The following is a 72,089-nucleotide window of genomic DNA, read 5'->3' on the forward strand; positions in this document are numbered from 1 at the left end:
TTTGGTGTCTTATGGTATCAGTATGCTTTGACTTTTTTATTGTGTTCTTTTTTCCCTCAAGGGTAAAACATTGACTTATTTTTATTTGTTTATATTGGAGTATAATTGATTTATAGTGTTGCGTTCATTTCTGCTGTACAGCAAAGTGAGTCAGTTATGTGTATACCTGTATCCCCTCCTTTTAGATTCTGTTTCCATATAGGTCATTACAGAATATTAAATGGAGTTCCCTGTGCTATGTAGTAGGTTCTTATTAGTTATCTATTTTGTATGTAGTAGTAGGTATACATCAGTCCCAATTTTCCAATTTATCCATCCCTCAATTCTTTCCTTGGCAACCTTAAGTTTTCTACATTTGTGACTCTATTTCTGTTTTGTACCATTTTTAAAAATAATAGATTCCGCATATAAGTGGTATCATATGACATTTGTCTTTGTCTCATTTCACTCAGTATTACAATCTTTAGGTTTATCCATGTCACTGCAAGTGGCATAATTTTATTATTTTTTATGGTTGACTAATATTCCATTGTATATATGTATTACATTTTCTTTACCCATTTCTCTGTTGATGGACATTTAGCTTGCTTCCCTGTCCTGGCTATTGTAAATAGTACTACAGTAAATAATGGGAGTGCATATATCCTTTTGAATTATGGCTTTCTTTAGATATATGCCCAAGAAGAGTGGAATTTCAGGATCATATGATAGTTCTATTTTTAGTTTTTTTTTTTTTTAATTACCATACTGTTTTCCATGGTCTCTGTACCACTTTACATTCCCACCAACAGTGTAGGAGGGTTCCCTTTTCTGTCTCTCCTCTCCAGGATTTATTCTTCATAGATTTTTTGATGATCCTAACTGGTTTAAGGTGATACCTGATTGTAGTTTTGATTTGCATTTCTCTAATAATTAGTGATGCTGAGTATCTTTTCATGTGCTTTATGGCCATCTGCATGTCTTCTTAGGAGAAATGTCTATTTAGATCTTCCTCCCATTTTTTGATTATTTGTTTTTTTATATTGAGCTGCATGAGGTATTTGTGTATTTTGAGGATTAATCCCTTGTTGGTTGCTTTGTTGGGAAATATTTCCTCCCATTCTTTGGGGTATCTTTTTGTTTTGTTTATTGTTGCCTTTGCTGTTCAAAAACTCTTAAGTTTAATTAGTTTCCATTTGTTCATTTATTCTTTATTTAATTTTTATGACTCTCTGAGCTGGATCATAAAAGATGTTACTATGATTTATGTCAGACCGTGTTCTGCCTATGTTTCCCTTTAAGAGTTTTATAGTATCAAGTCTTACATTTAGATCTTCAATCCATTTTAAGTTTGCTTTTGTGTATGGTGTCAGAGAATATTCCAGTTTAATTCTTTTACATGTATCTGTTCACATTTCCCAGCACCTCTTATTGAAGAGACTGTCTTTTCTTCACTGTGTATTCTTGCCTCTTATGTCATAGATTAGGTGACCATAGGTGTGTGGGTTTACCTCTTGACTTTCTATCTTATTTCATTGGTATAGATTTCTGTTTCTGTGTAGGAACCATGTGGTTTTGATGACAGTAGCTTTGTGGTATACTCTGGAGTCAAGAAGCCTGATTCCTCTAGCTTTGTTTTTCTTCTCAAGATTGCTTTGGTTATTTGGGGTCTTTTGTGTTCAGTTCAGTTCAGTCGCTCAGTCGTGTCCGACTCTTTGTGACCCGATGAATCACAGCACGCCAGGCCTCCCTGGCCATCACCAACTTTTTGTGTAACCATACAAATTAAAAAAGTTTTTTTTTTTAAATTATGTGAAAAATACTACTGGTAATTTCATAGGGATTGCATTGAATCTGTAGATTACTTTGGGTAATATGCTCATTTTCACAATATTAATTCTTCCAACCCAAGAACATGGCATGTATTTGCATATGTTTACATTATCTTTGATTGCTTTCATCAGTATCTTATAGTTTTCTGAGTACATGTCTTTTTCCTCCTTAGGTTTATTCCTAGTTATTTTATTCATTTTTATGTGATGCTAAATGAGATTGTTTTCTTAATTTCTCTGTCTGATCTTTCATTGTTAGTGTGTAGAAATACAAGAGGTCTCTGTGTATTAATTTTGTATTCTGCAACTTTACCAAATTCATTGATGAAACCTAGTTATTGTGTTCTTTTATCTGATAACTGGTTTTTTCCTTTGTGGTTGTCATGAGGCTTCTATAAGACATCTTCAACTTTTAACACCCTATTTTAAACTGATAACAATTTAACTTCCATGGAATTCATAAACTTTATTTCTGAACCTCCCTCAACACATATTAGGTGATGTTGTTACAATTTACATATTTTTTGTAAAATCTAGCTAATAGAGTTTTGAGTGAATTATTCACTGCTGCTGCTAAGTCATCTCACTCTGTGTGACCCCATAGACGGCAGCCCACCAGGCTGCCCTGTCCCTGGGATTCTCCAGGCAAGAACACTGGAGTGGGTTGCCATTTCCTTCTCCAGTGCATTAAAGTGAAAAGTGAAAGTGAAGTCGCTCAGTCGTGTCCGACTCTTAGTGGCCTCATGGACTGCAGCCTACCAGGCTCCTCCATCCATGAGATTTTCCAGGCAAGATTACTGGAATTATTCACTACTATTACCATATTGCAGAATTCAACTATGACTATATATTTACTAGTACCAAAGGGATCAACACTACACTTCTGTGTTTTTATGATTCTATCTATAGCATTCTTTTGTTTCCACTCAAAGAACTCCCTTTAGCAATTCTTGTAAAGCAGGTTGGGTGGTAATGAACTCTCTTAAATTTTGTTCTATCAGGAATATCTTCATCCTATCTTAGTTTCTGAAAGACAGGTCACTGGGTATAAAGTTCTTGTTTGACTCTTATTTTATTTGAATATTTTGATCCCATTTGAATGTTATCACCCCTTTCTCTCCTAGAATGGAAAAAAAAAAAAAAAAACCCTGGAAATATGATCTCTATTTTGGGTGAGGCAACTCTTCAGGCTTGGAGGATGACGTGAGGGGTGTGCGCCACTGACTGAGAACAAATGGATAGGACTGTTGGTTTGGTTCCTTCCCCAAGTGAGGCTGTAGGATGGGCTCTACAGTTTTCTTTGAATGCTTTGATCCCATTTGAATGTTAATCATTCCATTCTCTCCTGGAATGGAAAATTTCTGATGAGAAATCTGCCAGTGGTCTTATAGGAGTTTTCTTGTATCTAACTTCCTGCTTTTGCTGCTCTTAAAACTTTTTGTCATTGTCTTTTGACAATTTTATTCAGGTTCAACTTGTTTGGGTTTTGGGTAGCCTCATGAATCTGGATATCTATTTCTTTCCCCAGGTTGGGAAAGTTCTCAGACATTATTTCTTTAACTATACATTCTGTCGCTCTCTCTTTCTCTTTTTCCCATAATAGGAATATTGTTTACTTTCACTGTGTCATGTAATTTCTGCAGGTTTTCTTTAAGCTTTTTCATTGATTTGTGCTCTCCTCATTGGGTATTTTCTAGTCTCTTATCCTCCAGATTGCTGATTTGTTCTTCTCTATGATTTAGTCTTCTCTACTTTTGAAAGTGTCTCTTTGAATTCTTTAGTTCAAATATTGAATTTTTCCACTCAGGGATTTCTGTGGTTTTTTTTTTAATGATTGCTATTTCCTTGTTAGACTTTTTATTTTGTTCATACATTGTTTCCTAATTTAGTTTAGTTGTTTGTTTGTGTTTTCTTGTAATTCATTAAACTTTCTTAAGAGGATTATTCTGTACTCTTTGTCTGAGAGTTCAAAGATCTTCATTTTTTTCAGCATTGGTTATTGGAGCTTCTTTAGTTTTCTTGGTGGTGTCATATTTACCAGATTTTTTTTGTGATTCTTGATTCTTTTTGGCATCTGCACATTTGAGAAATGGGGCTTCTCTTCCTGGCTTCACAGGTTTGCTTTGGCAGAGATAGTTTTTCACTGGTCAGCTCACGTTGGGTTTCTGGCTGTGTCTCCTGGAAAGGTCCTTGAGTAACTGGGGCTTGCTCTGTGATCTATTGTTTTGGGTGAGGCAACTGTTCAGGCTTTGTGAATGGAGATGAGGGATGTATGTCACTGGCTGAGAACCAATAGGATTGTTGGCCTGGTTCTCTCCCCAAGAGAGGCTGTAGTATGGGTTCTACAGGTGCCTGTGTTCTCTGATCAAGCTTAGCATATGGATGGGACTAGGTACTATATGCCTCATCCATATGGTAAGCTTGATCAGAGAACACAGGCATCTGTAGAACCCATACTACAGCCTCTCTTGGGGAGAGATCCAGGCCAACAATCCTATGGTTCTCAGCCAGTGACATACATGGGACTAAGTACTATATGTGGGAGAAGGCAATGGCACCCCACTCCAGTACTCTTGCCTGGAAAATCCCATGGACAGAGGAGCCTGGTGCGCTGCAGTCCATGGGGTCGCTAGGAGTCGGACATGATGGAGCAACTTTACTTTCACTTTTCACTTTCATGCATTGGAGAAGGAAATGGCAACCCACTCCAGTGTTCTTGCCTGGAGAATCCCAGGGACGGTGGAGCCTGGTGGGCTGCTGTCTATGGGGTCGCACAGAGTCGGACACGACTGAAGTGACTAAGCAGCAGCAGCAGCAGGTACTATATGCAGTATATAGGACTATGATTTAGATTTCCCGCCCTGGCAGGGCAGTAGGACAGGACCCATAGCCTATAAACTCATTGTTGGGGGACTCAAATCAGTCCACAGTGTGAACTGAATTCTTTGGTCAGGTGAGACCATTTGTTTTGCTGTGCAGACAGAAGAGTCCACAGACTGTGCTCTCTGTTCAGGTGCCACTTTACATAAAGCTATCCATTGGATTATGCAGCTTGATGTATTCTCTGGTTAGGTTCCCTAGATGGACAGGCTGAAAAATGTATTCAACAATGAGAAGGGCTGTGAGTTAAATTCCCTGCCCAGGCACGGTGAGAACCCATTCTAAAGCCAGTAATGCTCTTTGTTGTCTTAAGCCAACCTATGCCCCAGGTTCCCTGACTTTACTCTGCTTACCGTGGCTCTGCCTGTCTTTCAGTTCTAATGTTACTGGGCCATGCAGCTTTCAGGAGCTGTCTATAGCCCTTCTACCCTGTTGGGCGAGAAGACAATGTCCACAGTGGGTGAGGCTATAACTTAGCTCCCTTGCCTGAGTGGCAGGGAAAGGGGCCACTCTGGGCTATTTTGCATTTTCTGAATAGGCTTTCTAATTGGGAGTGGCTGGGAGGTACTCTCAGCCTTGGTATGAATTCTCCTGCCTTTGTATATCAGGGAGAGCCTCCACACTGGCACTGGCTTTGTTCTGGGGACAGTCACCTCTGTTCACCCACCTCTCAGCTGGAGCGTAACTGGGCTGCACTGCTGCTTGGCATTGTCACTAGCCCTTCTGGTCAAAAGGTACTGAAGATACTCTCCATAGTGGGTGGGGCTGTGATTCAGCTTTTTGCCTGGGAATGGGCAAACCAGGCTCTAGGTTCAGCAAAACCCATTGTTTGAGAATCTGACATGGGCACACCACTGAATTGATGAGTCAGGGCGTGTCCTCTGACTTAGTTCTGCAGAATAAGCAAAACCTCTGGTTGGGATTACTACTATGCACTACAGGTAAAAACTCAGTCTGCCAAGATTCATGTTCTGGTTGTTGCAAGCCGCTCTCTACATCTCTGTCATAGTCAGATTCCCAGTGGTTGTGCCTTGCAGATTCCCCTGCAATCCTTGTGGTGTGGGATCAGAGTAGTGGCTTCTGCAAAGTGATCCACAACACTTTGGGGATCTGGTTGTCCCTTGTGGGATCTTCTTTCCCATTGGAGGAACTGAAGGCTTAGGGGACACCTCTCTTCATGGTCCTGCACTGACCTGGGGGAGGGGCAGTGTAGTAAAGATGTGTCTGCTTCTCTCACCTTCTAATGCAATCTGTCTCAGTCTCTGTGTGGTGAATGTAGGATGCCTCATCCTCATTCCTTCCTATGCCCTAGGATTCTCTCAGTGGTATCTTATTCTTAAATACTTGGTTGTTATTGTGAACGGGAACAAAGTGAGGAACAACCTATGTTGCCATCTTGGTGACATCATTCTAATTTCTTATTCTTGATTTTAAAGTTAAGTCTTTTCAGCTTATTATCTTTCTTTCCATACTGTATATGTATATGTCACTTTCTGCTTCCTATGCTTAACCTTCAAATATGTAATCTGTCCCTGTGTTTCTAGTCTCAGTCTTTTTATTGTTTAACGTGTTTTTTTCCCCTGGAAAAAATATCCTGTCTTGGCTTCCGGACAATAACTATTAACTTTTCACTTCTTTTCCTGAAATTCTAATCTTAATTCCCAAGAATTTCCCTGTGTCTCAAAGCCAAAGTAAACTCAGTCGGTAGGGCTGGTATTTCATCTTCCCAGTCACTCACGAAAGGAACTTCTGTTATCTTTGTGTCTTTCATTGTCCTCACCTTTCAGTTCAGTCACTCAGTCGTGTTTGACTCTTTGTGACCCCATGGACTGCAGCATGCCAGGCTTGCCTGTCCATCACCAACTCCTGAAGCTTACTCAAACTCATGTCCATTACACTGGTGATGCCCTCCAACCATCTCATCCTCTGTTGTCCCCTTCTCCTCCCTCCTTCAATCTTTCCCAGCATCAGGGTCTTTCCCCATGAGTTGGTTCTTCACATCAGGTGGCCAAAGTACTGGAGTTTCAGCTTCAGGATCAATCCTTCCAATGAATATTCAGGACTGATTTCCTTTAGGATGGACTGATTGGATCTCCTTTCAGTCCAAGGTCCTCACTTTTCCCACTGATAAATTACTAAGTTATATTAGTTCTTCCTGCAGAATGGTGCTTCACCAGTTTGTCATTTAACTTTATTGTTCCTCATATACTGCAGGCAGTGATAGCATTTCACACCTAGAATATTCCAGTAGCTTTCCAATTGGTATATCTGTCTTTGGCCTTATGACATAGTATTCTATCTTTTTTGCTCACTCCAGAGTTAGCTTCTTAAAATGTAGGTCAGAGTGCATATAACTTTTGAAATAAAAACTTAGATAATTGTCTGTTTCCTGTAGAATACAGTCAGATTTCCTAAAATGGCATTCAAAGGGTGCTATAACTGATTTCAGTGTGCTTGTTCAGACTGCCTCCCAAAACATTCTTCCGTTAAGCTTAACTTTTAGCCGTTTTTCTAACTGTATTGTGTACTTTTGTGCCCTTATACTTTTGGTCTTGATGAACTTGGAATATTTTTCCCCTACTTTTTTCCTGTCACTGAAAAGCCATTAATTTTCAAAGGGTTAGATAGGTTTATTCCACCCTGCATTATGATTGGTTGTCTGTATCTATTTTTATTTTGTAAACACTTCTAATTTTATTCCCAGTTGTATCCTTCACTTCCTCCCTTACCACATACCTAACACACAAATTCTTTTGCTCTTTTTTGTTAGTGCATAGTGTTCATTAAAAAATTCCATAATCATACTATGGACTCATTGGAAAGGTCCTAATGCTGGGAAAGATAGAAAGCAGGAGAAGGGGCAACAGAGGACGACATAGTTGGATGGCATCATTGACTCAATGGACATGAGTTTGAGCAAACTCCAGGAGATGGTGAAGGACAGGGAAGGCTAGTGTGCTGCAGTCCATGGGGTCTCAAAGAGTCAGACACGACTAAGCGACTGAACAACAACAGCTATGGAGTTATGAAACCTCATAGATTCATGAAAGTCTGTTGGCACTTTAATGTTTCACTTTTTTCAGACAGAAATGATCTTATATAGAACAAGTATAGCATGGAAAAAAAGCAGAGCTAGTCATTAAAAAAGGCTCTATTCATCAGCTCCCTTTTCAAGAGCTGGTAAGTGCTTGATATGCACATATAAACTGGCTCCCACTGCTCAAGACTCATCACCCAGATCCTTCATCAAGAATTTTTTTTCAGAATATGCAGCCTGCAGCTGATAATTCTTAGTGAACTTAACTACTTGAATCACTAAAACTTAGCAAATAGTGGCCAATGTTGTTTGTTTTTTGCTAGTGAATAGTAAAAGTGGTGGGAGTAGATTGTTTGGAAAGGCCGTGGAAAGATTGTTGAACAGAATATTTACAAATGTCAGGAAAAGTTTTGTAAACATAAAGCTGAAAGTGAATGAAACTCAAACATCTTTGTAAATTCAGCACAACTATTATTGATAAAAAATATATGTATCATCTCAAGATATGTTTATCTATCACCTGTCATTTATTTATCATTTCAGTCATGTCCAGTTCTTTGTGACCCCATGAACTATAGTCTGCCAAGCTCCTCTGTCCATGGGATTCTCCAGGCAAGAATACTGGAGTGGGTTGCCAGGCCCTCCTCCAGGGGATCTTCGCAACCCAGGGATCAAACTGGCGTCTCTTAAGTCTCCTGCATTGGCAGGCGAGTTCTTTACCCCTAGAGCCACCTAGGAAGCCCGATTATCTATTAGGTTGGTGGAAAAGTAATTGTGGTTTTGGACTGTGACTTTTAAATCATTATCATTAGGCTCAAACACAATATCATTATTCAAAATAACCATTACAATCAACACATTTTTTCAATGAGAAATAAGTTTGTTTATTCCTGTAACATAAAAGTACATGTTCTGGGATTTGACAAACTCTCGGAAAGCATTTTCTGCCTACTGCTGGATGGTGAAGCATTTTCCCTGGAAAAAGTTGTCAAAATGCTTGAAGACATGAGAGTGGGTTGGTGAGAGGTCAGGTGAATATGGCAGATGAGGCAAAACTTCATACCCCAATTCCTTCAACTTTTGAAGTGTTGGTTGTGTGACGTGCAGTTAGGTGTTGTTGTGCTGAAGAATTGGGCCCATTCTGTTGATCAATGCTGGCTGCAGGTGTTGAAGTTTTGGTGCATCTCATCAATTTGCTGAGCATACTTCTAAGTGTAATGGTTTTTCTGATATTCAGAAAGCTGTAGTGGGTCAGATGGGCAGCAGACCACCAAAAAGTGACAATGGCCTTTTTCGGTTTGGTGCAAGTTTGGCTTCGGGAAGTGCCCTGGAGCTGCTTCTTGGTCCAACCACTGAGCTGGTGGTCGCTGGTTTTTGTGTGCAGTCCACTTTCTGTCGTACATCACAATCCAACTGAGAAATAGTTCATTGTTGTTGGTTAGAATAAGAGAAGGTGACAGATCAGCGCACCAGTTGTTTTGATTTTCAGTCAGCTCATGAGGTGCTCACTTAATTGACCTTTTTCAACTTTTCAGTTTGCTTCAAATGCTGAATGACAATAGAATGGTCGATGTTGAGTTCTTCACAACTTCTTGTGTAGTTGTAAGAGGATTACCTTTGATGAACTTCTCAATTGGTCGTTCATTGTCACCTTATGATAGCTGGCCATTGCTCTCTTCATCTTCAAGGCTCTCCTATGCAAAACTTGAAACAGCACTTCAGTGTACATTAGCAATGTACAAATGCATTTTTGATGTAGTGAGTTGTTTCTGTTGCATTATGACCCATTTTCAACTCACATAAGAAAATCACTTGAATTTGCTTTCTGTCTAACATCATTTCCATAGTCTAAAATAAATATAAAATAAACGGCAAATAATAAATCATTAGCAAAAAAATGTAAAGCAAGAAGTGTACATTAAAATGATGTATAACATAACCACATTTATTAAGAATGTTTTCCAATATCAAACAACAAATTTCACCAACCACAATTATATTTGCATCACCCTAGTAAAATAATTTGAAATTTGTAATTAGTTTTCAAAAATTTTATTAAAACAATAAATAGAAAAATTTGAAAATATAGATGATTAAAAAATGAAAACTTTTACCATAGGAAAGTAACACTATATATCTGCACATATGCATTTTTAAACAAAAATGGAAACTTACACTGAATTTACTTTTTGTAAATTATTTTATGTGTAACAGTTTAACATCTTATTATAATCATTAAATGCAATATTATTTTAACCATTGTATATTATCTAATTATTATATTCTAGATTATTTAGTGAATCCACAAATGCTCAGGTTCCAGAATTTCTCCCAAGTAAATCGTCTTATAAAAATTTTGGCCAAGAATTTAATAGAGTATATTTGGGAGGACAAGAGTAATAGGGAGAATAAAAGAATTTGAGAGGGCACACTGAACCACACACCCTCCCAGGGTATATTTCTAGCTCCAGTATTCCTGACTCATATACCAAAAAAAGAAAAAAATATAATATAAATATATTCAGCCTGAACATTCAACTGGTTTAAAGTCCTTTGATGACTCAAAGCACAGTTCCAGACATCAGAAATGAAATCTCAATCTGTGCCAGTTAAATGTTAAATAACTGTATTTCATTATTAATACCAATAATATTTTATTCATTACACATACCAAAGAGATCAGAGTTCATTCAGTCTTTCATTCATTAAACACGGCTATGACAGCCTTGCTGTGTCCCTAGAATGAGAGGAAAAGAGAAAAATGAATATCATCATTTTTAGTGTGTGAAGTAGGAAATGGAGGCAATTTGGGTGGTCAAATCCAAGTAACTTATAGTTTTCTTTCAGTGCCCAGCTGATTGGAATTGCTTTAGCTGGGCCTGCTGCTTATCTAATCAGGCTCTTCTACTTCTGTGTTCCAAATTGCCTTGTATGTCCACCCTTCATACCTTTGGTCTTGTTCTTTCTTTGCAGAAAAGAAAACTGCATTTTAGCAATGAAGACTCAACTGCTTCTTAAATTTTTCTTCGGTCCCTTTCGAAGAGTTTTTTAAACTGCATTCCAAAATTTGCTGTTTACAAGTAATTGATATCTTTGTAGTGGAAATAGAGCAACTTCCATGCTTTAAAAAAGTCTAACCACCCTTGGAAATTTGTATTTAAATAATTTTGAGGGGTTTCATTGTATTAGGACTTGAATTCTTTAATGTGGCAGTAACATGAGGAATCCTCAGGCCTCCTGTTTTACATATTCCTGGAACTTTATACTACTCATTTGCAGAATTATCCTAGTTATAATTTAAATAACTGTTTGTTTAATTCATGAATCCCCCATAGGAATAAGCTCCTTGAAGGCAGGTACCATGTTCACCTTCATTTCTGTATCCTAGAGTGTAACATAGTTTGTGGTACAAAGCAGGAACTACAAAACACAGGTTGAATGAATAAATAGCTGAATGGATAGTCAAGAACAGGACAGACTATATAGTATTTCCCAGATGCATCTGACCAATAAATTATATTAATACATAATTATATATTAATATTTCACCAAATTGATGCATGTCTTTTATGTATATACATCTATTTTTTTAACTTTAAGTTGTGAATAAGGCTCACAACAGCTTAAATTTTGAGAATAATTGTTCAGCCAACATAGTCACATAATTTACAAACATCCTCTCCACATCTATCTTGTCCAAAAAGACATCAGCAAAACACTCCATTAAATGTCTCATTGTCATGCAGATTCACTATGTCTGTATAATTTAATTAGTTTGGTATAATTTATTCTTAGTGAACTTAAAGTGGCTCTTGGTGATTGCCACTTCTTTTCTAGGTGTTCATGAGCCATCTGTCTAATTATATGTCTTGGAATTTTGCTGAGAACTGATGAAATGTGTCATGATGTATAATTTCAATGTGTACATTACATAGAAACTTTACATGCTGCTGCTGCTGCTGCTAAGTCACTTCAGTCGTGTCCAACTCTGTGTGACCCCAGAGATGGCAGCCCACCAGGCTCCCCTGTCCCTGGGATTCTCCAGGCAAGAACACCGGAGTGGGTTGCCACTTCCTTCTCTAAGAAACTTTACATAGAAATCATAAAAACATTGTCCTTTATATAATTTCCTACCATCGTTCCCAGGCATCATGTTCATACAGATACTAGTTCCACTGGTGATGTAATTATATGCAGAATACGGGTTTTCCTAAAATACCCAAGACCAGGGATGCGCTTGTACTTGTGAACCACATATTAGTCCGTTTGAAGAAAACCAAGTAGGTTCTTCCATCTGTTCATGTTATCTGTTTTTTCTTCACGTGACCTTTTCCCTTTCCTTTCATTTTCTCTTTTCTTATTCCTCTTTTTTTAGGGCAGAGATTGTTTCTATGTTTCTTGTTCACAACTGAATAACAGCTACTACTAATAACTCTCAAGCTTATATTCTCTCCATTTCAGAAAGTATTCTATTTTAAGCTGAAATCTCTTACCTCATATTCTGTGCAGAAAGGGTTATTTTTTTGGTTAAGGTTTCCTTGTCTGAATTAATCAGTTTTTTTTTTTCCCCAGGATGTGGAGTTATATTGCATGAACATGACTACCTGTTAATCATGTGGATAGTTGAAATTAGAGTTTCCAGAGCTAGAGGGGATATATAAACAATTTAGTAGTATCCATTAAACATGGTGGGTTATTTGGGTATCCAAAGATGAGAAACTGAGGACAGACTGAACAGATGAAGCCTGGAATTTTTGGAAACATAGTAACTGAGGCTACTCCCTGTCACTCCTGAGTTATATGGTCTTTCATCTACACATTTCTCTGTGTGCAAGTCCTATGGTTTTGGCACTCTCAGAATATTTGCATGTTTTGGCTACCCATGGCCTTTTATGTCACAGAGGAGCAGAGTGCAAGTGGCTTGGATGGCCCCAAATGCTGACCCTAGCCTGACTTACAATGACTCCTCAATTCTAGTACTTATCTGAGTATTTCTATTTCTGAATCTCTTAGTTTACTTTCTTAGATAGAGAGGATCTGCTTGCTTACTACTTGTCAGTGGGTTGGCTGGAGGTTATTTTCTTTGTTGGTTGAATTTGTTAAATGCCCACTGCTGAGAAGGGGATAAAGGCAGGGCAAACATATCAACAGATGTTTTTGCTTGTATAGAATATAATTAACCTATTTATGGATGTTTAAACTTACCTCTTATTTTACTAATAGCCATCTAGTGTCTTCTATTTGCATTTGGTTTACCCTTACTAGTATAAAGATGCATTTTCATCATAGAGATTGTGAGCACCCATGTTTTACTATTTTGGATTAAAATGAAATGATCAGCATCAAATACTGAAATTAATGGTCTCTTTAAAAAATACCCTGCAGCATAGATGGTGTCTTTTTTTTATTATCCTTAGGTATATTAATAACTCTTTACTAAAGTTTTTATTTCTAGACCTGCCTTCATCTCCTCCAGCCTCAGTTTCCTGTTCAATAAAATAGTTAACAGATACACCTCTGTAGAACAACTTAGCATCTTGTTTCCACAGGAAAGTTGTTCAAAATATAACCTTTTCCCTTTCCTTCTCTTACAGTATATGCAAGAAACTAGAGCTATGCTAGTTTCCTTTAGAGAGCTTTCCTTTTTGTGTCTACTATGTTGTAGCCATTCATAATTTTCTTATCAGAATTTGTCTTTCAAGGGCTCCGATGCTTTTAAAAGAATGCGGTCATGGATTCATTCAGAACTCCTCTCTAAAATTTTTGAAATATGCTTTCTTAAAGTCCAGGGAAGTTGTCAGACTGTGCTCAGTGTTTTCTTTCTTGGCCCTTTCAAGTACGAAGATGACAACTTGACTTTCTCCCAAGGTTCCTGTCAGTTGAATTTCATGAAGTAGTTCTTCCTGTTTGGTCAAAATTAAGTCCAGAGAAATAGTCCCTTATTGCTTCATCAAATAGCTGAGAGGAGAAATTCTCAGCAAAATGAGACTTCTAACAGATGTCTGGTTCATTGACATCTCAGCTATAACCTGCCTAACCTAGTTCATTCTCACATCAGAGTTATTTTTGCCCCTCACTCCTTTAAATCTCAGTGTGGTGGAGTGCACTGTTTCTCAAGCTGGTCTAAAGACACAATTTCATGGTTCATAAGTATTCTATAGAAATTTAAAATTTTGTATTTTATTTTTAAAATTTTTTTAGTGCTTTTTTATCTTTTAAAATTTATTTTTCATTGAATCTATTTGGCTTACAGTGTTGTGTTAATTACTTTTGTACTACACAGTATCGCAGTTATACACACACATCTTTTAAATATTTTTTCCATTATGGTTTATCTTAATAATAATCTATAAGTGAATGTAATTGCATTCTGGATTATGATTCACTTCCTGGATTTGCATGCATGTTTATGATTTCATAGATGTTAGATGATCATCTAAAGTGATAACTATTTAACATTATTCTGCTAATAAAATCAGTTGGGCTGCCACCAAGATAATATCTCTTACTATTTCAGTCAGTTCAGTTCAGTTGCTCAGTCATGTCTGACTCTTTGTGACCCCATGAACCACAGCACACCAGGCCTCCCTGTCCATCACCAACTCCTGGAGTCCACCCAAACTCATGTCCATCGAGTCGGTCATGCCATCCAACCATCTCATCCTCTGTCATCCCCTTCTCCTCCTGCCCTCAATCTTTCCCAGCATCAGGGTCTTTTCAAATGAGTCAGCTCTTCGCATCAGGTGGCCAGAGTACTAGAGTTTCAACTTCAACATAGGTCCCTCCAGTGAACACCCAGGACTAATCTCCTTTAGGATGGACTGGTTGGATCTCCTTGCAGTCCAAGGGACTCTCAAGAGTCTTCGCTAACACCACAGTTCAAAAGCATCAATTCTTTGGCACTCAGCCTTCTTTATAGTCCAACTCTCACATCCATATAAGACTATTGGAAAAAGCATAGCCTTGACTAGATGGACCTTTGTTGGCAAAGTAATGTCTCTGCTTTTGAATATGCTGTCTAGGTTGGTCATAACTTTCCTTTCAAGGAGTAAGTGTCTTAATTTTGTGGCTGCAGTCACCATCTGCAGTGATTTTGGAGCCCAGAAAGATAAAATCTGACACTGTTTCCACTGTTTCCTCATCTATTTGCCATGAAGTGATAGGACCAGATGCCATGATCTTAGTTTTCTGAATGTTGAATTTTAAGCCAACTTTTTCACTCTCCTCTTTTACTTTCATCAAGAGGCTCTTTAGTTCTTCACTTTCTGCCATAAGGGTGGTGTCATCTTCATGTCTGAGGTTATTGATATTTCTCCTGGCAATCTTGATTCCAGCTTGTGCTTCCTCCAGCCCAGTGTTTCTCATGATGTACACTGCATGTAAGTTAAATAAGCAGGGTGACAATATACAGCCTTGACGAACTCCTTTTCCTATTTGGAAAAGTCTGTTGTTCCATGTCTAGTTCTAACTGTTGCTTCTTGACCTGCATACAGATTTCCCAAGAAGCAGGTCAGGTGGTCTGGTATTCCCATCTCTTTCAGAATTTTTCTCAGTTTATTGTGATCTACACAGTCAAAGTCTTTGGCATAGTCAATAAAGCAGAAATAGATATTTTTCTGGAACTCTCTTGTTTTTCTGATGATCCGGTGAATGTTGGCAATTTGATCTCTGGTTCCTTTGCCTTTTCTAAAACCAGCTTGAACATCAGGAAGTTCTCGGTTCACATATTGCTTAAGCCTGGCTTGGAGAATTTTGAGCATTACTTTACTAGCGTGGGAGATGAGTGCAATTGGGGGGTAGTTTGAGCATTCTTTGGCATTACCTTTCTTTGGGATTGGAATGGAAACTGACCTTTTCCAGTCCTGTGGCCACTGCTGAGTTTTCCAAATGTGCTGACATATTGAGTGCAGCACTTTCACAGCATCATCTTTCAGGATTTGAAATAGCTTCTCTGGAATTCTATCACCTCCACTAGCTTTGTTTGTAGTAATGCTTCCTAAGGTCCACTTGACTTCACATTCCAGGATGTCTGGCTCTAGGTGAGTGATCACACTATTTTGATTATCTGGGTCGTGAAGATCTTTTTTGTACAGTTCTTCTGTGTATTCTTGCCACCTCTTCTTAATATCTTCTGCTTCTGTTAGGTGAGAACAATAATCATATGTACATTGTTTTAAACATTGTTTTATCTGCTATAAATGTATAATTTATCTTTTTTCAAAATAACTTTGCAGCTAAATGACATTTTTAATGAATAAAAATTTAGTTTCTTGAGTTTTCTAGTACATTAATATATTGATTTGGCATCATGAATAAGTACAGTACTTGTTCAGCTTTTTTCTGGTTAACAAGAACAGAGATAGTCTTAGCAGATAAATAATGCATTCTCATCAAATGAAGTTCATTCCATTCCATGGGAATAAAGATGCTAAAGAATTTGAAAAGTAGAGGAAGAATTTAATGATTGCATGGCACTTACAAAACAACCTTAAGTGTAACAATGTATTTCATATCTACCTTGATTTATATAAAGAAAACAAATATTTTATTAAATAATGTTGAATGTTAGTGGTTTTCTTGGCCATTGTTTTATTTTAGACTAAACTTTGTAATTGTGCTAGAACTGGAATAGGTGTCATAGCTTAGGTGGTGAGAATATGGAATTCTTTGTCCCTGCCCTAGAGGAGCTTTTTTCTTTTGGTAAAGTCAGGGACACCATTCAAGTCTGAGTCTACAGTCATGGTACTTTTTACACCGTGATGTAGTGTTTTCTCCTGAGATGACAGGTGAATGAAACAACATCTTTCTATTCCACTACCACCATTTATGTAGCTGCTCTGCCTTAAGTACTCTAATATCGTTTGTGGCTAATAGTTAAAGGGTTGAAACAGAAATATAGTACCTCTGAGTATAGGTTTATTTAATGAAAAGGTTTCAAGCAGCCCCGTTGTCTGTATAGGTGGTCCCAGATTGCATGTAAGAGAATGGGGAAAGAAGGTAAGGTAAATGAAGTGATGTAAAATATGTGTCAGGAAGAGAAAGAAGAGTAGGAAGGAGAAAAAGAAGGAAAATAGGAAGATGCAGAGAGAAAGAAGGAGGGAAAGAAGTGAAAAATTCAAAGAATGCAAATTCAATACAAAATTGAGATTAACAATATAACCTAAAAAATTCTAAACTTACATTGTTAATTAAAGTTGGATAGAATATATACTTTATTATTTTCTAATATTTTATTTTCTTCCAACTCGTTTTCGTTTTTCCACATAATTGAATAATATGTTCCAGTAATTCATTTTTCAAAATATTTAGATTATGAGATAATCATTATAATTCATGATATATAAATATACTGGTTAAAATTCTAATAGTCACACATCTGGTAGTAAAGCTAAATGAAAAATCAAAAATTTTAGGCCTGAGTATGGAAATAAAATTTATCTCCTTATTTATTATATTATTTTTGTTTCCATTTGCATATAATACTTTTTCCATGCCTTCATTTTCAGTTAGTATATGTCTTTAGATATGAAGTGAGTCTCTTGTAAGCATCATGTATACGGGTCTTTGTTTTTGTATCCATTTAGTCAGTCTGTACCTTTTGATTGGAGCATTTAGTCCATTTACACTTAAAGTGATTATTGCTAGATATGTACTTATTGACATTTTGCTCATTGTTTTGGGGTTATTTTTGTAGGTCTCTTTTGTTCCTTCTTCTTTTGCTGTCTTCCCTTCTGTGATCTGATGACTATATTTAGTGTTATGTTTGGATTCCTTTCTCTGTGTGTGTGTGTGTGTGCGTGTGTGTGTGTATCTATTATAGGTTTTTGCTTATCATTGAGATTCATATATAACTCTCTCCCCATCCTCTCTTCCTGGGTGTATATACATGTACACAAATTATTTTTAGTTGTTAGTCTCTTAAGTTTGAATGCATTCTAACAACCCCACATTTTCACTTTACCTCTCCCATCACATTTAATATTCTTGATGTGATATTTTACATCTTCTTATTTTGTGTATCCTTTAACTACTTACTGTGGATATAGATGATTGACTATTTTTGTTTTTTAACCTTCTATGAATTTTCCATGTTTGATCTATCCCTTTATTGCATGTTTTTCTTACCAATTAGACTTTTCTTTCATAATTTTTATATTTTGGGTTGTGGTCTTTTCTTTTTTACCTTATAGAAGTCCTTTTAACGTTTCTTGTAAAGTCAGTTTGTTTGTGTTGAACTCTTTTAGCTTTTGTTTGTGTGTAAAACTCTTCTTCTCCTTTAGATCTGAATGATAGCCTTGATGGGTGGAGTTCTTGACTGCAGGTTTTTTCCTTTTATCTCTTACAATATATCATGCAACTCCCTTCTGGCCTGCAAAATTTCTGCTGAAAAGTCAACTGGTGTTCTTATGGGAGTTCTCTTGTACATAATTAGTTGCTTATATCTTGCTGCTTTTAAGATTCTTTCCTTCTCTTTAATTTTTGCCATTTTAAGTATAGTTTGTCTTAGTGTGGACCTCTTTGGCTTCATCTACTTTGACAGTCTATGTGCTTCCAGGACCTGTGTATCTGTTCTCTTTCCCAGGTTAGGGAATTTTTTAGCTATTAATTTCTTTAAATAATTCTCTATCCCTTCTCACTCTCTTCTCCTCTTGGAGCCCTAATAAGACAAATATTGGTACACTTGATGTTGACGCAGAGATGTCTTAATCTATCTTTGTTTAAAGATTTTTTCTGTTCATCTTGTGTGATTTCCACTAGTCTGTCTTTCAGCTTGTTGATCTATTCCTCTCTATCACTTAGTTCACTGGTGATTCTTTCCAGTGTATTTTTAATACGAGTTATTGTTTTCTTCAGCTCTGCTTGGTTCTTCTTTATATTTACTAATTCTGTTTAACTTCTCACTGTATTCATTCACTCTTCTCCTGAGTTCATTGAGCATCTTTATGACCATTACCATTGAGCTCATTGTCAGGTAAATTGCATATCTCCTCTTTGATTTAGTTCTTTTTCTGAGATGTTGTCTTGTTCCTTCATTTGTAACATATTCCTCTGTCTTCTCATTTTGATTAGTTCTCTGTGTTTGTTTCTATATATTGGCTAGGTTGCTTATATTGTTTCTATATATTGGCTAGGCTGCTTGAGCAGAACAAGTCCTTATGTAGGAGATGTCCTTTGAGGTCCACCAGCACACTCCTGTCTGATCATTAAAGATACATGCCCTGGGGGTGTCTCTGATGTTGACTGTGTGGACCCTTCAATTGTGGTGGGGCCAACTACTATTGATGTGCTGGTACATGGTGCTGGTCTCTGGTCTGTTTGGCTGTAGATCCTGCCATGCGTGTTGGCTGCTACACATACCAGGGCATCCCAAGACTGGTGCCAGTCCACTGGTGTTTAGGGTTGAGTCCTAGAGCGGTTGCCTGTGGGAATCAGGACATCCTGGGACTGGTGCCAGCTCACTAGTGAGATGGGTAAGCCGCTGGCATTTATTGACTAGAGAGGGGACTACAGAAAGATGTTTTGCCACACCAGTGTCCTTATGGTAGATTGAGCTTCCTAAAGTGGCAATTGCCAGCATCAGTATCTTTAGGGGGATTCCCAATTACCTTGTGCCTCTCTAGGAAGCTCTTCAAGGTCAGCGAAATGTCTAACCTAGGGACCTTTCAAATTACTGCCTCTGTGCTGAGACTCAGAGCATGCAAAATTTTGTGTGCACCCTTTTAGAGTGGTGTCTCTGTTCCCTACAGCCCTCTGGCTTTGATGTATGCAAGCCTTGTTGGTTTTCAAAATAAGATGTTCTCAGGGCACATTTTCCCAGAGCAAGATCCCCAAGCCGGAGAGTTGACATGAAGCTCACACCCCTGCCTCTCTGGGGAGATCCTTGGAGATTGTGATTATCCTTCCCTTTGTGGGTTACCTAATTGGGGGAATATCATTCTTGACTGTAGGACATGTCCAACTCTGCTACCTCTCTCATTGATTTCTTTATATCTTGAGTTGTGGGTAATCATTTATGCTAGTATTCAAGTTGTTCCCATAGTTAATCTGTAAATAGTTGTAATTTCAGTGTGACTTTGGGAGGAGGTGAACTTATGGTCTCTTCTTGCTCTACCATCTTGACCACCACCCCCATGTATATTCATGGATAGTTTTATTACCAACGGAATTAACAACTTGTGACATTTAAAATTAAATCCCAGACCAGTCTTCCATTCCTTATAAACTCTCAGGAGACTCCAGAAGCATTTTACTTAGGTGTTCATGCTTTTAATGATAGAAATTAGCACAGCAGACTGAAACAAAACAAGCCAGTGATACATGAAGATGGAGTATAATCTGTCATGAAGTTATATGTTAGAAAGAGCAGTGTTGAAAAGCTAACTGCAGTTGCTCAGATCTTTGGTAAGCAAAACCTTGTTTTAAAAAGAGATTTGGTTGCTTGCAGAGCAAATGATTTTTAGCTTTTCAAAACTTCAGTATATTTGATTTCTGATCTGGGAAACAAATACTACTGTATTCAAACTCACTTTAGCAATTCAATGACTGCAACAATTCAAAGGAGTATTAAAGGGGTATTAGAAGAACACTCTGTGTTCCCACTGGCTTTAGGTCTATGGATTAGCATTCCCAGTCACTATTGTTTTATTCATGTAGGGAATAAAATTGTTGAAATATTGACCTAATTTAACTCGTCTTTTTTGCTAATACAATTGGTATACAATTTTAGACATTTGTATGTAAAATTTCTTATGAGTACTTTGTCTTTCTGCAATTGCCCTTCCAGGTTATTTGTGAAGTTATGTAGTAAAATGACAAGTTGTTTTTTTTGTACTTAGCTAGGGTCTACACCCGCCATTTTATTCTTTAATACTTAAGCAAGTTGTCACTAAAATATTGAGGCAAAATTATGACATAGATGAATATAGAGTTGAAACAAGCTCTATTAAACACTAAATATTTACAATTTTAACATCAATTAAAGAAGGAAATGACTAAGTGACCAGGCAATTTCAATATCTCTCAAATGTAATTTTATGTGTGTTAGATAGCCTATTAATCATGAGATGTATATTACTAAGTCATTGTCTATTAAAAAAATCCTACTGTTTTCACTGTTCACCACATTTATTGGCATTCAACATTACCTCACTTCGTGGTTCAGAAAGAAAAACAGTATATGGCTCTTGGAAGAAAAATAAATGCAACAGAAGATCTTTATGCTTTTAGAAACTTGTAATCTAATTAGCAACATTTTAAGTACTGAAACTGAGTTTTTGTAATTTAAATTTGCTATTAGTGTGGATTACTGCAGATTGCCCTAGTACTCTGCTGCTTAACAGCTGAGGAAAAGATAAGTAGAAGAAAAACAGTCAGGTGGGATAAAGAATGCAAGGCTTCTTGAAAAAGATGAATTTTAGACTATGTGTGAAAGGGAAAGAGGGAAAGTAATAGTCGCTCAGTCATGTCTGACTGTTTGCAACGCATGCACTGTAGCCCACCAGACTCCTCTGTCCATGGAATTCTCCAGGCAAGAATACTTGAGTGGGTAGCCATTCTCTTCTCCAGGGTATCTTCCCACCCCAGGGATTGAATCTGGGTCTCCTGCATTGCAGGCAGATCCTTTACCATCTGAGCTGCCAGGAAACCCTATACTATGTGTAGTATATAACTTACTTTCCATTGCAAGTAACAGAAAATTCAAGTCCAAGTGGCTTTTAAAACAAAGGGAATTTATTGGCTCCTGTAACAGAAGAATTGAAAGGTAGATCTGGCTTTCAAAATAGACTGATCTTGAGATACTTAAGATTTTCAGGGTCTGGTTCTGTTTCTCTGCAATCTTTTTACTCTTCCCTCCCCAGCATGTTGGCATTATCTTTAGGAACCCCTCTTTTGGTGCCTGAAACACTGATTTCAGGATTCTGGACTCTGTACACTCATCTCCTTCTTTGATAGTATGTTGTCCTTGGATGAGGTTTGGAATTTGGGGGCACCATGAGTCTCTGAACCAATAATTCTGACTAGGGTTGGGAAATAGAATGCATATACTCTGCTATTGCATTGGGAGAGAAATTAAATTCTTCAGAAGCACGTGCATCTCAAATGTAAACAAGAACCTGTTAGGAAGGGGAAAGGAGAGAGATGTGTTGAAAAGGTAACCAACAAACATTGGCTGGTCTTGAATTTTAAAGAAATGAATAATATAGACTTGTAGGTAAGATTGGGTAGGATTCCAACTAGAAGGACTGATGTGGCAATTAGCATCATGAAGATTACTTTAGCTAGCATGTAAAGAAATTGTATGATATTGATGAATTATGTGATAGGGAGTTTTTGGATGGTTTCGAAGACTACCTTAATGATGTTAACTTTAGAAGCTACATCCTGTGACTGGCACCTTGGTGCATGAGTTGACACAGCTGAAACTGATCATTCTTCAACTCTAGCTTCCCTCCATGGATATGGCAGATATAAGAAGAGCTATTTCAAAGATATAAGCAAAACTATCAACACAAGCCTTTTAGCTATACATGAGAAAAGCTATAGTTTTAGGGGATGTTAAAGTTACCTGAATAAAGATATTATGGACTAAGAAATTACGTATAGCTTTTCTTGGTATAAGTTGTGACTGTACTGATAGTTTTCTGCTCAACTTACCCAGTTTTGACTATAGAAAATGCCTTGAAATGATGCTCCATTGTTAGCAATATTTTAAAAACTGAAAAATGCACAATTTGCTGGTATTAGGTTCTGTATTCTAGTGTGAGTATATTCTTAAAACCAAATAAGCACCTGACCTGCCTCTTGAGAAATTTGTATGCAGGTCAGGAAGCAACAGTTAGAACTGGGCATGGAACAACAGACTGGTTCCAAATAGGAAAAGGAGTTCGTCAAGGCTGTATATTGTCACCCTGCTTATTGAACTTATATGCAGAGTACATCATGAGAAATGCTGGGCTGGAAGAAACACAAGCTGGAATCAAGATTGCCAGAAGAAATATCAATAACCTCAGATATGCAGATGACATCACCCTTATGGCAAAAAGTGAAGAGGAACTCAAAAGCCTCTTGATGAAGGTGAAAGAGGAGAGTGCAAAGTTGGCTTAAAGCTCAACATTCAGAAAACGAAGATCATGGCATCTGGTCTCATCACTTCATGGGAAATAGATGGGGAAACAGTGTCAGACTTTATTTTTGGGGGCTCCAAAATCACTGCAGATGGTGACTGCAGCTATGAAATTAGAAGACGCTTACTCCTTGGAAGAAAAGTTATGACCAACCTAGATAGCACATTGAAAAGCAGAGACATTACTTTGCCAACAAAGGTCCGTCTAGTCAAGGCTATGGTTTTTCCAGTGGTCATGTATGGATGTGAGAGTTGGATTGTGAAGAAAGCTGAGTGCCAAAGAATTGATGCCTTTGAACTGTGGTGTTGGAGAAGACTCTTGAGAGTCCCTTGGACTGCAAGGAGATCCAACCAGTCCATTCTGAAGGAGATCAGCCCTGGGATTTCTTTGGAGGGAATGATGCTGAAGCTGAAACTCCAGTACTTTGGCCACCTCATGGGAAGAGCTGACTCATTGGAAAAGACTCTGATGCTGGGAGGGATTGGGGGCAGGAGGAAAAGGGGACGACAGAGGATGAGATGGCTGGATGGCATCACCAACTTGATGGACGTGAATCTGAGTGAACTCCGGGAGTTGGTGATGGACAGGGAGGCCTGGTGTGCTGCAATTCATGGGGTCGCAAAGAGTCAAACACGACTGAGCGACTGAACTGAACTGTAAAAGGTAGATGGGCTATCTTTGAAAAGAACATTTATATTTTCTCTGTCATCTAAGAGAGTGTCTTGAAGCCGGGATAAGATCTGGGACAACTGAGATCCCGCTGAAGGAAAACAAAGTCTTCTTGTTCTATACTTGTGATTATTTCATTATAGACTTGGAACGGTAGACTTGAGCAAAGTAGTCCCCATATTGGGAGTAAGCTGGTTCTTAATTCATTGTCACAGAATTGGAAATGGATGGGGAGAAGTCCTGGTGAAGACTACTGAAGAAGGCTCTTAGCCTGTTGACTCTGAGAATAGTGACATCCAGTAATTCTTATGAGTAATTCTGTATGTTGTACTTACTTTCCATTTTACATAAATATTAAGTTGCATATACATACCTTAAATGTATAGTTTTGGCCTTTGCTCAGTTATAGGGAAATGAAATAGACTTATATTAGGCCTGAAATGGAGTAAGTCAAAGGATGGTTTTAACTTTGACACTGATGCCAGGGCTGTGGTAATAGTGGTGGTCTCTTGTTGAGAAGCGCTGTGAAAAATGGAGCCATATGCTTAGGAGGTTCAGCAGCAACAGTAGAGGCAGTAGAGTTACCTGCTGGGGAGACTAGAAGAAAAGAAATACCCTTGAGTACAATAAAACATTTTCAGAAATATACCTGAATTTAAGTGAGGGGACCCTCGTAAATAGCTGGAGGCACTTTGATGGGAGTTATTAAATGAGAATGTAAATTTATATTTTACTCAAAGACTGGTGCATTTTCGAGAATATTTTGGCTAATATTATAAAGAGCCACAGTAACAATGACATAAGAATGGTATTAGAGGAATATAATACAACACTATTAGCCATTTATAGAGTCAACCAGAGGACAAAATAAACTATATATCAAGGAGATCAGAGGAAGAATAAATGAGAAATATATCATTTTAATGAATTTAAAAGTTTTACTATGTTTCAAAGAATCTTCAAGCTTTCAGTTTGACTGAAATATGTGCTGTGAATTGTGTGAGCTAACAGTAGTTAATAAGAAACAGTTGAGTCTGAAGAAGAAAAAAAATGCGAGAATAGGCTCTGAGATGCTAATTTTCTTTTTCAGTTGTTGCCCAACATTTCAGCCTAGATCTGAGGTGACATCAAGTTTTCCCTTCCAAGAACACTGCCATGATTCTCAAACACCCATTTCATATGGTCTTTATTTTGTTTAGAAGCAAACCTTGATCAGAAAAAACAAACAAACAAACAAAAAAACCCCCTGAATGTTTCCATATGCTGGTCGTGTTTGCAACTCCTTTATACCATAGAAGTAGTTTTAAGAGATATGTAGAGTATCCAACACTATTTCTATGCCCTTTTGTATTTTTATGGAACAGATCACATTAGTAATAATAAATCATATTTAAAACGCCAAGTTATCTCTATCAATATGAAAGAAAAACTTCAATAAAGCAGTATATATTTCCCCTGGAATTACTGTATTAGACCCTAAAGAGGTGGCTTTTTGTTTTTTTTTTTTTAACTTGTGTGTAAATGTGTCATTTGTTGTTTATTTAATAAATATTGTGCTAACTAGAGGGGGGACTTAAGAGGTGAGCAGTATTGCTATGATGAGAAGACAGCAGTTTGATATTGGTCATTGTTGTTCAGTTGCTCACTCGCGTTTGACTCTTTGGACGCCATGGACTGCAACATGCCAAGCTCTTCACTATCTCCCAGACTTTGCTCAGACTCTTGTCCATTGAATTGGTGATGCTATCCAACCATCTCATCCTCTGTCATGCCCTTCTCCTCCTGCCTTTAGTCTTTCTCAGCATCAGGGTCTTTTGCAATGAGTTGGCTCTTTGTAACAGGTGACCAAAGTATTGGAGCTTCAGCATCAGCCCTTCCAATGAATATTTAGGGTTGATTCCCTTTAGGATTGACTGGTTTGATCTTAATGCAGTCCAAGAGACTCTTAAGAGTCTTCTTCAGCACCACAGTTCAAAAGCATCAATTCTTCAGAGCTCAGCCTTCTTTATGGTCCAATTCTCATTTCTGTACATGTCATATCTAAGGTTTAATGGCAACAGTTACTTTTGTCAAATTTTGAATCACTGTTTAATTTATAGCTGCCCAAGTGCTTTGTTAGCTAAATAATATTTAGCTCCAATTTCAGAGATCATTTTCAGTTTTAGTAATGATAATCATCCTGTGATTTAATGTTGGTCATTAAATCCCCAGTCCAAAGATCCTGTACCAGGAAAATGATTCCCCAGAGCACTTGACTTTGAAGCTAGTGGGACTTACTTTCAAGAGTCCCAGAGGGATGGGGAAAATAGAGACTTCACTCTTAAATGGCACACACAAAATCTTGCATGATCTAGAACTCAGGAAAGAAGCAGTAATTCAGTAAGAGCCTGGGTCAGACCCACCTACCTCCTGATCCTAGAGAGTCTCTTGGAGAGGCAGCAGTCAACTACAGCTCATCCTGGGAGCAGCTATTTTGGGAGTTCCTTCTGCCATGTGGATATTAGCCCTGGCAAGTGCCATGTTGGAATTTTTCCTTTTGCTTATTGGCCCCAGGACTCAGAGCAGTCCTGGACTAATATTCTATAGGTACCAGTTTTGAATTGCCTCAGGTCAAGCAACTAACTGGGTGCACAGACCCACCCACCAGGTGATAGGCTGCCTTAAGATCCCCTGGGCCCACAACTGCCTCTGGACACGGCCTCTCCTGGGTTCTGCAGTCAGCTGCCTCTTGACCCAGTCCTGCCAACCAGTGAACTGTCAGCCTACACACAAGGCAGGATTTAGAAATCAAAAGACCTGGGGACCAACAAGCCTACAGAAAGACCCATGCAGCCCTCATAGGGGAAACCCCTAGAGCAGATAAATATGGTAACAAAAGGGGAGTACCCTGCTGGGACATAGCGGACATCTCCTAGAAAAGGGTAATTCTTCAAGGTTGAGCAACGTAATCAACCTACCAGAGAGATAAAAAGAAAAACAGAAACTCAGGCAAAATGAGGTGACAGAGGAACATATTGCAAACAAAGGAAAAAAGGTAAAGCCCCAGAAGAAGAACTAAATGAAGTAGAGGTGGGTGATGTACCAAGGAGGAGTTCAGCATAGTTATTGTAAAGATGATCAAAGTACTCATGAGAAGAATGGATGTATAGAGCAAGAAAGTTAGAGGTATTTAACAGAGTTAGAAAATGTAAAGAAAAACCCAACAGAGATGAAGTTTACAGAAACTTAGTGAAAAGTACACTAGAAGGAATCAGCAGTAGACTAAATGTACAGAGGAATGGCTCAGTGAGTTGGAAGACAGAGTAGAAGAAATCAGTGATGCTGAATGGAAAAAGAAAAAAAAAAAGAATGAAAAATAAGTACACTTTGAGATCTTTGGGACAATATCAAGTATGGAAATATATGCAATATAGAAGTCCTAAAAGGAGAAGAGATAGAGATAGGGGTAAATAATTAATCTAAATAAATAATGGCTAAAAATTCCAAGGATGAGATGGTTGGATGGCACTGCTGACTCAATGGACGTGAGTTTGAGTAAGCTTCAGGAGATGGTGAAGGACAGGAAGCCTGGTGTGCTGCAGTCCATGGGGTCACAAAGAGTCGGACACAACTGAGCAACTGAACAACAAAAATTCCCTAGCCAGTGAAAAGGAACAAAAGTACAAGCCCAGGAAGCACAGAATTTCTTAAAAAAGATGAACCCAAAGAGTTTCACACCAAGACATATTATCATTAGAAAGGCAAAGATTAAAGATAAAGAGACAATATTAAGAAGTAACACAGGAAAAGCAATATGTTACATACAAGGGAATGCCCACAAGGCTATTTATTAGGCTTATTTTTCAGAAGAAACTATGCAGGCCAGAAAGGTGTGGCACAATTGTTTAAAGTGATGAAAGGGAAAAACCTGAAACCATAAATAATCTACTCGACAAGGCTCTCATTCAGTTGATGATGACATTGATTCAATAGTTTAAAAACTCAATAAACAAAAGTCCAGGACCGTATAGCCTCACAGGTGAATTCTACCAAGCATTTTAGAAAAGAGTCAACCCCTTTCCTTCTTAAACTCTTACAGAAAAGTACAGAAGAAGGAATACTTTCAAACTCATTCTCTAAAAGACCTCCATCACCCTGGAACCACAATCAAAGATGTTACAAAAAAGACAATTACAAGCCAACATCACTGATGAACATAGATTCAAGAATCCTTAACAAAATATCAGCAATTCAAGTCCATGTGTATATCCAAAGGATCATACATTATGGTCAAATAGGATTTATTTCATGCATGTAAGGATTTTTCAATATCTGCAAATCAATCCATGTGATGATGTTGTTTAGTCGCTCATTCATGTCCATGGACTGCAACACACCAGGCTTCCCTGTCCTTTACCATCATCTGGAGTTTGCTCAAACTCATGTTCATTGAATCCATGACACCATCCAACCATCTCTTCCTCTGTTGTCCCCTTCTCCTCCTGTGATAAACCACGTTTATCTCCCCCTTGATAAATCAATGTGATGAACCACATTAATAAATTCAAAAATAAAAACTGTATCTCAAGAGATACAGAAAAGCTTTTGGCAAAGTTCAGCATCCATTTATGATTTAAAAAACTCTCCAGCAAGTGGTCATAGAAAGAACATACCTCAATATAATAAAGACCATGTATGGCAAGCCCATAGCTAGCCATACATCATTATATTCAATGATGAAAACTGAAAGCATTTCTTCTAAGTTCAGGAACAAGACAAGGATGCCCACTCTTGCCACTTTTATCCAGCATAGTATTGGATGTCCTAGCTACAGCAATCATAAAAGGAAATAAAAGGAATCTAAATTCAAAAGTAAAAATTAAAACTGCTACTGTTTGCAGATGCCATGGTACTATACATTGAAATGTCTAAAGACAGCACCAAAAATCTTCTAGAGCTCATCAATGAATTTTGGAAAGTTGAAGGGTACAGAATTAATACACAAAAGCTGTTGCATTTCTATACACTAACAGCAAACTGTTAGAAAAATTAAGGAAACAATGTTATTTACAATTTCATCAAAGAGATTAAATATTTAATAGCTAGGAGAGTAAATCTACCTAAGGAGGTGAAAGACCTATACTCAGAAACCTGTAAGACACTGATGAAGAAACTGAAGACTAGACAGATTGCAATACATACCATGCTCATGAATCGGCAGATTTAATATCATTAAAAGACTATACTACCCATGGTGATCTACAGATCAGTGCACTCCTTATAAAAATACCAATGGTATTTTTTGTGGAACTTGAACAATTATAATATTTGTGATTTTCCCTCATAGCTCAGTCAGTGAAGAATCTGCCTGCAGTGCAGGAGACCTGGGTTCGATTCCTGGCTTGGGAAGATCCCCTGGAGAAGGAAATTGCAACCCACTCCACTATTCTTGCCTGGAGAATTCCATGGACAGACTATGGGGTTGCAAAGAGTTAGACACGACTGAGTGACTGACACTTTCACTTTCATGGAACACAGCCTTATTATGGCAAAGAGGATTGCATAACCCAATGAAGTTATGAGCCATGCTATACAGAGTCATGCAAGACGGACAGATCATAGTGAAGTGTTTTGACAAAAAGTGGTCCACTGGAGGAGAGAATGGTAAACCACTCCAGTATTCTTGCCCTGAGAACCCCGTGAACCAAAATGAAATACCAGTATGAAATACCAAAAAGATATGATACCAAAAGAGGAACCCTCCAGGTGGGAAGACTCCAATATACTACTGGGGAAGAACATAGGGCAATTACTACTAGCTCTGAAAAGAATGAAGTGGCTTGTCCAAAGCAGAAATGACGCTCAGTTGTGGATGTGTCTGATTGTGAAAAGTCCGATGCTGTAAAGAACAATATTACATAGGAATCTGAAATGTTAGATCCATTCAGTTCAGTTGCTCAGTCGTGTCTGACTCTTTGCGACCCCATGAATCGCTGCACGCCAGGCCTCCCTATCCATCACCAACTCCCAGAGTTCACTTGAACTCATGTCCATCGAGTCAGTGATGCCATCCGGCCATCTCGTCCTCTGTCATCCCCTTTTCCTCCTGTCCCCAATCCCTCCTAGCATCAGGGTCTTTTCCAATGAGTCAAATCTTTGCCTGACGTGGCCAAAGTATTGGGGTTACAGCTTCAGCATCATTCCTTCCAATGAACACCCAGGACTGATCTCCTTTAGAATGGACTGGTTGGATCTCCTTGCAGTCCAGGGGACTCTCAAGAGTCTTCTCCAACACCACAGTTCAAAAGCATCAATTCTTCGGCACTCAGCTTACTTTACAGTCCAACTCTCACATCCATACATGACCACTGGAAAAACCATAGCCTTGACTAGACGGACCTTTGTTGGCAAAGTAATGTCTCTGCTTTTGAATATGCTATCTAGGTTGGTCATAACTTTCCTTCCAAGGAGCAAGTGTCTTTTAATTTCATGGCTGCAATCACCATCTGCAGTGATTTTGGAGCCCCAAACAATGAAGTCAGCCACTGTTTCCACTGTTTCCCCATCTAGTTTCCATGAAGTGATGGGACCAGATGCCATGATTCAGTTTTCTGAATGTTGAGCTTTAACCCAACTTTTTTACTCTCCTCTTTCACTTTCATCAAGAGGCTTTTTAGTTCCTCTTCACTTTCTGCCATAAGGGTGGTGTCATCTGCATATCTGAGGTTATTGATATTTCTCCCAGCAATCTTGATTCCAGCTTGTGCTTCTTCCAGCCCATTGTTTCTCATGAGGTACTCTGCATGTAAGTTAAATAAACAGGGTGACAATATACAGCCTTGACGTACTCCTTTTCCTATTTGGAACCAGTCTGTTGTTCCATGTCTAGTTCTAACTGTTGCTTCCTGACCTGCATACAGATTTCTCAAGAGGCAGATCAGGTGGTCTGGTATTCCCATATCTTTCAGAATTTCCCACAGTTTATTGTGATCCACACAGTCAATGGCTTTGGCATAGTCAATAAAGCAGAAATAGATGTTTTTCTGGAACTCTCTTGCTTTTTCGATGATCCAGCTGATGTTGGCATTTTGATCTCTGGTTCCTCTGCCTTTTCTAAAACCAGCTTGAACATCAGGAAGTTCACGGTTCACATATTGCTGAAGCCTGGCTTGAAGAATTTTGAGCATTGCTTTACTAGCGTGTGAGATGAGTTCATTTGTGCAGGAGTTTGAGCATTCTTTGGCATTGCACGCCCAAGGTCAGGGACAGCAACTGAGAGATGAGCTACCCCATGCTGAGGTCAGGGGCCGAGAGTTAGATCCATTAATCAATGTAAATTGAAAATGAAGTGAAATCGCTCAGTTGTGTCCAGCTCTTTGTGACCCCATGGACTATAGCTACCAGGCTCCTCTGTCTATGGGATTTTCCAGGCAAGAATACTGGAGTGACTTACCATTTCCTTTTCCAGGAGATCTTTCCAAGCTAGGGGTTGAACCCGGGTCTCTTGCATTGTAGGCAGAGGCTTTACTGTCTGAGCCACCAAGGTAAATTGGGTGTGGTCAAACAGGAGATGGTAAGAGTAAATATTGACATCATAGGAATCAGTGAACTAAAAAGGACTAGAATGGGCAAATTTAATTCAGACGACCATTATATCTACTACTGTGGGCAAAAATCCCTTAGAAGAAATGGAGCAACCCTCATAGTCACAAGAGAGTCCAAAATGCGGTCCTTGGGTGTAGTCTCAAAAATGACAGAATGATCTTGGTTTGTTTCCAAGGCAAACCATTCAACATCACAGTAATCCAATAATACCCCAACCACTAATGCCAAAGAAGCTGAAGTTGATTAGATCTATGAAGACCTACAAGACATTCTAGAATGAACACCAAAAAAGATGTCATTTTTATCATAGGAGATTGGAATGCCAAAGTAGGAAGTTAACAGTTACCTGGAGTAACAGGCAAGTTTGACCTTGGAGTCCAAAATGAAGCAGGGCAAAGGCTAACAGAGTTTCATCAAGATAACACAATGATCATAGCAAACACCCTTTACCAACAACAGAGGAGATGACTCTACACGTGGACATTGCCAAATGATCTTACTGAAATCAGATTGATTGTATTATTTGCAACTGAAGATGGAGAATCTCTATACAGTCAGCAAAAACATGACCTGAAGTTGACTATGGTTCAGTTCATGAGCTCCTTACTGCAAAATTTAGGCTTAAATTGAAGAAAGTAGGGAAAACCACTAGGTAATTCAGGTATGACCCGAATCAAATCCCTTATGATTATACAGTGGAGATGATGAATAGATTCAAGGGATAAGATCTGGTAGACAGAGTGCCTGAAGAACTATGGACTGAGGTTCATAACACTGTACAGGAGGCAGTGAATGATAAAAACCATTGCAAAGAAAAATGACTTGGATAACCGTGATGGTGTGGTCACTCACCTAGAGCCAGACATCCTAAAGGGTGAAGGCAAGTGGGCCTTAGGAAGCTTGCCTATGAACAAAGCTAGTGAAGGTGATTAAATTCCAGTTGAACTATTTTAAATCCTAAAAGATGATGCTGTGAAAGTGCTGCACTCAGTATGCCAACAAATTTGGAAAACTCAGCAGTAGCCACAGGACTGGAAAAAGTTTTCATTCCAATCACAAAGAAGGGCAATGACAAAGAATATTCAAACTAGCATACAATATTGCTCATTTCATGTGCTAGTGGGGTTATGCTCAAAATCCTTCAAGCTAGCCTTCAGCAATATGTGAACTCAGAACTTCCAAATGTACAAGCTGGATTTAGAAAAGGCAGAGGAACCGGAGATCAAATTGCCAACATTCATTGGATCATAGGTAAAACAAAGGAATTCCAGAAGACATCTACTTCTGCTTCATTGATGATGTAAAAGCCTTTGACTGTGTGGATCAAAATAAACTGGAAAATTCTTAAAGAGATGGGAATATCAGACCACTTTACCTGTGTCCTGAGAAAACTTTATGTGGGTCAAGAAGCAACAGTTAGAACTGGACATGGAACAACGGACTGTTTCAAAATTAGGAAGGAGTACAGCAAGGCTGTACATTGTCACCCTGCTTATTTAACTTATGTTCAGAGTACATCATGTGAAATGCTGGGCTAGATGAATCACAGACTGGAATTAAGATTACCAGGAAAAATATCAGTAACCTCAGATATGCAGATGATACCACTCTAGTGGCAGAAAGCAAAGAGGAACTAAAGAGCCTATTGATAAGTGTGAAAGAGGAGAGTTAAAAAGCTAGCTTAAAACTCAACATTCCAGAAACTAGGATCATGGTATCTGGTCCCATCACTTCAGGGCAAATAGATGGGGAAAAAGTGGAAGCAGTGACAGACTTTATTTTCTTTGGCTCCAAAGTCACTGTGAATGTTGACTGAAGCTATGAAATTAAAAGACGCTTGCTTCTTGGAAGAAAAGTTCTGACAGGGCCAGACAGTGTATTGAAAAGCAGAGGTACTACTTTGCCAACAAAAGTCCATATAGTCAGAACTATGGTTTTTCCAGTAGCCATGGATGGATGTGAGAGTTGGACTGTAAGGGAGCTGAGTTGCTCAAAATTGATGCTTTTGGATTGTCACGCTGGAGAAGACTCTTGAGAGTTCCTTGGTCTGCGAGGAGACCAAACCTGTCAATTTCAAAGGAAATCTACCCTGAATATTCATTAAAAGGATGATGCTGAAGCTGAAACTCCAATACATTGGTCACCTGATGCGAAGGGCTGATCATTGGAAAAATCCCTAATGCTGGGAAAGATTGATGGCAGGAGGAGAAGGGGGCAACAGAGGATGGCATCACCAACTTAGTGGGCATGAGTTTGAGCAAACTCCAGGAGACAGTGGAGAAACAGGGAAACCTGGTATAGCAGGGAAAACTGGCATGCTGCAGTCCATAGGCTCTCAAATGTTGGACATGACTTAGGGACTGAAGAACAAGCCAAAACAATCCTGAGAAAGAATAGAACCAATAGAATCATGCTCCCTAACTTCATATTATATTACAAAATTACAGAGCAAAATTAATATGTAAATACAGTACTAGCACAAAAATGGACATGTAGAGCAATGGGACAGAATAGAGAGTCCCAGAATAAACCCATGGATTTATGGTCAACTAATATGCAACATTGGAGGCAAGAATTTACAATGGAGAAAAGTAGTCTCTTCGATAAGTGTTTTTAGGAAAGCTGGACAGTTTTATATCAAACAGTGATACTAAAGTATTTTGTAACATCATATAGAAAAATAAACTCAAAATGGATTAAAAAGTTAAATATAAGAGCAGAAACCTTAAAACTCCTAGAAGAAAGGAGAACACTTTTTGGCACAAATCATCACAGTATCTTTTTGGGTCTGTCTCCAAAAGCAAAGGAAATAAAAAATTAAACAAGCAGAACCTAATTAAACTGACAAGTTTTGCACAATAAAGGAAACCATTGACAGACAAAAAGACAACCTATTGAATGGAAGAAAATATTTGCAAATTGTATCACCAATAAGAGTTAATAGCTAATATATATTATATAGACAGCTCATTCAATGCAACATCAAAAAAATAAACTGCTAAACAAAAAATGAACTGAAGACCTGGAGAGACATTTTTCTAAAGAAGACATGCAAATTGCCAACAGGCACATGAGAAGATGCTCAACATCATTAATCACCAGATTAATGCTAATTAAAACCACAATGAATATTACTTCACAACTAGCAGAATGGCTATCATCAAAAAGACCAAAGTAACAAATGATGACCAGGATGTAGATGTAAAGGAATCTTGGTTCACTTTTGGTGGGAATGTAAATTGGTGTAACCACTGTGGAAAACCAGTATGGAAGTCCCTCAAAAAAAATAGAACTACCATCAGATCAGTCGCTCAGTCGTGTCCGACTCTTTGCGACCCCATGAATCACAGCACGCCAGGCCTCCCTGTCCATCACCATCTCCCGGAGTTCACTGAGACTCATGTCCATCGAGTCAGTGATGCCATCCAGCCATCTCATCCTCTGTCGTCCCCTTTTCCTCCTGACCCCAATCCCTCCCAGCATCAGAGTCTTTTCCAATGAGTCAACTCTTCGCATGAGGTGGCCAAAGTACTGGAGTTTCAGCTTTAGCATCATTCCTTCCAAAGAAATCCCAGGGCTGATCTCCTTCAGAATGGACTGGTTGGATCTCCTTGCAGTCCAGGGGACTCTCAAGAGTCTTCTCCAACACCACAGTTCAAAACCATCAATTCTTCGGCGCTCAGCCTTCTTCACAGTCCAACTCTCACACCCATACATGACCACTGGAAAAACCATAGCCTTGACTAGACAGACCTTTGTTGGCAAAGTCATATCTCTGCTTTTGAATATGCTATCTAGGTTGGTCATAACTTTCCTTCCAAGGAGTAAGCGTCTTTTAATTTCGGCTGCAGTCACCATCTGTAGTGATTTTGGAGCCCAGAAAAATAAAGTCTGACACTGTTTCCACTGTTTTCCCATCTATTTCCCATGAAGTGGTGGGACTGGATGCCATGGTATTTGTTTTCTGAATGTTGAGCTTTAAGCCAACTTTTTCACTCTCCACTTTCACTTTCATCAAGAGGCTTTTTAGTTCCTCTTCACTTTCTGCCATAAGGGTGGTGTCATCTGCATATCTGAGGTTATTGATATTTCTCCCGGCAATCTTGATTCCAGCTTGTATATCTTCCAGTCCAGCATTTCTCATGATGTACTCTGCATATAAGTTAAATAAACAGGGTGACAATATACAGCCTTGGCGAACTCCTTTTCCTATTTGGAACCAGTCTGTTGTTCTATGTCCAGTTCTAACTGTTGCTTCCTGACCTGCATACAAATTTCACAAGAGGCAGATCAGGTGGTCTGGTATTCCCATCTCTTGAAGAATTTTCCACAGTTTATTGTGATCCACACAAAGGCTTTGGCATAGTCAATAAAGCAGAAATAGATGTTTTTCTGGAACTCTCTTGCTTTTTCCATGATCCAGCAGATGTTGGCAATTTGATCTCTGGTTCTTCTGCCTTTTCTAAAACCAGCTTGAACATCAGGAAGTTCACGGTTCACATATTGCTGAAGCCTGGCTTGGAGAATTTTGAGCATTACTTTACTAGTGTGTGAAATGAGTGCAATTGTGCGGTAGTTTGAGCATTCTTTGGCATTGCCTTTCTTTGGGACTGGAATGAAAACTGACCTTTTGCAGTCCTGTGGCCACTGCTGAGTTTTCCAAATGTGCTGGCATATTGAGTGCAGCACTTTCACAGCATCATCTTTCAGGATTTGGAATAGCTCAACTGGAATTCCATCACTTCCGCTAGCTTTGTTCGTAGTGATGCTTTCTAAGGCCCACTTGACTTCACATTCCAGGATGTCTGGCTCTAGGTCAGTGATCACACCATCGTGATTATCTTGGTTGTGAAGATCTTTTTTGTACAGTTCTTCTGTGTATTCTTGCCATCTCTTCTTAATATCTTCTGCTTCTGTTAGGTCCATACCATTTCTGTCCTTTATCGAGCTCATCTTTGCATGAAATGTTCCTTTGGTATCTCTGATTTTCTTGAAGAGATCCCTAGTCTTTCCCATTCTGTTGTTTTCCTCCATTTCTTTGCATTGATCGCTGAAGAAGGCTTTCTTATCTCTTCTTGCTATTCTTTGGAACAAGAGAAGCGAAAAGCAAAGGAGAAAAGGAAAGATATAAACATCTGAATGCAGAGAACTACCATAGGACCTAGCAATTCCAGTACTGTATTTTTATTTTTAAAAAAGCACTAATTTAGAAAGAACCCTAGTGTTCTTGGCAGCACTATTTATATAGTGGTTAGAGGGAAGCGAGAAAGGGCAATGTAGGAATGTGGAATTAAAAGGCCCAAGCTACTATATATAAAAGAAATAAGCTATAAGAATATATAATACAACACAGGGTATATAACTTATGTTTTATAACTATAATGGAATAAACCTTTAAAAAGTATAAATCACTATGTTGCATAGCTGAAACTTATATAGTATTGTACTTCAAATGTACCTCAATAAGAAAAAATTGTATTTAATTACAGTAAAGTGACTTTTCAATAATTTAGTCACAATGGAAAACTAAAATGTATTTCCAATTACGAGAAATATTTTGTTACTATTATAAAAGTTTTTAATTAGTATAAAATATTTTAAATATTAGCCTAAAGTCATTGAGAATTTTAAGTAACATTCTCCTTTCAAATTTTGCTTCTTTAGAAGAATTCATACTTTTTCTGCTAAACTCTTTATTAAACATATAATCTTACATTCTTAAAGTTGTTTAAAAGGTGTGAGATAAATCAGTGGTTTCCTATTTTGTTTAATGATGAATTTAAGTGCGATAAAAGATCTTTCAAGTTATTTAAACTTTAAATTTTGCATAAATATGTGTTTGAACAGCTTGGCAATATTTTATAACTCAATTTATATTTTATAACTCATAAGTCTTTAAAAAACAAATTTGTAGATGTCTTTTGCTGTATCCTTTTGCCGTTTACCATGTTTGGGTAAAGTCTAGAAAAGTCAATAAAAGCAGACATTTTTGTTTACAGATTTCACTACAAATTTCCCATAAAACTTGGCGGCATAGTTCCTTATTTAAGAGGTGAAGTTTTTCTCCACTCCTCCCCTTTTCTCCCTTCCCTTCCCTGACTTCTCCATTCCCCTCTTCTCTCTTGCCTCCTCTCCTCTCTTCTTCCTTTTTTCCTCTTCCTATTAATCAAGAATAACTCCATTGTCTTTGGGAAATAAAAGTCACAGTGTTGCAGTGTGGAGGTTTCTTTGGTATTAACAGTTTTTCAGTTTTTGCCATGTGGAAATGATGAGATTCACGGATGAAGATTGTCCTGAGGGCATGGGGCCTGTCTTCTTTATTATATCCCTGTGCTAACACGGTAGAACATAATGGGCACTTTAGTTATAAACTCTAGTAAAATAACCATATAAAAATGATCCTGAACCTCACTGCTAGTTTATGCTCATAATTAAATTTAGGATTCCTTTGGTAACATTAGTTACTTTTAGTCTTTTCCTTGACTAAAAGTATGTTATGGTATTAGTTATTTCTAGTCCTTTTCTATAATATTTGATATCTTTTAAAAAATATTAACCACTAAGTTTCCTGGACCATAGGATCTGGAAATAAATTTCAGTATTTTGAAGTGTTTTTTTGTTTTCCTTTAAAAGTGTTATAGTTCAATTTTAAGTGATGTTTAATTTCTTTATATAGAAAAAGACCAGTTAAATACTCGTGGGACTACATTACTATAAAGTTTCTTTAAGTGTCATATTTTCTAGTATGTTGATTGTGGATGAGAGAGTGGGCAAGCTTTGGTAACACTAGCCTTGGATTGGCTTAGAGGAAGTTGAGAGTTACAGTCGGTTGATCCTCTCTGGTCAGGGAGGTAAATCCTTTCTGTCTTAAGCTGCTAAATATTGTGACTGACATTGTTATCCTAATGTACCTCATCAGATTTTGGCAAGGGTTTTTATGTTCCTAATTCTCATATGATTTTAGATGAGAGCATGATTATTTAGAATTTAAAATACAAATATTTCTGTAGATAGCTGATAATGAATAGGTGACTTATGGTCTAAGGCTTATTTTGTTCTTTGCTTTGTCAGAGCAAACATCCATAAATGAATTAATGAAACAATAACAATGTACTTATTTTCCTTATATTTAAAGTTATAGTAAGGATAAGTTGGGTAAATACCAGCTCACAAATTAAGTTGACATAGTCATTACTTGCCTTTATATGAAATCAGTTGTGCAGTTATCTAGAAAATTTTGGCAAATGTTTGACAATCTGGATGAAAGATTGTTGATCTAATTCCATATTTAAAATATTAGAAACATTTTCACTTTCTTAAGCTTTGTTTAAAATATGTATATTCATAATTTGTTCAGATGTTGTAGATATGAATATGTTTTGATTTAAAGGTTGTTATGTCCATTTGTTACTTCTATAGCTGGAAATTCCTAGTATAATGATCAGTAATGATTGATATATTTTCCCCTCAGATCCAGAGTGAATACACATATGGCTATTTTAGAAGGCACTTCAGATGCCAAGATTGTCAAATATTTGGATCTCAAACTTGGGGTCACTGGTATTGGAAACATTTAAAGAACATAAGTGACTCAGAAAGTCTTATAATTAAGAGTAAGTGTTGAAGAAGGAACAGTTTCCATAATTCAAAATCTGGATATGTGTTAAAATTATCACAGTCAATGTAATTATAAATATGAGATCCGTAGGACCTTAATTATGAGAACAAGGTCACAGAAGCAAAGACTGGAAATTCATCTATGAAATGTTGGGAAGACGGAAGTCACCTGGTTTTTCTTTATCTAAGAAATAGCCAACATAGGCCTCTCCAAACACAGTTAAATTTTTATTGACAATTTAGATTGATTGGCACTATAGATATAATTCAAGAGAATTATCATGTGAAATTATAAATATTGCTGTACCATGTCGATGCAGGCTTCCCTGGCAGCTCAGATGGTAAAGAATCTGCCTGCTATGCAAGAGACCCGGATTCGAGCCCTGGTTCAGGAAGATCCCCTGGAGAAGGGAACGGCTACCCACTCCAGTATTCTTGCCTGGAAAATTCCATGGACAGAGAAGCCTGGCAGATTATAGTCCATGGGGTCACAAAGAGTTGGACATGACAGCAACTAATACGCTTTCTTTATGTTGAGGCAGAGAGAGCAACATAATAACAAATACAGTCATGAGAACATACAGGCATTATACAAACCTTTTACATATTCTTACATACTTGAAAAAGGATTTCCATTTTCTAAGAGGTTGAAAATTATGACGGAATATATAGTCTTTAAGTCTTTATTTTATCTATGCTAACTGAGCAATCAGGCCTTCTCAAAATTTATTCCAATGGATTACACTTTTGTATTTTTAAAAAAATCTCTGAAATAGCATTTTAATGCACTGAGGACAATAATTATTTCTTGGTTGATGTGGTGGAAAAGAACTAACATACAAATTTAGTTTTGCTTGGTTCATGCTATATTTTGATAATATGGTACATGCAGGTGCAAGATAGAAAAAGAAAGAACATTTGTAAAGGTTTTTGATAGCAAGCATGTGCTTCTGTTTCTGACAGTAAAAGGAAGAAAATTTGTAAAGGTTTCTGTCCACATTTTAAAAGGTTTCTTTTTGTTGTTATTGTTATCACTATTTTTTAAAATGTATTTATTTTTTAGTTTAAGGATAATTGCTTTACAGAATTTTGTTGGTTTCTGCCAAACATCAACATGCATCAGCCTTAGGTGTATATATGTCCCCTCCCTCTGAAGGCGTATACCTCTATTTTGAGGTAGTGTGTTAGTGTTTGTCAGGCCGGAGGGAATATTACTATATAAGTTTAGATAATAAGATTTCCATTTGGGGCGCAAGTGTTGATTCCTTACAAAATGTAGAGCACAGGTAAACATCAACTGGAGCCATAATTTAAATAGAATAGGTTATTTATCAAATTGAGTAATATCAGAAAACTGGAACAAATGTATGCTCTCTAAACAAAGGTATTCATAAATTCTTACCATGTCTGCTATTTATATTTCCCTTCAATTTTCTGTGTAATTTGATCCTTTCTTGCTGTTCCATATGCCTCCTTCTCATCTCTACTTAATGATCAGTTATACATATTTCAAATTTAGGTGAGTAAAGTCATCCCTGATCCAACCGCAGACAAAATTAACCACAGAGCCATAAATATTAGGTTTAAAAATAATTATTTGCTTTTATGTCTTTCTCCACATTTAGATTATATTTATTATAAGGGCAGAATTGTGCCATTTTCTAACTCCAATCCTTCTTTTAAAAATCTATTGAATTGAATAAAATAATTTAATGGTTAATGGTTTTGTATTACTCTGTAACTCATGCATAAATGCTAGTTTACTTCTATTTATTGCTTGACATAAAATTGTTTAATATTTTTCTATAGCAAATTCCATATTTCCAATGTCCAATTTTGCCTTTTTTATTTCTGAGTTTTTCTTCCCTCAAGCTTTTGCCCTAAAACTCCAAAAGATAAGGAGAGGAATTTCCTTTGATAACCCACTTAGGGGGAAAAAAAAAACAAAACAACTCTCTTTTATTGAGAACCTGTAAAATTTCTTGCATTCATAGATACTCTGTAATTCCTTTAAGAATTCAATGTTCAGAAAGACTACTGGCTTGTCTTTTATGTACCCTGAATAGCTCAGTTGGTCAAGAATCCTCCTGCAATGTAGGAGACCTTGGCTGGATTCCTGGGTTGGGAAGATCCACTGAAGAAGGGAAAGGCTACACACTCCAGTATTCTGGCCTGGAGAATTCAATGGACTCTGTGGCCCATGGGGTCACAAAGAGTCGGGCAAGACTGAGTGTCTTTCACTTGTGTTCATTTGTACACCACAGAAAGGAAGACACTTTCCCTCTATTTCATAGTTTCATAATTTAATCTTAGCTGCAGTCCCCAACCAGTTTGTCAGCAGCCTGATGTTTAAATGTAATGCTCTTGCTTCCCATTCATCTTAGTTGAAATAGAATTATTGACAGAAATGATTTTTGGAGGGAAATTAAGAATGATAATGTGGTACTCCTTATAATTACTAAATAGCATGCCTATTTTTATTTGTTTTGGGGAATGTGTAGTAACTCAACACAGCTGAAATGAATTGGTATAAAATTTGGCAGAGGGACTTTCAACTCAGATGCTGCTGCTAAGTCGCTTCAGTCGTGTCCGACTCTGTGCGACCCCATAGATGGCAGCCCACTGGGCTCTGCCGTTCTGGGATTCTCCAGGCAAGAGCACTGGAGTGGGTTGCTATTTTATTCTCCAATTCAGGAAAGTGAAAAGTGAAAGTGAAGTCGCTCAGTCATGTCCGTCTCTTCGCGACCCCATGGGCTGCAGCCTACCAGGCTCCTCCGTCCATGGGATTTTCCAGGCAAGAGGACTGGAGTGGGGTTGCCATTGCCTTCTCCATTCAACTCAGAGACCTTATTAAATATAAGGCTGATGCTACATTTAAATAGCACCTGTTGAAAATTAACATCTAATAGGTGACAATTACTTAACAGTTTCCTCAAAAGGGAAACTGCCTTATCTCTTTAATTCAATTCACTTTGCCTAGTAGAATCTGATTCTTCATGTTTTTCAGACTCTGGCTCTAAGTAGATGCAAAAGTATGTGTTTGTTAGAAAGTAAGCAATCCTGTTACACAGGAGGAACAGTTTCCCCCCATGGACTTTTGTTCCAAACACTTGCTAGCATTTTATCTTGGGTGTATATGTCGCATAATGAATTCTTCTAATTGATCTGTTAGGGTTGAAGGAAATGAGATTTCAATAAACTTTGATAAGCAACTAATGTTATTAATATAGTCATAATAATGTTAAATATGAATAATTGACCCAAGAACTATAGTATAACATATTGGGTAGAAAATAAGGAGGAAATAAGGGGAAATTATGTGGTAATGATGTGAATGTGATGAGATAACATAAAAGTCAGTTAATAGAATCTAAAATCAATAAAGTAGCCATATATTTTATTTTAAATGCTTCCAAAAAAATTCTTTCTGCATACCAGTTTCTCATTGTTTAGAATGAGACTGTCTTCGAACTCAAGCCAAAGCATGCTTGCCTCATCAAAAGAAATTCTGAAGGATGTAATCCCAGAAATGAAGACAAAAGCAAGTTAAAAAAATGAATAATGACCATGTAAAACAATGATGAGTGTGTTTTTGGGGTTAAAGTTAGAATTAAAATACATACACATAATTAATAAAATATGAATCTGACAATGGGGTCTTAAATGAAAATAAAATGATATACAGTCCTTATGTTGTCTTTGAGGAGAATCAAGGTGGTAGAATGTATTTGGCTATTAATGAATTAAGTATCATGTAAATTCCAGTTTCTAAGGTAACCGGTAAAAGGAATATTTCCAAGTAGGAAAAGAGGATATATATTCTTTAAATGTTTCTTCTGCTATTTGCTTTCATATTTCTAAGTAAAATTACATCCTTCAGAATTTCTTTTGATGAGGCAAGCATGCTTTGACTTGGGTGGAAGACAGTCTCATACTGGACAATGAGAATCTTGTATTAAGGAATCTTTTTGGAAGCATTTTAAAATAAAATGGATTAGAGCTTTCCTAGTTGAATCTGGTTAGACACCTAAAATCTTAGTCTGTGATTTCTGATTTTGTTTTGGCCTCAGTTTTCTCATCTGTAAATTGAAACTACAGAACAAAATGGTAATTTTCTAGGCTACACTTCTCAATCTCTTTTCTCTGTCAATGTAATATATACATTTTCCATTATTCAGCAGAATAACCTACTGCTTTTTCCTTTTGTTTTTCATATATAATTTTTTATCGATGGTCTTTTCAAAGCAACAGGCACAGGGCAAAACAGAAGGCAGTAAATTATCAGATTATGATGTAAAAAAGCCAGTGGCTTTTGCCCTTATCCCAATCTTTATTATTGTACTGTTAGAAAGACTGTGGTGGTGAAACTAGGGTCTTACTACCCCTGTATTTCACTGGACCCTAGGGTTTTCAGGAGCTCACTTAATGTGCCCAAACAATACCAGTATGTCCCTCAACCTAAGGGGCAGCACTCACATTGTTTTCTATGTTAGTAGTGCCCTCTGCAACTTCAGGAATTAAAAAAAACTATATCCTGGCTTTTGCCAGGTTTTGTATTATAGCACTTGGAGTTCAACTTGGTGTTCTTGGTCTCAAGTGAGACTTCACCTACCTAAAAGAAAAAAACCTTGCACAGATCCTTTTTTGTTGTTGTTTTTTTAATGATACCAAGAAAGAAATCTTTAAGAAGAGAAAGATGATAAAGAAAGAGCAATATTTATGGGGGAAGAGAAGCCCGAAGATTTTTGATTCCTGCTTATAGTTTTGGATATGAGAGCCGATGTCAAGTAATCATGACTCACAAGCTTAATTATAGAAAGGTAGTGTCTTCAAGGCATTATAACGGCATCTGTAACAGTGGGCATCTGTTACCTGTTGCATTTGTCTTTTTACTTTTGTGAATTCACCTAATCCCCAAAGGTAAAAAATATATTTTAAAAAATCACTTGCCCACCCTTTCCACCTCTTGCCAAATAATTTTTCTTTAGTTTTGTCGAAACAACAACAAAAAAGCATTGTTGCTGCAACTGTGTCTTCACAGTAGATGATGTAACTACACCCATTTGTACTAATAATTTTACTGAGGGCATTTTGTGAAGGATGGAGAGGCATTATCACAGTAATTCTGTTTTGATTTTATCCTAGGGAGTAAAATTAGAAAAACAGTTATCCTGAAAGTCTGTATTAATGATACCCCTCCTCCTTTTCTTCTAGCTATAGATTTCTTTACAAGTATAAGCTTTTAGAAATATGTAAGATAATTATATATGTCATTGATATGACTCCATCTTTTAGCAAGATTTTCATCATCTGTAGAAAGAGGAGAAATAATCTGATGTGATATATTATAAGGGAAAAGTAACTTTCAAATTCGTCCAAAATTAGTTTTCCCAGCTTGTAATCCTTGTAGGAGAAAAAGACAGCTACTTTCCTAGTAGCTTTCACTGTTGCCACCTACATCTGTATCCCTTTCCATCCTTATTGGTACCTCTTCTGATTTACCATTACTTATTTCTGGGACACTTTCAATTCTTTAAGTTTGTGTAATATGTTCTGCCAACTACTTCTTCTGACTATACTTATTCATTTTTATATATAGTTAAAAATCTCACTCAATGTCTATTAAACTTGAAAATATAAAAAAAATACTCTCTATTCTGCCTAATATTGGTAAATAAATTAAGTGAAATAGACATAGTGCATGATGTATATGTATTTAATTTTATATATTGTTTGAATATTATATGTAATTCTGCCCTTACAAAATTTAATTTCTTTACTCTTATAGAAATCAGTACAGTCATAATATAGATGACTAATGAGTCATTTAATGACCAATAATCTAAATTACATTTCTTTGTTTTAAAAATTTTCAAATATAAACTATACATACATTTTCTTTAAATGTTTCAATATTGTTTAAAAGAGGCATTTAAGAATACCTTACTTCATTGTGTAACAAATATTTGTTAACTATCTTCTGATAATTATTTTCCCCTTCTCAGTTTCTAGTAGGCCTCAATTTTGATTCCAAGGTCCTTGCAGTTTTAGAGAATTTCATACTAGATGCCAGGAATGGAGTATGTAGACTTAAAATAAGTATCTCATTCCATACACCTCACCTAATTCATGGATAGTATGTGATCTAATCTGTTCTACCCAAATAACTGGAATTCTGTTGGGAAGACTGTGATTCAGATACTTCCTCTCGTTATTATACATAGAATTATCTGTTCTGATAGGTAGGGTGAATCATAGTGAGGGCCAGTACCACATGTACTAGCTTGTATTAGGTTATGATGTACAATAAGCATTTCTCAAAGTCAGTTGTTATAACAACAAAGGTGCTATATAATGAATTTATAGTGGTTGTTCTCATTACAAGTCAACATCAGTCCACTGCTGATCAGTGACAACTCTGTTCTTTTTTCATATGTCTTTTTCATTTGAGAATTTAGGTGGGAGAAGCAGTCCTTGTTTCAGCCATGTGGTTCTCATGGTATAAATAAGATAGCTAGTAATTGAGCCTGGCTACTCAAGTGTTCAAAGGATTTTCTCCATCATACTTTCCATTTACTCACCTTTCATAACCAAAGCAACTCACATAGCTAAGTCCAATATTAATTGGGCAGGGTAATTAGAATGTTAATGAAAAAAGACAATTTGCCTTTTTGTCTAGCTGATATAACTTTGGAATTTTTTACCTACCAAGAGATAATGATTATTAAAAAGTAAAGTACAGTTAAATGTTATTAAAAGTAAGATTTTAGTTTTAATTATTGGGGGAAAATATCATTTAAAATAATTATTTCCGTTTGCTTTTAATTAGAGAGATATGCAGTAAGGGGTTCTGAAATATCTAGTGGAACTTCTCTAAATTTACTGAATATTTCTCAAGATGTCTATAAGTGTCAAATTGAACTAACAAACTCTTTTGCTTCATGTGGGGTTTTTAATTGAAGAATCATTCATTTTCTTCTTTCTTCAAAATTTCTGACATTTGGAAATTGATAGTTTTGTAGAGGAACACTTACTTTCAGTAAAACTCTGTACTTGTCTTACAGTGTATGTGCTTGTATAGCAGAGTCTTTGCTGCTTCCGACATGTGAGTGAATGGCCTTTATCTTAAATAATGCTTCCATGTATCCTTATTAATAAGTTAGGAGAATAGAAATTTACTTTTTTAGTTAATCACACTTTTCCTTTTGAAATGAGAAGAAAATTATATTGCAAATATAGAATTCTTAAGGCATATTCAACTGTGACGTAATGTCTTGCTTATTTAATAATTTCCTGAAACAAACTCACCACATATCTCTATCTGAAAATTATGACTAAAATTGTGTCATACCAATTAGAAGCAGTGAAGATATTTTTATTAATTTATATATTAGTTCAAAAATATAACAATTATATAGTCAAATGGTAAAGGGTTTGGAAATGGAAGAAAAGAAAGTCATGGGCCAGGAAGCAGAAGCCTGGATGGAAATTGACTCTGCTTAATTTATTGTGAAAAAGCTGCCAGATGGTTCACATGATCAACATGAAGAATGAGAACCAGAACTGGGTAGGATCTCAGGAGGTCAGCATTACTAAGGTCTTGCTTTAGTAAGTGTTTACTTAGCATATCACCATTGTCAGAACTATCACTGGGCACGTGACACTGCTGGCCCTGATGCCATCAGGTAAATAACGAATATGCTTGCTGCTGGACACCACATCTTTGAAGATTACCTTTATACCATACTACTTGCCTCTCAACTCCTCGGTAGCTGCTTCAGAGAACCTGTAACTAACCCATTAAATATTACTTCCCCTGTATTAATTTTTCCGGGTAGCAGCTACTAAATGGCTGCATTGTTGTTGTGTTAGTCTCTCAGTTGTGTCTGCCTATTTGTGACCCTGTGTAGCCCACCAGTCTCCTCTATCCATTTAATTCTCCAGGCAAGATTACTGGATTGGGTAGCCATTCTCTATTCCAGGGGATCTTCCTGATCTATGGATTGAACCCAGGTCTCCTGCACTGAATGTGGATTCTTTACTGTCTGAGCCATCAGGGAAGTCCTGGTGGTATTAGTATTCTGCGGGGAGCTGCCCGTGAGAACGGGGTCCTTTGTCCGAAGGACACAGCTCTGGGAGCTGCCTCAGTCCTTGAGGGTTTGCTTGCAAACATAGCTCTCTGTCCCGCCACCCCAGAGATTAGGCGCTTATTTACTGCAGGCACCTGGAGTTCTGTGCAAACTTCTCACGCACAGAGAAATGTTATCTGGTGTAAGAAATAATAACAGGGAGCCATTCCCATGCTCTCAAGATTTCTTGTGACTGTTTGTAAGATGTATAGGCTAACCAAGAAAAAATGTCAACTGTTTCGTCTCTCTCACGCTTTTCTGTATAAATATGAGATGTTGAATAAAATTGGTGTCAGACTGCGTCCCTTCGTGGTGACGTGTCTGAACCTCTCGACCCCATCTTTGTAGTCTCTTGCTTTAGTTTCTTTCTTAGCCCCGCCGTGCACGTTCTCGGGACCTGATCGACTTTGCCGGCTGGCTCCGGCAGTATTCCATAGTACTGGTAAGTAGTATTCCATACTACTTGCCTTTCAACTCCTTGGTAGCTGCTTCGTAGAACCTCAAACTAGCCTATTACCTTTAAATTACTACTCCATGTTAATTTTTCTGGATGTGTTAGTCACTCAGTCATATCTGACTCTTTGTGACACCATGGATGGTAGGCTGCCAGGCTCCTCTGTCCATGGAATTCTCCAGGCAAGATACTGGAGTGGGTAGACAGTCCCTTCTCCAGGAGATCTTCCCAACCCAGGGATTGAAACTGGGTCTCCTGCATCGCAGGCAGATTCTTTACCATCTGAGCCACCAGGGAAGCCCAATTTTTCTGGGTAGCAACTACTAAATGGCTGCATTGTGTCACATGCTTAATTCTAGCTGCTAAAGTATGTCAAGAGAGATACGTTTTCACATATTGTGATATGTTGAGATAGCTGGCATTCAAGAAAATACACACAAAACATTGATCTATCACATTTTTGTTTGTTAGATTACCAAATATTATAAACATTCATAATATTCAGTTTTAGCAAGGGCATGAGGAGACTAGCACTCTTATAGGAAATTGGTACTTCTTCCAGGGAAGTTTGTTAATGAGTATAAACTACTAAAATATGAGCGTGTTTTAACACAGAAACTATTTTCTAGGAATTTTTCATAAGGAAAACATCAAATCTGGAATGATATATGTCACAGGACATTCATTATGTTTATAATAAAGAGTTAGAAATAAACTAGATGGCAGATAAAGAATGAGAGAGAAAGAGAGGAAGATGTTTAGAAGTTTATTCCAAGAAAATATATACTAGCTATTTTCAGTGTGTGGGACATTGGATGAATTCTATTTTCTTCATTGTTTATTTTCTTATTACATAAATTCTCTATATCAATACCTATTATATTCATAATTAGAAAAATAATCTTACTATTTTGCCTAGAATTTTGGAAGAGATCATTAAAAGACATAATACTACATTCTAAGTCTTGTTTACAGATCTATGTTTCTCTCTAAAATGAGATAAGGATAGAAAATTATTTTCGTGAATCCTTCAATCTTCAAGATATTTATTCTATAGAACACTTCAGATTCTAATATGTCTTCTTTAGAAGTAAAGGTGTAATGGAATGCAATAGATTGAATGGTGTGGTGTTTCATTGGAAGGTGACTCTCAGTTATTTCTAGAGGAAATTTTATAGTGGTGTGAAATCAGATTTGTTGGTTAGGTGGGGAATACTTGGTGCCTCTTGGGAATGCAACTCTTTCATGAACTTTTGGAGATGATATTAAATGGCTACAGAGATATGAAAGCCAATTTCAATGGCAATTTTTATTCTCAGAGAAACTGCCAGAGAGAGAGTAAGGGTAAAACCCAAGAAAATTTCAAGAGTGATTAAGTGACAAGAGAAGAAAACTGCTAATAAGCATATAATAAGATTCTTATCGTTATTGGTAATCAGGAAAATGTGATTTTTTATCACAATGAGCTATACATACCTGTATGTATGCATCAAATTAGCTGAAATTAAATTGTCAGAAATACCAAATTTTGGTAAGATTCTGGAAGCAATGGGAACTTGAGAGAATTCCCAAATGGGAATTTGGATTGTAAGCCAGTTCAATCACTGTGGAATATGAGTTTAACATTATTTAGGAAAGTTAAAGATGTACATATTTTATGACTTACCCACTCCATTCCTGTATATTTTAAAGTAAACTGAGCTAGAACAAATAATTTCACAATTTGTATGGAAATACAAAAAACCTTGAATAGCCAAAGCTATTTTGAGAAAGAAGAATGGAGCTGGAGGAATCAACCTACCTGACTTCAGGCTCTACTACAAAGCCACAGTTATCAAGACAGTATGGTACTGGCACAAAGACAGAAATATAGATCAATGGAACAAAATAGAAAGCCCAGAGATAAATCCACACACATATGGATACCTTATCTTTGACAAAGGAGGCAAGAATATACAATGGATTAAAGACAATCTCTTTTAACAAGTGGTGCTGGGAAATCTGGTCAACCACTTGTAAAAGAATGAAACTAGAACACTTGCTAACACCATACACAAAAATAAACTCAAAATGGATTAAAGATCTCAATGTAAGACCAGAAACTATAAAACTCCTAGAGGAGAACATAGGCAAAACACTCTCTGACATACATCACAGCAGGATCCTCTATGACCCACCTCCCAGAATATTGGAAATAAAAGCAAAAATAAACAAATGGGACCTAATTAAACTTAAAAGCTTCTGCACATCAAAGGAAACTATTAGCAAGGTGAAAAGGCAGCCTTCAGAATGGGAGAAAATAATAGCAAACGAAGCAACTGACAAACAACTAATCTCAAAAATATACAAGCAACTCCTACAGCTCAACTCCAGAAAAATAAATGACCCAATCAAAAAATGGGCCAAAGAACTAAATAGACATTTCTCCAAAGAAGACATACAGATGGCTAACAAACACATGAAAAGATGCTCAACATCACTCATTATCAGAGAAATGCAAATCAAAACCACTATGAGGTACCATTTCACACCAGTCAGAATGGCTGCCATCCAAAAGTCTACAAGCAATAAATGCTGGAGAGGGTGTGGAGAAAAGGGAACCCTCTTACACTGTTGGTGGGAATGCAAACTAGTACAGCCACTATGGAGAACAGTGTGGAGATTCCTTAAAAAACTGGAAATAGAACTGCCTTACGATCCAGCAATCCCACTGCTGGGCATACACACTGAGGAAACCAGAAAGGAAAGAGATACGTGTACCCCAATGTTCATCGCAGCACTGTTTATAATAGCCAGGACATGGAAGCAACCTAGATGTCCATCAGCAGATGAATGGGTAAGAAAGCTGTGGTACATATACACAATGGAGTATTACTCAGCCATTAAAAAAGAATACATTTGAATCAGTTCTAATGAGGTGGATGAAACTGGAGCCTATTATACAGAGTGAAATAAGCCAGAAAGGAAAACACCAATATAGTATACTAACACATATATATGGAATTTAGAAAGATGGTAACAATAACCCTGTGTACGAGACAGCAAAAGAGACACTGATGTATAGAACAGTCTTATGGACTCTGTTGCAGAGGGAGAGGGTGGGAAGATTTGGGAAAATGGCATTGAAACATGTGTAATATCATGTATGAAACGAGTTGCCAGTCCAGGTTTGATGCACAATACTGGATGCTTGGGGCTGGTGCACTGGGACAACCCAGAGGGATGGTATGGGGAGGGTGGAGGGAGGAGGGTTCAGGATGGGGAACACATGTATACCTGTGGCTGATTCATTTTGATATTTGGCAAAACTAATACAATGATGTAAAGTTTAAAAATAAAATAAAATTAAAAAAAAATAAAGTAAACCTTGTGTGTATGTCTCAAATGTTCATAGTAGTTTTTAAAATAATAACCCCAAATTGGAAATGACTCAAGTGTCCATCATAATTTTAACTTTTTGGTATAATCATAACATAGAATAATACATGATACACCTCCTAAAATGGATGAACATATACATATTGTTGTTTTTGTTTAGTCACCAAGTTGTGTCTTACTCTTTGTGACTCCATGGCCTGTAGCATGCCAGGCTCCTCTGTCCTCCACTAACTCCCAGAGTTTGCTCAAATACAAGTCCATTGTTGGTGATGCTATTTAATCATCTCATCCTCTGCCACTCCCTCTCCTTTTGCCTTCAGGGTATTTCCAAAGAAATACCCTTTCCCAGCTTCAGGGTATTTTCCAAAGAGTCAGCTCTTTGTAGCAAGTGGCCAAGTATTGGAGCTTCAGCTTTAGCAACATTAATTCCAATGAATATTCAGGGTTAATGAGTAAAAGAAGAAATTCAAAAGTTATAAATTTTATGCAATTGAGAATGTGGAAGAATCAAACCATTATTTAGGATTTCATAAATTGCAAAACAAAAATGAATTATTCATAGGAAACAGAATAATGCTTATCTCTAGTCAGAAGGTAGAGAGATCTATTTTGGTAGGGACAAGCAAACAATATTCTATTTCTAAAACCCAAGTTGGTTATAACTGTTTTCATAAATCACTGATTAGTCTTAAATATATTTTGAAATATATTTTAAAATTAAAAATATTTAAAATAAAGCTATGGAGGAAAATACAGATTTTAAAAAATTTACTCCTCTCATCTTTTCTTTACCTGGTACTGTTAGTTCCTAGTATGTAGGGTTGTGAGTTGGGGTCAATAAAAGTAGTTTAAATTAGAGGAAAATGGTACAGTTAAAATGCTCCCAGGTGTTCCACAAGTCAGTTGAGAAATATATAGCACTGTGACATTGTTTAGTTCTTCTATATCCTCACTGAATTTCTGTCTGTATATTATTGACAGAGAAGTGTTGACATCTCTAACCATAGTTATGGATTTATCTATTTCTTTTTATTCTGTCAGTTTTAGCTTCATGTATTTTGTACTTCAGTTGGGCACATGAACATTTTGAATTGGTATAACTTCTTGATGGACTAAAACTTGTCTCATTATAGAATTTTTCCCGTTTTCCCTGGTAATTCTTTAAAGATTGCTCTTTTACTCTAAAGATTACTGACTGTAGTATAGCCAATCCAGTTACTATTGTTCAGTGTTTGATTGTATAGTATATCTTTTTTCCATTCTTTACTTTTAATTCACGCTTCTCTGGTGAGTCAGATGGTAAAGAATCCATGTGTCATGCAGGAGACCTGCATTCAATCCCTGGGTTGGGAAGAACCTCTGGAGAAGGGAATGGATACCCACTCCAGTATTCTTGCCTGGAGAATTCCAGGGACAGAGGAACCTGGTGGGCTGCAGTTCATAGGGTTGAAAAGAGTCAGACACCACAGAGCAACTAACCCTCTCACTTTGACTTTTAGTCCACCTATGTTGTAATGTTTGGAGTGAGATTTTTATAGATAGCATAGATGGGTTATGTTGATTTATCCATTTTGACAGTCTGCCTTTTAATTGCATGTTTAGATCATTTAAATTGAATGTAATTTTTGATATGTTTGGACTTAGGTCTGTCACTTTATTTGTTTTATGTTTGTTCCTTCTGTTTTTCAGTTCTCTCTCCTTTCTTGCTTTCTTTTGGGTTATTTGAATATTTTTTAGCATTCATTTTCATTTAGTTATCTCTATTTTTAGTGGTTGCTATGGTGATTCGGTTCACTTCAGTCACTCGGTCATATCTGACTCTTTGTCTGACTGCAGCACGCCAGGGTTCCCTGTCCATCACCAACTCCTGGAGCTTGCTCAAACTCATGTGATTGCTCAAGCTCTAGTGATTACAAAATACTGAACTTTTCACAGTTTACTTAGAACCAATATTTTACTATTTCTATTAGAATGTAGAAATTTTTACTACCTTACTACTTCTCATTTATGCTGTAGTTTGCTTATAAACTGTATCTACATAAATTGAGAATGTCTTTATTTCACCTTCATTCCTGAAGGATATTTTCACTGGATATGAAATTCTGGGTTGACAATTCTTTTCTTTCAAAACTTTAAAAATTTTGTACCATTTTCTTTTGGCATGCATGGTTTTTGATGAGAAATCTTCATAATCCCCATTTTTTTGGTCATGGTTTATAGTTAATGTGTTATTTTCTCTGGCTGCTTTCAAGATTTTCTTTTTTTGCAACTAATGTTCAATAGTTTGATTATGATACACATGGACATAAATTTCTTTGGGTTTAAAGCTTACTCAGCTTCTTTAATTCATAAGACACCTTTTGCTTAGCTTGAGATGTTTTGGGGCCACTATTTCTTCAAATATTTTTTCAACTCTGCAGTTTCTCCTTCCTTGCTTTAATGCTGATGATACACATCTTAAACTTTTCATTGTCTCATAGTTTCTGTAGTTCTTCTCAATTTTAAGAAAACTTTTATTCTCTGTACAGTCTCCTAGGTACAAACTTTCAAGTTTCAAACTTTCAAAGATGCTAACATGTCCAACCACATACGTTAGTTCTATCTGACGCACAGGACCTGGACATAGAATGGTACACAGAGGTTACAGCTGCTATTCAGAATGCAATCCAGTGCCACTGTTATCTATGATGAGAAAAAAAAGAGCTACTACCTAGAACTTACTAGATCTTTTTTTTTTTTTTTTCTGTTTCAAGAAGTTAGATAGAATTGAATCCAGCAAGACACCAGAACCTGTGCCTTTAACATCAGGCATGAGTGAAATTTCAGCTTGTCCTCCATCACCTTTTGCTGGCAATCCTTCAGTTCTACCATTTCCCACCTCCTTTCCCTCCTCTAGTCAGTAACTCTTCTTGCCTGTTCACTCATGCCAGCCCTTGTATACAGCTGTTGTACTGTACTATTGTACCTTTCAAGGTACTGTACTATAAGATTAAAATTTTTTCTTTATTTTGTGTGTTTGTTTATGTATTATTTTTATGAAAAGTATTATAACCCAATACAGAACAGTACTATATAGCTGATTGTGTTAGGTACATAGGCTAACTTTATTGGACTTATGAACAAATTGGACTTATGAATACATTCTTGTTTGTATGTAAGGGGCTTATCATATTGTTCAGATTGAATAATTTCTGTTGGTCTATCGTCAAGTTTACCAACTTTCATCTGCTATTATCATTCTGCTGTTGAGTCTATTCTTCTATTGCTTTGCTGAGACATTGCATTTTAAAATTCATTTTAAGAGTACTCAATATTGCAAATTCATGCTTTTTATAATGGCTGCTTTGAAGTCTGTCAGATTATTCCAACATCTGTGTCATTTTGATGTTGGCATCTGTGTTTGTCTTTTCCCATATGAGTTGCAGTTTTTCTGATTCTTCATATGCCAATTAATTTTGGATTGTATCCTGGATATTTGAAATATTATGAGAATCCAGTCTTGTTTAATTCTACTGAGAGTATTAATTTTTATGTTTTAGCAGAAAATCAACTGCTTATGTTCAGGCCATGAGTTCCACCTAGCCTTCTGTGGGCCATGTTTCTAATATCAGTTTTGTTTCTAAAACTTTTCTAGTACTTCTTGGATTTTTCCTTGTTGTGTACCACCCAGTGCTCTTTTTGGAGCCTGGCTGGTGATCTGCTCTTTAATTCATGTCTCAAGATCTTTGGTATGCTAATTAGGTTCCTACCTACACCTGTGCATCTGGAAATGGGCCCGAAAGTTTATAAACAATCATTTTAGGTTGCTTCTTTGAATTCTTTGCTCTCTGTCATCAACCTGGAACTTTCCAGTTTTCTGGGGCTTTCTCTTTTAGGCCTCAGGCCAGGAACTTGGTAGCCTAGTTACTGTATTCTATTGCCACTTCCAGTTTTGAGCCTGCATCCAGGACCAAGTGATGTGAAGATAGAGGAAAAAAGTAGTGGGAGTTGGCCCCACCCACTTGGAACCACAGCTCCACCAGAGAGGACCATTCCCCTTCCTCAGAATTTTGACATTTTTGGGTTCCCATGGCAACAACTGTTACCACTGTCATGGTTTTGTTGGAGGCTAGAGTATGAAAGGAAAGAGGAAAGAAAAATAGGAGAATTTCTACATTGTTTCTGAGCATTAAGAGTTCTATTTCCTGTTCTTTGAGTCAGCAATGAAATTTTTTTCCTGGAGTTCTGTGTGTACTACAGTGCTCACATCTCAGCATCTTAATGTATTACTATTCTGACCAGGGGATGTCAGAAGGAAAAAAGAGATAAATTTATCACTAGTTTGCTGGCTGTTATAATTCTGATATTCTCTTATTTACCTACTACTATGTACTTTTTAGAATTCTCAAAAATCTATGTCTTCTGTCCAAGTTTTCTAATTGTATTTCTACTTGCAGGGAGAAATGTACATAGTCCATTTTACCTGAAGCATAAACTCTCAAATAATAAATTGATTACTTTGTAATTAAATATTATTTCTTTTTAAGGAATTGCAGAACTTCCTAGAATTATTAATACTTGAGAGAAAGAAATTGAAAATTTGGTGTAATTTTAAAAAACAATTCAAACTTCATTATCTTCAAAAGACATCCATCCTAACACACTTTGATCAAGTAAGTGTTGGATGATTTGGGGGAGAAAGGGAGCAAAATATACTCTAGTGGTAAGCCTCATCTTAACTTAAACAAAATTATTAAATATAATAGAGAGAGTAAAACTGTGTCTGTGCATTGAAGCCTGAGAGTTGGCAAATGTGGAGTTTGTTTTTGCAGTAGGTTCTGTATATTAGCTAGGGTTCTCCTCAGAAACAAAGTAGGATTTGTGTGGTGTATGTGAATATACATGTATATCTGTGTATACACATATATGTATGGAGAAAGAGAGCATGCACAAGAGAGCAAGAACAAGATTTTAAGTAATCAGCTTACATGATTGTTGAGGCTGAGACATCCAAATTCTATGAAGTAGGCTTGAGAATCAGGGAAGAATTGATGTTGCAGCTCAAGTCCAAAGGCATACTACAGACAGAATTCCTTCTTCCTCTGCGGATGTCAATCTTTTTTTTCTCTTAAGGCCCTCGACTGATTGGTTATATGAGGCTCACCCATATTTTGTAGGTAATCTCCTTTACTAAAGGGCTTCTCAGGTGGTACAGTGCTAAAGAATCTGCCTGCTAATGAAGGGGATGCAAGAGATGTGGGTTGGATGCCCCAGTTGGAAGATCCCCTGGGTTAAGAAATGGCAACCTATTCTAGGATTCTTGCCTGGAAAATTCCATGAACAGAGGAGCCTGGTGGGATACAGTCCATGGAATAACAGAGTCAGACTCTATTGAGCATGCATGCCATATCCTCTATGAAAAGTCTACTGATTTAAATGTTCTCATCTTCAAACAACAGATAAACTAATGTTTGACCAAAAGTCTGTCCTAGCCATGTTGATGTATTAAATTAATCATTATATCCTGGAAGGTGATAATAGATAATACTTTAACTCCTTGAAAAATTGTACATTTTCTGAGTGGCTTCAACATAGAGATAGTCAATGGACAATCTAAGATCCAACTGGTGATCTAAGACAGCTTTTTAAGGAAAATGAATTTTCTCATGGATCCTTACTATCATCTGAGATTAATTCTATAGTAATTGTATTTTCAGTGGATTCTTTACCAGCTGAGCCACCAGAGAAGCATGATTGTATTTAAATACATTTAAACCTATGACTGACTATACATGACTTAAATTTTAGTTCTTTGAAAATTGTATATTCATACCTCAAATGAGATAGAAAACCACACTCTGATAAAGTTGATAATGGGTGATAGTGTTTTGCTGAAACTAAGTGTAGAATAAATGAAAATTTAGGACTGTTACTGTAATCAATCTATTTCTACATTCTTCTTCAATGATACTTGGTATTAAAGTTAGTGTTACTACTACTGCAATTATGATTGGAATTTCTAGGTCCTCCTTAATGTTCTGAGTCACTATATCTGGAATGTAGCCCAGTTATATGCATTTAAAGTGTTTTCCTCAGAAAATCTAACGTTGGTAGTCTAAATTCTATAGAATTTAGTCTAAAGTGTAAATTCTATAGAAATGGGTAAAAGCATAACATTTAGGCAAATTATCAGAATCACCTGAAATATTGTTTTAAAGTATTATCAATGCCAATTTCATTCCAATCCTAAAGAAAGGCAATGCTAAAGAATGTTCAAACTACCACACAAATGCACTCACCTCACATGCTAGCAAAGTAATGCTCAAAATTCTCCAAGCCAGACTTCAATAGTATATGAACCATAATCTACCAGATGTTCGAGCTGGATTTAGAAAAGCAGAAGAACAAGAGATCAAATTGCCAACATCTGTTGGATCATGGAAAAAGCAAGAGAATTCCAGAAAAACATCAACTTTTGTTTTATAAACTACCCCAAAGCCTTTGGACTGTGTGGATCACAATAAACTGTGGAAAATTCTTAAAGAGATGGGAATATCAGACCACCTTACCTGTCTCCTGAGAAATCTGTATGCAGGTCAAGAAGCAACAGTTCGAACTGGACATGGAAAAACAGACTGGTTGCAAATTGGGAAAGGAGTAAATAAAATCTGTATATTATCATCCTACTTATTTAGCTTATACGCAGAATACATCATGCAAAATGACAGGCTGTATGAAGCACAAACTGGAATCAAGATTGCTGGGAGAAATACCAATAACCTCAGATACGCAGATGATACCACCCTATGGCAGAAAACAAAGAAAAACTAAAGAGCCTCTTGATGAAAATGAAAGAGGAGAGTGAAAAAGTTGACTTAAAACCCAACATTCAGAAAACTAAGATCATGGCATCTGGTCCCATCACTTCATGGCAAGTAGATGGGGAAACAGTGGAAACAGTGAGAGACTATTTTTCTGGGCTCCAAAATCACTGCAGATGATGACTGCAGCCATTAAACTAAAAGACGCTTGCTCCTTGGAAGAAAATCTATGGCCAACCTAGACAGTATATTATAAAGCAGAGACATTACTTTGCCAACAAAGGTCCATCCAGTGAAAGCTATGGTTTATCCAGTAGTCATGTATAGATGTGAGAGTTAGACTATAAAGAAAGCTGAGCACTGAAGAATTGATGCTTTTGAACTGTGATGTTGGAGAAGACTCTTTGAGAGTCCCTTGGACTGCTAGGAGATCCAACCAGTCCATCCTAAAGGAAATCAGTCCTGAATATTCATTAGAAGGACTTATGCTGAAACTCCAATACTTTGGCTACCTGATGTGAAAAACTGACTCATTGGAAAACACTCTGATGCTGGGAAAGATTGAAGGTGGGAGGAGAAGGGGACAACAGAGGATGAGATGGTTGGATCACTAATACAATGGACATGAGTTTGAGTAGGCTCTGGGAGTTGGTGATCAGCATGGAAGCCTGGCTTGCTGCAGTCCATGGGGTCGCAAAGAGTTGGACAGGATTGAGGGACTGAATTGAACTGAATCAAGGTCACATGCCATTCATAGTAAATCAGAATCTCCAGCTCTCCAGAGCTCCAGAGATCTGCTTTCTTTCTTTCTTTTAAGCTTCTTAAAGGATATTGTCATCATCTAGATTTGAAAAATAGCTGTTCTATTATTACCTTTCTTAAAAATTAGTGGTTTCATGTAAGAGCTTGTCAATAACTGGGTAATGAAAAATTATTGCTTGAGATCACTGGGGATACCTGAATAATGGTGTATTTTATATTTAATTAATGGAGAAATTAATACATTATAGATTTAATTTACTATAACAATAAAATTTTTGAGTAGGTTAAACATTTACTTATATACAATGAAAGCACAACATACTGGAGAAAGCAATTTTCTCTGATACTTAGGTAGTGGGGAAGGCTTATCAACACATAATATGAAACTCAGAAATGATTTTTAGAAGTTAAAAATTTAAATATATGACAACAACAACACAGAAATGAAGCAAGAACATATTCTGACTTGGGGAAATATGTTACAAACCCATGACCTCTATAATTCAAAAAGCCCTTAAAGGTCAGGAAAAAAAAATGGCAACACAATAGGGAAACATGAAAAAGGCAGATTCTCATAGCTAATAGAAGAAATTTAAATGACTCTCTAATACTAAAACACAGATTCACTAATAAATTTAACAAACGACAACAACAAAAAGCTGAGATAAGCTTTTACCTGTCATAGAGAAATACATTAAAAGCTTGATAGTATTCATTTTTGAGCAAAAATATACACAAATGGACATATCTATCATACCTTAATCAATGTTAAATTCACTAAGATTAAGTATCATTTTAAGGTTTGCACTATTTATTTGATCTGAAATTTTCATCTCTCACCAACAATTCTAAGTTATGAATCCTGTAGAAATTCTCTCACTATTGACACCCAAATTTGTCCATTACAATAAATATATAATGTAGTATATTTTATAACAGCCAAAGTTGTAAGTAAAGAAGATTAATCAAAAAATGATTCATTAAATTGTACAATATAAAATGGTTTATGATTTTGTCAAAAAGAATGATGTGGCTTGAAATGTTTGGATATATTAAAAAATAGGCCAATTATAATTTAAGTGAAGAAAGTGTGCATCAGTTCAGTGCAGTTCAGTCGCTCAGTCGTGTCCGACTCTTTGTGACCCCATGAATCGCAGCACACCAGGCCTCCCTGTCCATCACCAACTCCCAGAGTTTAACCAAATTCATGTCCATTGAGTCGGTGATGCTGTCCAGCCATCTCATCCTCTGTCGTCCCCTTCTCCTTCTGCCCCTAATCCCTCCGAGCATCAGGGTCTTTTCCAATGAGTCAACTCTCCGCATGAGATGGCCAAAGTATTGGAATTTCAGCCTCAGCATCAGTCCTTCCAATGAACACCCAGGACTGATCTCCTTTAGGATGGACTGGTTGGACCTCCTGAGCTTTAAGCCAACCTTTTCACTCTCCTCTTTCACTTTCATCAAGAGGCTTTTTAGTTCCTCTTCACTTTCTGCCATAAGGGTGGTGTCATCTGCATATCTGAGGTTATTGATATTTCTCCCGGCAATCTTGATTCCAGCTTGTGCTTCTTCTAGCCTGGTGTTTCTCATGAGGTACTCTGCATATAAGTTAAATAAGCAGGGTGACAATATACAGCCTTGACATACTCCTTTTCCTATTTGGAACCAGTCTGTTGTTCCATGTCCACTTCTAACTGTTGCTTTCTGACCTGCATATACGTTTCTCAAGAGGCAGGTCAGGTGGTCTGGTATTCTCATCTCTTTCAGAATTTTCCACAGTTTATTGTGATCCACACACTCAGAGGCTTTGGCATAGTCAATAAAGCAGAAATAGATGTTTTTCTGGAACTCTCTTGCTTTTTCCATGATCCAGCGGATGTTGGCAATTTGATCTCTGGTTCCTCTGCCTTTTCTAAAACCAGCTTGAACATCTGGAAGTTCATGGTTCACGTATTGCTTAAGCCTGGCTTGGAGAATTTTGAGCATTACTTTACTAGCGTGGGAGATGAGTGCAATTGGGGGGTAGTTTGAGCATTCTTTGGCATTGCCTTTCTTTGGGATTGGAATGAAAACTGACCTTTTCCAGTCCTGTGGCCACAGCTGAGTTTTCCAAATTTGCTGGCATACTGAGTGCAGCACTTCCACAGCATCATCTTTCAGGATTTGAAATAGCTCAACTGGAATTCCATCACCTCCACTAGCTTTGTTCGTAATGATGCTTTCTAAGGCCCACTTGACTTCACATTCCAGGAGGTCTGGCTCTAGGTGTGCATAACAGCATTTTTAGAGTCACTTACTTTTCAAAATATATATAAAATGTAAAGTTTGAGTTAGATAAATATGTATCAAAATATTAAAGATTTTTACCTCTCGAGAGTAGGATTGTGATAGGAATACATTCATTTCCATTTCTACTTTTTCCATTTTTGTATTAAATTTTTTTAGCACACATGTGTTAGTCATAAGGAAACACAAAGGGGACAAATAGAAAAGAAAAGGATTAATGGCTTGCTGCCACAAAGTTGTCTTCTGCCTTTTTACTGTTGAAAAATGTTATCAATTATTTGGGTGAGGTCATATATGACAGTCTTATTTTCAGATGGAGAAAAATTGGGAGGGATAGTAACATAGGTGACTGAGTCAAGTTTCAACCGCCCTAGAAATTCATGTTGTGTTGAAGCAAACAATAAAAATTAACAATCACTAATGTAATTTACTCTGTTTAGGCATAAAAAAAAATTTGCTTAACTTAGTTTAAGATATGAGGATTAGAGTTAGGTTTAGGGAAAGGGTTTACAAAAGGCCAAGGAGAAAGAGAATGATATGTCCATCTGAAGGGACAGTTCCAAAGAATAGCAAGGAGAGATAAGAAAGCCGTCCTAAGTGAACAATGGAAAGAAATAGAGGAAAACAATAGAATGGGAAAGACTAGCAATCTCTTCAAGAAAATTAGAGATGCTAAGGGGACATCTCATGTATAAATGGACACAATAAAGGACAGAAATAGTATGGACCTAACAGAAGCAGAAGATATTAAGAAGAAGTGGTAAGAATACACAGAAGAACTATAGAAAAAACGTCTTAATAACCCAGATAACCACTGATGGCATGATCACTCACCTAGAGCCAGACATCCTGGAGTGTGAAGTCAAGTAGGCCTTATAAAGCATCACTACGAACAAAGCTAGTGGAGGTGATGGAATTCAAACTGATCTATTTCAAATCCTAAAAGATGATGCTGTTAAAATGCTGCACTCAATATGCCAGCAGATTTGGAAAACTCAGCAGTGGCCTCAGGACTGGAAAAGGTCGGTTTTCATTCCAATCCCAAAGAAAGGCAATGCCAAAGAATGTTAAATCTACCTCATCATTGCACTCATTTCACATGTTAGCAAGGTAATACTCCAGATCCTTCAAGCTAGGCTTCAACAGTACATGAACTGAGAATTTCCAGATGTTCAAGCTGAATTTTAAAAGAGGAACCAGAGATCAAATTGCCAACATCCGTTGGATCATAGAAAAAGCAAGAGAATTCCCAGAAAACATCTACTTCTTCTTCATTGACTATGCTAAAGCCTTTGACTGTGTGGATCACAACAAACTGTGGAAAAGTCTTAAAGAGATGTGAATAGCAGACCGCCTTACCTATCTCCTGAGAAAAACCTGTATGCAGATCAGTAAGCAACAGTTAGAACTGGACATGGAACAACTGACTAGTTCAAAATTGGAAAAGGAGTACATCAAGGCTGCATATTGTCACCCTACTTATTTAATATATATGCAAAATACATCATGCAAAATGCCGGGCTCAGTGAAGCACAAGCTTGAATCAAGATTGCCAGGAAAATATCAATAACCTCAGATATGCTGATGACACCATCCTTATTGCAGAAATTGAAGAGGAACTTAAGAGCCCTTTGATGAAAATGAAAGAGGAGAGTGGAAAAGCTGGCATAATATTCAACATTCAAAAAAACTAAGATCATAGCATCCAGTCCCATTGCTTCATGGCAAATATATGGGAAAATAATGGAAACAGTGACAGATTTTATTTCTGTGGGCTCCATAATCACTGCGGAACGTAACTGCAGCCATGAAATTAAAAGCAAGCCATGCTTGCTCCTTGAATGAAAGGCTGTGTCAAACCTATAGACAGAGTATTAAAAAGCAAAGGCATTACTGTGCTGACAAAGGTCCATATAGTCAAAGCTATGGTTTTTCCAGTAGTCATGTACAGATGTGAGAGTTAGAACATAAAAAAGGCCAAGTACTGAAGTACTGATGCTTTCAAACTGTGGTTTTGGAGAAGACTCCTGAGAGTCCCTTGGACTGCAAGGAGATCAAACCAATCAATCCTAAAGGAAATCAACCTTGAATATATCATTGGAAAGACTGATGCTGAAGCTCCAATACTTTGACCTCCTGATGCGAGAGCCAACTCATCTGGAAAAGACCTTGATACTTGGAAAGATTGAAGGCAGGAGGGGAAAGGGATGATGGAGGACGAGATGGTTGGATGACAACACTGACTCAGTGTGCATGAGTTTGAGCGAACTCCAGGAGATGGTGAAGGACAGGGAAACCTGGCAGACTGCAGTCCATAGGTTCACAAATAGTTGGACCAGACTCCGCGACTGAACAACGGCAATAACAAAAGAGGATATCTGGCTTCTATTTCATATGAAAATAAGATTTTGTTTCCATGAGCTCAGTATGAACTGAAGATGTAATAGCCCTGAAATTTTAGATTATCCAGGTTTCAGGAGTTTTTGTGGTGCTCTATGTTGGCCCATCTGAATTATCTTATGCTATTAAGAGTGCTGTTACTTCTGATGAAACATTCTAAGTGGTGCACATATGCAGAACAGGGGTCAGGATGGTAAAGGATTTATAAACCCTGCCACAAATTTAGAAGTCTCCAATTAGAGAACAACAGGGTGGTTGTATTCAAATATTTGAAATTTGTCTTATGACAGTGTTTCCCCTCTTTGATTTTGAGGTCAGAAATGGTATATATTAGAGAGCCAGCAATGTAAGCTCACCTTGTACAACAAACTCCTAATTCCTGAATATCTGAGAAAAAACTAGATAATATGTATAGATACCATGTAATGTGTTTTCACTTGGGAAGGAGTGTTGAATTAGGTATTTTCTAATGTTAAAAAAATCCATAGGATTCTATGATAATGGTTATAGACTATTTTCTTATATAAGTAGAAAAGGTAATTCAACTTGTAAGAATTTTAAATCCATACACTTTGCAAAAATCTTAGGAATGTATATCAGAAAGTAATAATTAGGGTTTATACCCAAATGAGGGGTTTAAAAAATTCCTGAGCTTTTCAAAAACAAAGAATTAAATACAGTTGGAATAAAGTTCAAAGTTATTTTAATTTGTGTGCATATCTGATAGCATGAATCATAATATTTGAAGAATAAGCTCTGCATAGATGAGGACTTGCTTCTGTATCCCTGTATTTAGGATAGTTCCTTGGACATAGTTGGTTCTCAGTAAAAACTTTTTGGGTAATGAAAAAGGAGGGGCCTCATTATCAGAATCAGAAATGGAGTGACAAAAGGATGGGATATGCTGGGAAGACCAAGATTGGAAATCTTGGCAAATCTATAATATTAGGTAAGTATAGCAGAGTATGGGAAATTTAGGTAGTAATTTTTTTAAAAAAGTAAATACAGAGTGTAAAATTCAGTCCATGATGGAAAATTCAGGCAGATTGTGAGGACTAGCCAAGAATTCAACTTAAATCCAAGTTAAGAGTATCTACATAGTAGGCAGGGCTTTGCAGCTGGCACTAGTGGTAAAGAACCCTTCTGCCAATGCAGGAGACCAGACACTGAATAAATCCCTAGGTTGGGAACATCCCCTGGAGGAAGGCATGGCAACCCACTCCAGAATTCTTGCCTGGAAAATCCCATGGACAGAGGAACCTGGTGGGCTACAGTCCATGGAGTCTCAAAGAGTCAGACACTACTGAAGTGACCTAGCGCGTGCATGAGCACACACACACACACACACACATAAGGGAAGAGAAAAGATTTTAACTATAATGAGCTAATGTTATGGTATTTAATGTTGTGTTGTGGCTCTCATCCAACAACATTCAAAGTAAGGGTTAGGAAATCCAATCCATGAGTGTTCAGAAGTACAACATAAAGACTAAGGTAACTGGCAATCAGGGAATCTGCTATTAAAACTAAGGCAGACCAACAGGGTTTAATGCTAAATACTGACCTAGGGCTTGTTCTAAAAAGATGGACAACTGAATATTCAGGGGAGATTTTGTAATTCTAGTGTAAATTTAGGGGACCCTGAAGAATTGATGCTTTTGAACTGTGGTGTTGGAGAAGACTCTTGCAAGTCCTTTGGACTCCAAGGAGATCCAACCAGTCCTTTCTGAAGATCAGCCCTGGGATTTCTTTGGAAGGAATGATGCTAAAGCTGAAACTCCAGTACTTTGGCCACCTCATGCGAAGAGTTGACTCATTGGAAAAGACTCTGATGTTGGGAGGGATTGGGGGCAGGAGGAGAAGGGGACGACAGAGGATGAGATGGCTGGATGGCATCACTGATTTGATGGACGTGAGTCTGGGTGAACTCCGGGAGTCGGTGAGGGACAGGGAGGCCAGGCGTGCTGTAATTCATGGGGTCTCAAAGAGTCGGATACGACTGAGTGGCTGAACTGAACTGAACTGAACTGAGGGACAGGGAATCAAACAGAGTATTACATCATCATTTTAAGTGTGAGAATTGTTATAGCAAGTATTAGTGGTTGGTTGGGCTACAGTGGTTCTTGGATTTGTTTTGTTTTCATTATGTAAAAGCTTAGAATGCCTTATTGTAAGCCTCTTGATAGCTTTTATAAATTGTGGATATAGTCTTTAAATATAAAGAGTTTTCATTTTGTTTCATCTGATCTATTTCTTTGGGGAGTAGGGAGGCTTCTCTAGTGGCTCAGATGGTAAAGAATCTGCCTGCAAATCGGGAGACTGGTGACGACTTTATTACTCCAATGATAACTAAGAACGTTCTGATTAAACATTCAGAAACGTTCAGAAAAAGGTAGAATAGTTTAGTTGGAAGAAAAATGAGAAAGCATTTATATCCTTTTATTAATCCTAAAAAAAATAATGCTTTTAATAATCAGAGAAAATATATCATTGGGAAATTTTCTTGAAGGAACTAAGTTATAGGCTTTTTAGATTCAAAATATATTAAAATATACTTCAATACTCATAATAATTATTTATGATATGTCTTTTTTGAAGGAATGTATCCAAAGTGTTGTATTTCCAATTGAGACAATAATTAACCATTGCAGTAAAAAAGAGAAAAAAAAAAAAACAAAGCCCTAAGAAAAAATGTAGCAAAATGATTGAATATTATGATGAGAAAATTTTAGAAGCAAAAATCCCAAATATGTGTCCTCCTTAGTATCACCTATATTAAATTACTGTGACTCCTTGGTACTCAATGTATGGTCCATGGACCAAGAGATTAGAATCACCTGAGCACTTATAACATGCAAAATCTCAGACCCCACTCTGGACTTCTTGAATCAAGGTCTGCATTTTAATATGATCCTTAGGTACATGCACATTTAACCTTAAGAAGCGCTGCTGTAAACAATATATGCTTTTACGAGATCCAGACCAATTTCTGTCATCTTAGAGAAGCAGTTTCACACTCCCCATTCACAGTTGATTATTGCCTTCTTTGGGAGCTTCTGGATAGTAAACAAACACTGCAGTAGACTTTCATTGTCTAATAGAAAGTAACACAGAGCTGATAGCCCACACTTGCCTATACTGAGAAAATAGTTAACACATATTGGAGAAGGTATGAGGCTCATGTTATACTGTCTGTTCAGACATCCAAATAGGAATAATTCATGACTGCTTGTTCCGGTCATTGTGTCAGGCACGGAGGACACAATGATGGGAAATGTGCTAGTTGTCAGTATTATTACAACTGCATCTGGAAAATACTGTTCCTAATCTCTGGGATTTAATCCTGAGGCTTTTCTTTGCTGGATGTTAATCTCTCAGTGTGAGCCCTCATTTTCCTTCTCTTGATCTGACAATGTTTTCAGTGTTCGCCTTTATGAAAAATACTCACCATTCCTTCAACAATCCTCTTCCTTTATGTGATGTGGTTTCATGTTTAAAAACTCAGGTCATAGTTCTGTAGAATGGGCTGTTTTGCCCCAGACAGCCTAGGAATGAGTAAAAGAAGCAGAAAAAGTCTTTAAGGAATAGGGAGGCGAGTGGTATTAAGTCCTTAACTACCTTAAACAACACTTCCTTCATGTTCAGGATTCCGTCTCACAAACAGTTCAGTTCCCTGACTGTATTATGTGTTGGATACTTTGCATGGAATCATGTTTACTCCTTTTCAACTCTTCATGGTCTTCATTTCAATTATTAATATTTTTCTCCCTCTTCTAGGACTTCCCCATCTCTAGCAGAATAGAAACATTCTCAGTTATTTCCACTTTAGGAATAAAACATATCCTTCTTATTTTCCTTCCTGTAACATCTTTTTACTTTTGCTCCAATTTGAGATGCTTGACTTTGATTGAAAAGGAACTATATGTAGCCTCTACGCATCTACTCTTAATTGCTTAGTCAGTCCTCTGCTATTGTCAATCTGATGTCTGCTTCCCACACTCTTGCAACATTCATTGTGGCCTCTAGGTTGTTAAATTTGGTAGACCCTTCACAGCTTTTTTAAATACCTTTAAAGTGTCCTTCATTTTACATCTATAATACAACTGTTTTCATTCTGTTCTAAGAATTTCTTTAATCAAATTATACAAATAGCCTCAAACTGTTTTCCTGCTATTAATACCAGTCTTGTCACCTCCAGTCTGTCCTGCAAATTCTTTTCCAGAGTAGTTTTTGAAAACATGTTTGATCATTTCAGTACGCATTAAAAGCCTTCAATGTTTTAAGGATAAATATAAGCCCTTCTGATCAATATATTCTTTTATTATCTGGCCCTTTCCTTATGTCTTAAATCTTATCTCTCCCTATACCACATTGTATACCAGCACATGTGTGCGAAGCTGTCAATTCTATACATTTGTGTATCCCGTTTACACTAAAGTGTCCCTCTGCTCTTATACTGGTTAACTCCTATGTATTGCTGAAGATTTGGTAAATTATGACCTATTTTTAGAAGTATTAATCTCCACCTATCCCTATAATCTGTGTAAGGAGTGCTTCTCTGAGTTTCCAAGGTGTATCATGCATACTTCCATTACAGCATTTATTTCTGTGTGTTTGCTTAAGATTTTTTTTTTTTTTTTTTTGGCCTTGCAGTCTGATATATGTGATCTTAGTTCCCTGACCAGAGATTGAACCTGTGCCTCTGTATTGGGAGCATGGTCTTACCCACTGGACTGCCAGGGAAGTCTCTGTTTAAGGTTTTGATTTCTGTGTTCTTCAGTCAGTTCTTAGAACCTGTCATATACAGCAGGCACAAGTACAGAGAGGAATATGGCAGAATTATTTAAATGAGTGAATCAAACAAAGGATGAGTTTATTGCCCTCTAATATGAAATTATGATTGTTATTATTTATTATCTATTTCTAGAGGATGATCATAGTAAAGATTGATTTGTCAGTGTTCTAGTATTAAGACAAACTTCAGCCCTTAACTCCAACCTCTTTTGTGTATGTTCCACTTCTGAAACTACCCCCAAATTTATGGTGCTCTACTGCTTAATAACCTACAGCAATTCTTAGTTACTACATGGCTTTTCAGCATTTGCAGTTACTATTTGCACATCATTTAATAAAATCGCTCTCATATTATGCAGCAGCATGAGCCTCTGACACAGAAACAGAAATTATCTGGATGCGTGGTATATCACTTAGGATGAGATTCAGCAACACTTAACTAAAACTCGATAGTGTTCTATGATGTTTAAAATGAGAGAAGTATATTTCTCCCTCATGTTAAAGAGCTTCATTTATGAGCTGGTTAGGACAGATATGATGATTCAACAAAGTCATTAGGGACCCAGACTCTTGAATTCATGACTTCTCCATTCCTGGGCATGACTCTAGGCAGTTACTAGAGTACTAGCGATTACAAACATCGTCTAGACTGCAGTATGGAGGCAGAACACAAGAATGGGATGGTTACTCCCTTGAGAAATCCTGCTGGGAGACCCATAGTATATTTTCAGTATCTCATTGACTAGAACTTAACATAAAATGCAAAAAAGTTCTGTATAATTTGATAAAAATCCTACTAATTATGTGGCTTGAAGAAGTTACTTTATCTCTTTAAAGTCCATTTCCTTTATTTCTAAAATGTGAATGACAATGCCCATCTTATAGAAATTTTGTAAATGTAACTATGTATTTGAAAGTCTAGTACAGTTACAGGCACATGGCAGCCTCTCCATAAATAGTAGTAGCTATTATTGTTATTGTAGAGGAGACTGTTGAGACCTAGAGATATATAGCTCCTTCAAAGCCCCAAAGCTAGTAATGATTAAACCAGCATTAAAATCCAGTTCTACTTGAATCTGAGATCTCTGTTCTTACAAATATAGTGAAATATGGTAGGGGTTAGAACTGAGAGTTCCTATTTTCCAGCTCAACCCTCTTCGTCCTGAATTTTGATATCCTTTTGACTCGAGATTTTAGGATCACCGAAGATAGCATTAAAACAGAAAGATCTAGTTTCTTTAGTTTGATTTATCCAAATACTTGCCCGTTTTTCCACTTCTTTTTGTGGAGACTTGGCTGAAATCAACAGCATTAATTGAGTGTGTAATTCTGGAACCATCTAAGAAAGCTAAAATCATTTAAAATTAGTTGGGGTTTAGTAACTAGGTTGAACTTTGCCTTTGTAAAGCAGTTTCCAGCTGACTCACTGCAGCTGCAACAATTGACATCATTTTGTGCCTTTCCTGCAAAGACTAATTTGGCAAGCAGCACTCCCAGTGGAGTGGGTTTCAGAGCTTCAGTGAATTTCAGGGTTGGCATAGACTTTAAAGGTCATGAAATCCAAACCTTAATGTAATGACTGAATTGGATTACATCAACCTCACCTAGTGGTTTTCTAACCTACACTTGGTTAAGTCCAGTGGAAAAAAATAGTGAAGATGCCCATGTGGACTGAATTGTATAACCTGAGCTGTATTTGAATAGCTCTGACTTTGTTATATTGAGCTGAAACAGGTACTCTTATCCTTAGCCAAAAGCACTAGTTCTATCCTTAGTACAAATATAGTCCTTTTGGGAACCATATAGCCGTTCAAATGTTTGGAGACCACTACCTCATCTCATCATTAGAATTTTCTCAATGCTAAATACCTCTGGTTCCTTTAACTTTTTCTCACTCAACCTGGCTTTATTTCCCATCATAATCCTGAGCTCACTATTAAATCAGTTTTAGTTCACCTAGATTATTCTCAAAATATTTCCCTCTTATCCTAGGAATGAATGAAATTCTGCAGTATTAGATTGAGGGAATTGCCTAATCAAACTGTCCTGGTAAAGTAAGATGGGAGTTTCTTGAAAAATTATGAAGAGTGGTGAGAAGTTAGGAAATGTTTAAACTGTTGAGTCTTTGCTGGCCCTCCTGTAACCAAACCAGTGTGGCATATTAATCTCATGCTACGAAAAGCTTAAAAGCATGAAAAAGTCACAGTGCTCTTTAAGCACATGGTTAGTTGGGTTATTTATCATGATAGATTAAACTCCATCTGCTTCATTTTATTCTTACGTATCATTTATTTTAGTGCTGAGTGATATCATTAAAATGAAAAGGATGGCTATATGAGTGGATGGGTAGACAACAGGAAGACATGATGGTTGCCCTTCAGTATACATAGATTAAAGCAAAACTAAAAAATCAGTGTTTCTAAATCTAAGTTTTAAGTTCTGTATGGAATTTAAATAGCAGTTTTAAATCATTCATTAACATATATTTGCCTTTAGTAATATCAGAAATCTTGCTCTGCTATTGAGGAAAGAACTCTTGCCTAAATTTGGACTTGGTAAGCTTCATGTCTGTAACTAAATGTGTGCGTGTATACTAAGTCACTTCAGTCGTTTCTGATTCTTTGTGGCCCTATGGACTGTAGCCCAGCAGGCTCCTCTGTCGATGGAATTCTCCAGGCATGAATACTGGAGTGGGCTGCCATGCCCTCCTCTGGGGGATCTTCCCAACCCAGAGATCCAACTCGCATCTCTTACATTACCACTAGTGCCACCTGGGAAGCCCAAAGAAATAGCTGTATATTATTTGGGAAAAAAAATCACTCACCATGTCTAAGAAATATGTGAAAATGAGCTCTTAATTGTGTAACAAGTATATAGTGAGGGTAAAATGATACGTTTTCTTTAATTCAACTAGAATTTATGAAATGATTTTCATATTTTATTCCATGTTCTAAGAGCTGAAGGTTTTGTAGAGGATAAATTAAATAAGGCCTATATCCTCATATAGCTTATATTTTTATAATAAAATGTTGGATCAAACAGTTTAATGGGCCTTGTAATACAAGGTACTTTAAAATAGTTATTTGAGTACTTAAACTTTTTCTTTTGCATTGATATGGTCATTTCTTTCTAGTACACCTTAAAAAATATCCCTTGATTTAAACTAGAGTTTATTCCAATTTAAAAAAGAAATCACATATAGCTTTTCTTTTTCAGCACAAAGTAGAAATACAACTTACATTAAAGTTTAAATTTTACTCTAGTGATAGAGATTCTTTTACATTATTTCATAGTCATTTACAATGTTTAACTGATACTAATTACTTAAATATTACCTCTTTCTGATATTCCTTCCTGGAGAAATAGATATACTAACATACCTAAAATATATCATAATTTAAAGAGTTCTAGGGAAACGTTGATTTTGAAAATCTTGTGTACCTGGAGGTCAAATATTGACAAAATTGACCCCCCCTTTTTTTTTTACTTAAAATCTTGGAATAACTCTTATTAAGGAAGAGTCATAAGTAAATTGTTTCAGTTCTTTTCTTTATAGATTTCTTGGTAAATATAACACACAATCTTTAACTTAAGAATTTGTATATTTCCTTTGTAAAAACAGAATTGTTTGGAAATGTAACTCCTTTTTATTGAATCATATTTTTTGTAGAGTTTTGTTTATGTAGAAGTATATTACCTCCTTAAGTTTATTGAAGTTCTGAAAATCATTTACTGGTCAGTGATATCCTGGAATGGAAATTTTTTTTGGTTAAAGCATATCATCTTAATTTTTAAATATTTTCTTTAAAACAAATAAAAGATCATTACTGTTACTTTCATATTGTATCTGACAGGATATTTTAATATATTAACACTGTGTTTTATCCAGGAATTTATGCTACCTAGAACTGCATTCCCCTTTGTCCCATGTGGGGTTATGAGACAGCCACAGCCTTGAAGAAAGTCACTATAGCTTTTGATCATCTGAAGGCTCTTTAGAGATGTAAAAATATGGTACTTTTGACCTTCAGATACTTTAGCCCAAGAACTCTGGGCATAAAATTCACACCATAAATAATAAATCTGAAAAAAAAATTTAGTATCAATTCAGAGTAAATTCCTTCTTGCCACCCTCTCTCTCAGATCAAGTAAAAATTCCATTGCCTATAGGAGAACAGAATGGGAGTAGATAAAGGGAGGAACACTTAGGGGTGTGTTTGTGTGTGTGTGTGTGTTTAGAAAAGGAACGTTAGCCTTGATCCTCTCTTTTCACACTAACCAAACTACCAAAATGATTTTGTCTCAATCTTTTTCCTTTACTATAGATAATGTGACAATTCAGTTCTGTTCAATTCAGTCGCTC

The sequence above is a fragment of the Bos indicus genome, chromosome 21 (assembly GCF_029378745.1).
Source record: "Bos indicus isolate NIAB-ARS_2022 breed Sahiwal x Tharparkar chromosome 21, NIAB-ARS_B.indTharparkar_mat_pri_1.0, whole genome shotgun sequence".
NCBI lineage: Eukaryota > Metazoa > Chordata > Mammalia > Artiodactyla > Bovidae > Bos > Bos indicus.